The sequence below is a fragment of the Rhinoderma darwinii genome, chromosome 12 (assembly GCF_050947455.1).
Source record: "Rhinoderma darwinii isolate aRhiDar2 chromosome 12, aRhiDar2.hap1, whole genome shotgun sequence".
Taxonomy (NCBI): domain Eukaryota; kingdom Metazoa; phylum Chordata; class Amphibia; order Anura; family Rhinodermatidae; genus Rhinoderma; species Rhinoderma darwinii.
The window spans coordinates 10195893-10256840 of record NC_134698.1 but is presented as its reverse complement, the minus strand read 5'-3'; the positions used below and the strand labels follow the sequence as shown (position 1 = coordinate 10256840).

The 60948-nt window shown below is 43.4% G+C and overlaps 1 protein-coding gene across 1 annotated transcript; it reads left to right on the top strand.

Annotated features, from left to right (window-relative positions):
* Positions 1 to 1900: 1900 nt before the first annotated feature.
* On the top strand, positions 1901 to 37135 carry GOLPH3L (golgi phosphoprotein 3 like). Its single transcript, XM_075843357.1, has 5 exons — positions 1901 to 2054; positions 5310 to 5478; positions 25685 to 25816; positions 32872 to 32986; positions 34718 to 37135. The coding sequence occupies exons 2-5, from the start codon at positions 5311 to 5313 to the stop codon at positions 35143 to 35145; spliced, it is 843 nt and encodes a 280-aa protein (XP_075699472.1). The 5' UTR covers positions 1901 to 2054; position 5310; the 3' UTR covers positions 35146 to 37135.
* Positions 37136 to 60948: the final 23813 nt, after the last annotated feature.

Here is a 60948-nt window from a genome sequence, read left to right as displayed (position 1 = left end):
CTTCGGACAACGTAACCCACTGTATGCCCAATCCATGGCATAGATCGCAACGTCCATCGGAGGAATATGTCGGGAAGTCCTCTACCTCTGACGGACAGATCCTTAGTGATAAGCAGGGACTTCTTGTATGAGTCTGTACACCAGAGTGATGAGGAAGGTGAGGGTAAAAGTCAGGAGGGTCCGGCAGCTGCGACCCTCAACGGTTCTCTCAAGGTACTTGACCATGTATTGTTCTGTTAGGCCGGGTTCCCACATCTCATAAACAATGGTATTTAGTGCGGAAATTCTGCAGTATTTACAGTAGCAGCAAAGTGGATGAGATTTGAGCAAATCCGGCCTACTGGGATGATGTTTCATCCCATGTGACTGCTGCAGCCAATCACAGACTGCAGCGGTCAAATAGGCAGCAGCGTCATCCCAGAGGCCGGACTGAACATGACAACAGAGGGACGCGTCGCCACAACACCGGCCTGGGGTAAGTATAGACTTCGAGCTCTCGTTTCCACAGCTACGTTTTCGCCTGAGAACCTGCACCACAATTTGGCGCGTTTTTTTCGGGCGGATTTCACGGCAGGTTCTAGGTCAGATACCCTGCGTACTTTTACGTAGAGTATCCGACCTGTGGGAACCCAGTGTAAGGCCGTCCTGTTTAGATTCCCTTTCTGGTTTTGACTTGAAAAATACTGGGAAAAATCTGCATCAAATCTGCACTGTGGGAACATACCCTAAATCTGCAGGTAAAACACCTATTGTGTTGTAGAACATCCGCAGCGTATCCTGTGTGTGGGAACATAACCCTAAAACTGCGCATATGAATGGAGGAGCCACATACTGCACCACCTCTCCATGAGACAGGGACTGCTGCTCTTCACAGACCCTAAAATGCCGCAGTATTAGGCCGGGTTCCCACAGGTCGGATACACTGCGTAAAACTTCTTAGCGTATCTGTCCTAGAACCCGCTGCGAATTCCACCCGAAAAACTGCACCAAATTGTGATGCAGTTTTTCGGGCAGTATCTCTGCTGCGGAAAGTCTATACATACCCTGGGCTGTTGTCATGGCGACGGGTCTCTCTGTTGTCCGGCGCAGTCCGGTCTCCTGGGATGACGCTGCAGCCCATGTGACTGATGCTGCCTGTGATTGGCTGCAGCGGTCACACGGGATTAAACGTCATCCCAGGAGGTCGGACTGGACGGAGAACAGAAGAAATTATCGCTATGGCAACGGCCCTGTTGTAATTATTTTTGATTAATTTTCCACACAAAAAAAGGGTGTTTTTTTTTTTTCCTTATTTGTGATTTGTGCAACAAAATCGCAGCTTTTTCGCCACAAAAGTCAGAAGAGCAACAACTCTGCAGCATAAATTGACACGCTCCGGATTTTAGTTCCGCACCGCAGGTCAATCTATGATCGTTTTCGCTGCTGATTTTTTACGTAGTGCGTGGATGAGATTTGTTCAAATATCATCCACTTTGCTGCTATTGTATTCTGCTGCGTTTTTTCTGTCCGCAATTCCGGATGGAAAAAACGCAGCATTTCCGCTACGTGTAGACAAGCCCTAATGGGCATCAGCCCTCATACATACACCAGATCCATAATAATACATCGCCTATAGACCACCTTGACGTTTTTTCCCACATATTTCTATTATAAAGGCGATGTATCTATAACATCCACACACTCTATACAATATAATGTACAGAAAAAATTGACTTCCTGCCTAAGAGCAATAACAGGAGATTCCCAGTTCCCTAAACAAAGATGGCCGCCGCGAAAAGATCACATGACGGAGTTGTCTTGGCAGCCAGTCCCGCCTCCACGCTTCCTGATTGGCTAGACTAAGCTGTCACGGCATCCGTTCGCAGCAGCAGAACCTTGAACTACGTAGGGCGGGGCTATGTCTGTACGCTGAGCGGAAGCTGGATCTGATTGGTGGATTCGGCTGTCCTTTAGTGGCGACACCGAGCGACGTGAAGGTGCGCTGTCTGCCCAGAGCTGATGTGTCCCATACCAGGAAGTGAAGTTTTTAAGGAGCTCAACTGAGAGTGGAGCAGGTGAGACGCGGGGGAGATTGGGGTGTAAGATTCCTGTAACACCCGCTTGTTGTAGCATTATCTGGCGGTGTATACCTAGCGTGTGTGTATATTATGTATATAGAGATATGGGGTGACGATATATGCTCCATGTAATCCTATCACCGGCTGTGGACAGATGCAGTTATCACGATCAGACATCTGTCACGATGTTTGTTGTTATCGGAACGACAGGATAGTGTCATCACAACAAACCGCATCCTTCTAGTACGTACCGGTTCACATTATTATTTACCTTCTAATCACGTGATCCGGACTCCACCAAGAACCAGTAGTGGTCAACGATTTATCTACAGGGGCCCTCAGATGTGGCCCTAGACTTCACCTAGGGGGTTGGGTGAATTTTTAGAATAGTCGGGCTCCCATCAATCAAACCTGTATGTCCGATCCTATCAATAGGCCATGTATGTGTACGGAGTCAATATATAAAAGGCCATTTAAAGGAGACATTACGGGTATAAAGATTGTATGTAGCCTCGTGTGCGCCCCCTACTGTTGTATGCACGTACCCCGTCTTGTCTCACATATACGGCGTTGTGTGACTCCAAAACGACACTGACTAGTGACTGGAATAGCGATTAGAAATATTATCCGTACTCTTAAAGGGTTGTTCCATCGTGTCTGTCCCCCATAGGGTATCATTAGGGTATATCGACGACATAACTTTGGGTTCCCCCTCTTAGTCAGAGCAGAGACACTAAAAAGTGCAGCCCCCGATCTGCAAGGTGTGATCCACCCACACGGTCACCCCGTTATTTGTACGGGTTCCATTTAATACTACTTCAGATAGGACAATCCCTTTAAATTACTGTCTGCAATGCAGAATAATAAAGATCCGTCAGTAAGTAGAAGCCCTCGAGTCGTCGTCTTTTTCCGAGTTGTTAAAAGTTGAGACGTTTCTGAAAAAGCTGCGTGACCGCCAATATGGCTGACATAATACCTGACGACATACCTTGTGGGGTTATCAGCCGTATCTATGTAACCTGTGCATTGTATACTGGGTCAGGACATTATGGTAATTTGTTCCGTGGTGCTTATGACCAGATTTACGTAATTACTGAGGAATCTTTTTCTGACGTCGGGCGGTAACCTGTAATAACCAGGTAGATGTCACCTGCGGATCAGTCTGTTCAGCACTAGGTGCGGTTGTGGCCATTATTTCACCTTTTCACTATACGACTACGTCTCATTGACATAAGGTCGCCCGTGACTCACCGTAAAATCTCTGCGCCGTTAACGTCAATACAACCCATTGACGTGAAATAAAACAAAGGAGATTGTGCCCTGACTCTTCCTATAAGACCTCCTCCTTTTTGGGGGGTGTTTTTAGTAAAATGGTATATTAATTTTTTTGCGGTGGGTTTAAATTTTTTCTCTTTTTTGCTATTAGTGGCGGGAAATATATCAAATGGTCAAACATTGTTCTAAAATTTTCGTCTTTAATTGCCACTTTCTCAGTGGTGAGAAAAGGGGTGGGGCTTAGTCGAAGAGGGTGGAGCTTCCCTCCCCCCCCCCCCTTATGCCCAAAAACTATCGTAGATTTATAGACTAAATCTAACGCAGGCTCTTAGCTTCAGTCTGTGGGGTGTAGCATGGTTGAAGGCCCATATCGGGCCTCGTACCTTGCGACCCCTGATCTGATCCCCCAACCCTTTCCCTATTGGACACCTTTTAAAAAAAAAAACAAAAAACTAAATTTTACAAAATTCACCGATCCGCTTACTAAAAAAAGATTTAAATTTCCCCATTGGCTTCAAGCTAATGTTTGACCGCAGGGGTATTTGCCATGAAAAAACGCCTCCAAAAAGTTGTTTTTTTTCCTGCTGCCCGGTTTCTTAGGCCTTGTTCACTCGTTTTCAACAGAGCGTGTGTCCGTTTCGAGAAACCCTCAAAATGCCCAATTCTGGTTCATTTTTGCAAACAAGACTCGCCTATTGAGAAAAAAACGGACGGTACACGCATGACGTCCGTGTGCTGCCCATTTTTTACGGATCTGTTGCTGAACGTTGCAAATAAGTGAAACCTGGAAGTGTATGCAGAGGAGAAAAAGGGATGACATACGGACGTAAAAGATGGACTCACGGAACGCACAATGGGACGTTAATACGGATGAGAAACGGTGCGTTTATTGCGGACGCAAATTGAATTCGCTCGTCCAATTTCTCAGACTTCCGATCCAGCAGGGTGGACGAGATGGTCAGAGTTTTAGCTTGGAGCATCAGGCCCCTTATGTGACAAACTCTCTGGGGATGGGGTGTGACTATAACTTGTGCACTACGCAGTACCCCCATAATATTACAAATCTAAATTGAAAAACAAAAAACAATAAAAAATTAACTTTATTAAATTGAGGTTTCAAAACGTGAAATAATCTACACCTATTTGGTGCGGTTACGACCATCATAACCTGCACAATAAATGTATAACCTCAGTTAAGAAGAACGGCGTGTGCCATAAAAGGGGACAAATCGGCAAAAACTGCAGCAGAATTTTTTTATTTTTGACAAAATAAAAATGGATATAAAAAAAAAATCAGAGTCTCAAACGGTTATGTCGAAAAAATCCCAAATATGTTCTGGTCCTCGAGGCTAAAATTGACCCGGTCCCCGAGGGGTTAAAGCGAGAAGTTCTTCAAACCAATCTACGAGGTGAAGCTCTCATCCCGCCCAACTGCCAACAAGAGGACTCTCTTAGGCCGGTCCCGTTGTCTACATATAGTGCCCCCATGATTGGCATTAGGAGGGGGATTTAATGGGCCCAGATGCATTAGCTTCTACTTTTTTTTTCCTTTGGGGGGTAGAAAATCTGTATTGTAAATGTGATGAGACGCCAAACTTGGCCACGTTCCTCTCCTGGTCGTGGCATTTGCTTCATGAGGAAGTTCTGTAGGGATTAATATTTTTATGAGAACAATAGAACAGACTGCAAATCGCAACGCGTCCAACGAGAGAAGCCAATTCTTAGTATTAACGCCCGTTTCATGCTTGAAAGACGATCTGAATAGATAGCCCGGCCGTTCCGATGGCAGCCATATTGGTTTTCACTCCGCTTTTTCAGAAACTTTTTAAAAATATCTAGATCGAAGAGGATAACTCCCAACCGTTATTTGACGTTGTTGTGTAGAGTAGTCCAATCCCTCCCTGATGAGATATGGAATCTTACACAACTTCTACCTGATACAATTCTTCTTACTCTGTTCCCCCGTTTCTACGATAGGATGACCACTTTAGTTTGGCGCGGCCGACGTGGCGAAGAGGGGCAGGACAAAAGGGCTGATTCGGACGATTCCGGCAAAGAGAAGGATGAGGAAACCTCGGGGGACTGTAAGGATATGAGGCTGACGCTTATGGAGGAAGTTCTTCTTTTGGGACTGAAGGATAAAGAGGTACGGACTTGAAATTGTATCCTACTGTTTTATTATGTCGGACTATGACGTGGGGGGGGGGGTCTGGGAAGCATTTGGGGTGTCTGGCACTCAGTTATCTATTAGGGCATATGAACGTCAGGGTGGCTACGACCTCGGAGGACTTGGCGGAGCCATGTGTTACGCGTTCGTCCATCGACTTCATGCTATATCTACATAAACATGCTGGAATATCAATAACTGTTGGGGGCCTATCTGATTGGACAACCCCTTTAAAGGATGGCCATCAATGCCTGATTGGTGGTGGTCCAACCCATGGGGCCACAGTGGTCCAGGGAGATACTTCAGTTCATGACACAGCACCGCTCTCGTTCATGTGGCTGTGTCTGGTACTGCAACTCTATTCCATTCACATGAATGAGGCTGAGCTGCAGTACCAGAAACAGCCACACATACGTGGCTGGCGCTGTATCAAGTACATCCGCCCCTTTGATCTGTTCGCTGGTAGTGTATTCATGCGGTGCAGATGTGCCGTGGTTTTTGCTGCCCATCGGAGAACTGCACTGCAAAATTACATGTGTTTTTTTTACTTCGATCTGGCGCAGTTCTTCACCTAGCTTAGAGACCGCTATAAAAATGAATGCGGGTTTTGTCTTGAGGTTCTTGGCTTCACCGTGCCGCAAAAACTGCACCGTGTAAATACACCCATATAGTAGTTAAAATGGTTCCGAGCTAGTGCTTGATTTTAGACGGTTCTTTTTCACTTTTTGCAATATTTATTGCTCTAAGGCCTAGTTTACACTGAGGTTTTTTACATGGAAACAGTGTCAAAAAACTTCCGAAATCTCCCATTGATTTCAATGGGAGGCGGAGGTGGTTTATTTTTCCGGGGACAGAAAGAAACGCTCGCAGAAAAAAGCGTCATACCCTTTCTTCAGGCATTTCTGCCTCTAACCTCCCATTGACCTCAATGGGAGGCAGAGAAAGCCGTTTTCGCCGCATTTTATGCCCGCGCCGCTCAATGGCCGCAGCTGCAAAAAACGCGGCAGAGTGCAGGCAGCTCAAAATCTCCCTCAAATTCCATCAGGAAAAAAAACTCAGTGTGAACAGGGCCTAAGGCATCCAAACGAAATGAAGAAACTTTGTATATATTTTTAAAAATGTCCTGCCGTTCTGTGTAAACAGCTCCTATGCAGACCTATGTGCCTCCAACAAACCCTGTGCGTAAATAGAACCTACAGTCAGGCGTTCCTCTCTCCCATCTGCCCCCTCTGCTATTGTGTGTACGTTTAGTAAGAGGAGAGATTGGCGTAACGCATGGCTGCAGGGTCAGTCTTGTTTGGTGACACATAAGTCTGCATAGCAGCTGTATACACAAACCATAGGATATTTTTTTTTTATTCAAAACGGTTTGCAACGTTGCATCACTCTTTATATTGGATTTATTGAAGCAATAGAAATGACTGCAAAGTCTACATGACCCTTCATAGTATTCTTCCCAGTCTAACAGTACAACTGGCCTCCTTGTTCACAGCAACCAATCAGAGCTCTGCTTTCATCTCTGAAACTGCTCTGGTAAAATGAAAGCTGAGCTCTGATTGGTTGCTATGGGCAACAAGGACAGTTTTACTGTTAGGCTGTTGTGATAAATGAGGCCTGTAGTGATTTCATACAGCCGATTTTATTTGGCTTTTTTTTTATGAAGGTCTTGGACATCGCTGATACGGATAAGGACCTATTCGCGTCACGTTTTTTTTATTTAGCGCGTACGTCAGGATAGCTCACAACGTACATGCTAAATATGTCGGATGGAGACCAAAAGCGTGCCATTTTGGCTCTCGTCTGGCCGGTATACTGCAGATTACCGCATAAAAAAAAAGTATGGAATGGCGTAGTACGTTACACTATTCTATCCCGCGAAGTCCAGTAAAAAAACTAAAAACGTAGGTTTTTTTACACGGTAGCCTAAGGTTGACGGATGCCACAGTCAGTCTCCGTTTAAAATATATACCTCAATATATGGCTCATTCACACGAGCGTGTCCGATTTGCCTCCGCGAAAAACGGGGCGTTTTTCATGCATATGACTGTTTTGTGTTGCGGCAGTGAAGTTTTTCGTACGTTATCGGTCTTTCTCGTCCGTGTTTCTCTTCTACGAACACTTACTAGTTATACTTTTTTCTATTTTATTTTTTTATTTCTCTAGCAGCCGATAAGTGGACAGCACAAAGGATGTCGTCCATGTGCTGTCCGTTTTTTGTTTCACACACCCACTCATCAATGGGCGAGTCTGGTCTGCGCAAACTGACCGGAATAGTGAGTTTCCCGCCACAGACACACGCCCCGTGAAAAACCACGATGTGTGAATAGCCCCGTTGACTTGCATAGTTTATTAAAACTGACAGCACACTGACTAAAAAAAACAGGCTCGTGTGAATAAGTCCTAACGCTGAGGTTTTTTTTTCTTCGTTGCTTGAAACAGTTTGTGATGTATTTTCCATGAGTCTTTTCTTCCGTCCGTTTGACCCAGTCCGGCAGGGCGAGGTGATCTGTGACCAGCACAAACACGCGGCTCAGATCATTACGCGAACAACAAGGACTTCCAGCGAGATCTGTAGCGGCAGCTTATTCATGTTTATTACAGTCCATCGCCTCGGTATATGTGCCGCACTTATCTGACTTTCCTCTTTCTACGTTTACTTCTTTATTATCATTCTATCTTTTTCATGCACTGAACTCCTGGTGAATTTGTGCTTCCACACAATGCCCAATTAGAACCGGCTAAGCTGCAGTGCAAAGCATGGGGAGGAAGGCTGAAATGTATCATTCGTTAGATGGATTTAAAGAGAACCTGTCGCCATAACAGACCTTGTTAAATTATAGCATAAGGCCCAGTTCACACTGAGTTGTTTTTGTTTTGTTTTTTAAATGAAATGCAGAAACTGCGGTGGTTTTTGATCAAAAAGTTCGCCAAAAGAAGCGCTTCAAACGAGCGGCGTGCTTTTCTTCCTCCTATTGATTTCAATGGAAGTTCAGAGGCGGCAACCGCTCCAAGATAGGGCATGCCGCTTTATTAGCGGTGAAAATCAGCCCGTGAAGAAAAAAAAAATATTTTGCCTATTTAAATAAATGGGAGAGATTTGGGGCGTTTTTTTGAGCTGATTCCGACCAGATCCGTGCCAAAAAACTGTGTGAACTGGGTCCTAGGCTTTCGGCACTTTTTCGTTTGAAAAAAAAGAAACAAGCCATAGATGCAAAAACAGCGTCCAAAGTGAAGAAAAACGCCATAACAAAAACGTAATGTTAATCGTACGGTTCATGGTCGTGTATTGAATTACTGCAAACATAAGGCCGCAGTGGGTTCTTCATTAAAAAATGCAGCAAGTAACGGCAGGGAACCCGGCACAAAAAAGAGGGATCGTGTGACTCCACGGAATCTGGAAGTGATTTCAGCCCCTATATATTGCGCTGAAGGGGGGCTTCTTAGTGCGTGTGGCCAGCTTTTAGGCCATGTTGACTATGTTTAGTAATACCGAGTAAGGCCTCATGCACACGACCGTAGTGTTTTTCTGGTCCGCAAATTACAGGACCGTGTTCCGTGAAATGTCCTCCGCAGTTCATCCGTATGTAATCCGCAAAATGCGGATAAAAAAAAAAAAAGCCTAGGTAAAACAGGCTGACGACAGAACTCATTCCCGGTCGTCGCCTAGCAACACTTCCACAAATCCGCAAACTGCGGTTGACACACGGAGGTGTACCCGCATTTTCCACGGGCCCATTGACTTCTATGGGCATGTCCGCATCGAATTTGCGGGCCGTAATAAGACATGTCCTGAGTTTCTGCGGCACGGATTTGCGGACATGCGGGGACCCGTGAAAACACGGATAGTGTGTATGGGCCCATAGAAATGAATGGGTCCACAATTCTCCCGTGGATTTTCGGGGGAATTGCGGACGCAAAAACACGTTCGTGTGCATGGGGCCTTATACACTTTATTTTTTGTCACTGCACAATAAATCTACCTGGAAACCATTAACAAGATGCTGTTGCTGGATCTTTTATTTTGTATTTAGAGCTTTGAGTGCATAACGGTGTATTGCAAGCCGCTCCAGGTACCCTATACAAGCCATAATTGACATGAAAAACAGTCCTAATGCGTTCCGCTTACTGCCCTGCTTGTTGACTGTTTCCTGGAAGCTAAATAATTTTTCATCTGTCTGTATATGGCTTACCCTTTTCAAATTTGTTTTGTCTTGTCACCTAAAAACTGGCTCTACCATTGTTCATGGGTTGCGCCTGGCAGTGCAGCTTCTCTCCGTGGCACGGTCTTCTCTCTGCCGATGGGTGGGAGAAACCCCTTTTTAGGCCGACCACCTGCTGCGTTTTTATCTTGAAACAAGTCGGAGCTGCGATGCAGCATTTTGAGAATTCTTTGAGATCACATGTCCGCACGGCTGGGGCGTAAGGAAATGTGTAATATTTTCTCTCTCCCTTATATCCTGTTTGTAAATGTTCCAATGACCCGGCGTGTCTGGCAGACGCTCAGATTTCTCATTTAATATTTAACCAGGTGATCGCTGCTCTGCAGATCCTGGAAAGGAAATGGCGGCAAAGCAGTGAAAGTAGTAACACAAAAAGCTAGTGGCGGCCCGGACGTGTAGTAAATAGTTTCTGCAAATTAAGTTTACTCATTGTATAATATGTTCTAAGAGATTTTGTATATCAATTCTTCGAGTTTCAAGATCTCTGCTTGCTGGTAGTCAATGGGAACCTTCATTGTTTGAGCTGTCTTGTAACGAGCGGTGCGCCTGTATCAAGATCACATGACCTGGAGAGCTGGAAGTAAACCATCAGGGTATGTTCACACGCAAACTCAAAAAATACGGAGCTGCTTTCAAGGGAAAACCTCTCCTGATTTTCAGACGTTTTTTTAAGCCACTCGCGTTTTTTGTGACATGCACTTTTTCGCGGCCGTTTTGAAAAAAAATGGACCGTCAGAACAGCATCGGTTTTCCAATTGAAATCAATGGGCAGATGTTTAGAGGTTCTGCTTCCGATTTTTCGGGCGTTTACGGCCCGAAAATAAGCCGTGTGAACTGTTCCTGTTGAATGACCGCAAGCAGAGATCTTGAAAAATGTAAAGTCAATACATAAAATATATTAAAAGTTTATAACTTTATTTGCTGCAACCCCTTGTCACGATTCTGCCCCAGCCATAACGTATCATTGTAGTGACATCGCCTCTATGCCGACACTTAAAGAGGCTCTGTCACCAGATTTTGCAACCCCTATCTGCTATTGCAGCAGATCGGCGCTGCAATGTAGATTACAGTAACGTTTTTATTTTTAAAAAACGAGCATTTTTGGCCAAGTTATGACCATTTTTGTAGTTATGCAAATGAGGCTTGCAAAAGTCCAAGTGGGTGTGTTTAAAAGTAAAAGTCCAAGTGGGCGTGTATTATGTGCGTACATCGGGGCGTGTTTACTACTTTTACTAGCTGGGCGCTCTGATGAGAAGTATCATCCACTTCTCTTCACAACGCCCAGCTTCTGGCAGTGCAGACACACAGCGTGTTCTCGAGAGATCACGCTGTGACGTCACTCACAGGTCCTGCATCGTGTCAGACGAGCGAGGACACATCGGCACCAGAGGCTACAGATGATTCTGCAGCAGCATCGGCGTTAGCAGGTAAGTCGATGTAGCTACTTACCTGCAAACGCCGATGCTGCTGCAGAATCATCTGTAGCCTCTGGTGCCGACACGATGCAGGACCTGTGAGTGACGTCACAGCGTGATCTGCCAGAAGCTGGGCGTTGTGAAGAGAAGTGGATGATACTTCTCATCAGAGCGCCCAGCTAGTAAAAGTATTAAAAACGCCCCGATGTACGCACATAATACACGCCCACTTGGACTTTTGCAAGCCTCATTTGCATAACTACAAAAATGGTCATAACTTGGCCAAAAATGCTCGTTTTTTTTAAAATAAAAACGTTACTGTAATCTACATTGCAGCGCCGATCTGCTGCAATAGCAGATAGGGGTTGCAAAATCTGGTGACAGAGCCTCTTTAACCCCTTAAGGACGCAGCCTAGTTTTGGCCTTAAGGCTCAGAGCCCATTTTTCAAATCTGACATATTTCACTTTATGTGGTAATAACGTCGGAATGCTTAAACCTATCCAAGCGATTCTGAGATTGTTTTCTCGTGACACATTGGGCTTCATGTTCGTGGTAAAATTTGGTCGATATATTCAGTGTTTATTGGTGAAAAATTGCAAAATGTAGAGAAAATTTTGAAAAAATTGAATTTTTCTGAATTTAAATGCATCTGCTTGTAAAACAGACGGTTATACCACCCACAATAGTCACTAGTTCACACTTCCCATATGTCTACTTTAGATTGGCATCGTTTTTTGAACATTCTTTTATTTTTCTTGGACGTTACAAGGCTTAGAACATAAACAGCAATTTCTCATATTTTTAAGAAAATTTCAAAAGCCTTTTTTTTAAGGTACCTCTTGAGTTCTGAAGTGGCTTTGTGGGGCCTATGTATTAGAAACCCCCATAAAACACCCCATTTTAAAAACTAGACCCCTCAAAGTATTCAAAACAGCATTTAGAAAGTTTTTTAACCCTTCAGGCATTTCACAGGAATTAAAGCAAAGTGGAGGTGAAATTTGCAAATTTCATTTTTCTTGCTGAATTTCAATTTTATTCATTTTTTTTTCTGTAACAGAGAAGGTTTTACCAGAGAAACACTACTAAATATGTATTGTCCAGATTCTGCAGTTTTCAGAAATGTCCCACATGTGGCCCTACTGTGCTCGTGGACTAAAACACAAGCCCTAGAAGCAAGGAAGCACCTAGTGCATTTTGAGTCCTCTTTTTTTATTACAATATATTTTAGGCAGCATGCCAGGTTTGAAGAGGTGTTGAGGTGCCAAAACAGTAGGAATCCCCCAATAGTGACCCCATTTTGGAAACTACACCCCTCGAGGAATTCATTTATGGTTGTTGTTACCATTTTGACCGCACAGTTTTTTCACAGCACGTATTTGAATTGGGCTGTGAAATGAAAAAAATGTCATTTTTCCAATAAAATGTCATTTGTGATCAAAATTTCTTATTTTCACAGGGAACAAAATACCCCATTTGGTTGCCCAATTTGTCCTTAGTGTGGCAATACCCCATTTGTGGTGATAAACTGCCGTTTGGGCCCATGGGAGGGCTCAGAAGGAAAGGAGCGCTATATGTTTGTTGGAGTCCAGATTTTGCTGGATTGGTTTTCGGGTGCCATGTCTCATTTGCAGAGCCTCAGGGGTATCAAAGCAATGGAAACCCACCAAAAGCGACCCCATTTTGGAAACTACACCCCTCAAGGAATTCATTTATGGTTGTTGTTAGCATTTTGAGCACACAGTTTTTTCACAGCACCTATTTCAATTGGGCTGTGACATTAAAAAAATAAAAAATTACATCTTATTGGAAAAAATTTCATCAAAATTTCTTATTTTCACAGGGAACAAAATGCTCAATTTTGTTGCCCAATTTCTCCTGAGTGCAGCAATACCCCATTTGTGGCAATAAACTGCCGTTTGGGCCCATGGGAGGCCTCAGAAGGGAAGGAGCGCTGTGTGTTCTTTGGAGTACAGATTTTGCTGGTTTGGTTTTCGGGTGCCATGTCGCATTTGCAGAGCCCCAGAGGTATCAAAGCAATGGAAACCCACCAGAAGTGACCCCATTTTGGAAACTACACCCCTCAAGGAAATCATTTATGGGTAATGTGACCATTTAGACCACATAGTTTCTTCACAGAACTTATTTGAATTGGGCTGGGAATTAAAAAAAAATATATTTTTTCCAATAATATGTCATTTTAGCTCAAAAATTCTTATTTTCACAAGAAATAAAATACCCCATTTGGTTGCCCAATTTCTCCTGAGTGCGGCAATACCCCATTTGTGGTGATAAACTGCCGTTTGGGCCCATGGGAGGGCTCAGAAGGAAAGGACCACCATTTGGCCTACTGGGGATTTTCTAGTGCGAAGTCATGTACGCAGAAGCCCCTGAGGTACCAGTACAGTTGAAACCCGCAAGAAGTGACCCCGTTTTAAAAACTACACCCTTAAGGCATTCATCTAGAGGTGTAGTGAGCATTTTGACCGGAGACCTACACCCCATAAACTGTAATGTGGGTTCTCCCGGGTATGGCAATACCCTACATGTGGCTGTTATCAGCTGCCTGGGCACACAGCAGGGCCCAGAGGGGAAAGACGAGGGGGGATAAGCTGTGCGGAGTGCATCAGGGTAAGTAAAATTGGGGTAAATTATAAACCAAGGGATGTATGATAAATTTTAAAACACTCATTCATACAGAGCTCTGGTTATTCGGGACACGTGTCACATTGATATATTGTGTCATCCCTTATCGCCCTCTTATAGCAGACTTTGCACCTCTATTGACTATTTCCCTTCTTGCCAGTTTGGGGAACTTCTCCTGGAAAGTGTTGCCGCCCTGGTACGATGCGTGTGGCCCCGCTTCCAGAAGTACTGGGTGCCCCCCCTTCTTGGTCCCTAAAGATTAGGTTCTTGATGATCACCTCTTGAAATTCCAGGAAAGTTCCCGTCTGGCCTGCACATCGACGTAGCACGTACGCATTGTACAAAGCCATCTGTATGATGTGCCCGGCCAGCTTCTTATACCACACCGCATGGCGCTATAGGGCTTCAGGATTTGATCTTACAAGTCCACCCCTCCCATGTACCTATTGTAGTCCAGGATGCAGTCTGGTTTGGGGGTGGCCTTTCCTTCATATATCCTAGACCTGTAGGCATACCCTGATGCACTCTCGCAGCTTATACATCTTCACGCCATACCTTGCCCTCTTACCCGGCAGGTACTCGCGGAATTGAACCCTCCCTTTAAAATGTACCAGGGACTCATCAATAGAAATACACTTCTCGGGGGTGTATGTTTGGGAAAACCGGGCACTGGAACGGTCTAATAGGGGTCTCCGTTTATACAAACGGTCAAAACTGGGGTCATCTCGGGGTGGACACGCCTCATTATCAGTATAATGTTAGAAGCGAAGTATTGCCTCATTTTTATTTTTTTTTAGGTTTCAGTTCAGTTCTGAAGTTGCTTTGAGGGGCCCATATATTAGAAACCCCTATCAAACACCCCGTTTTAGAAATTAGACCCCTCAAAGTATTCACAACAGCATGTAGAAAGTTTATGAACCCTTTAGGTGTTTCACAGAAATTTAGAGCAAAGTAGAGGTGAAATTTACATATTTTTTTTGTCAGAAAATCCTCTTTATACCATTTTTTTTATAACACAAAAGGATTTATCAGAGAAATACAACTTAATACTTATTACCCAGATTCTGCAGTTTAGAGAAATATCCCACATGTGGCCCTAGTGCGGTAATGGACTGAAGCGCCGGCCTCCGAAGCAAAGGAGCGCCTAGTGGATTTTGAGGCCTCTTTTTTATTAGGCACCATGTCCGGATTGAAGAGGTCTTGTGGTGCCAAAACATTGGGAACCCCCCAAAAGTGACCCCAATTTGGAAACTAGACCCCTTGAGGAATCCATTGTAGTTTTCTTGGGGTGCATGTGACTTTTTGATCAGTTTTTATTCTATTTTTAGGTGGCGTGGTGACTAAAAAACAGCAATTCTACTATTGTTTTTTTATTCTTTTTTTTCTACAGCGTTCACCGTGCGCTATAAATGACATATTCACTTTATTCTGCGGGGCGATACGATTACGGCGATACCAGATGTTTATAGTTTTTTTTTATGTCTTATGGCGTTTGCACAATAAAATACGTTTTGTAAACAATCCTTCACTTTTTGTGTTACCTTATTCTAAGAGCCAGAACGTTTTTATTTTTCCATCAATAAAGCGGTGCGAGGACTTATTTTTTGCGTAACGAACTGTAGTTTCGATCAGGACCATTTTTCGGTACATGCGACTTTTTGATCTCTTTTTATTCCATTTTTTGGGAGGTGAAGTGACCAAAGAATTGTGATTGTGGTACGGTTTATTATTATTTTATTTTACGGCGTTCACCGTGCGGGATAAATAATGAAATAATTTTGTAGTTCAGGCCGTTACGGACGCGGCGATACCAATTATGTATAGTTTATTTGTTTATATATTTTTATTAATAATAAAGGACTGATAAGGGAAAAAGGGGGGATTTTTACTTTTATTACTTTTAAATCTTTTATTTTCTAATTTTTACACATCTTTTTTTAACTTTTTTTTCACTTTATTACTTTGTCCCACTAGGGGACATGAGGGCAGGAGGCCCTGATCGCTATTCTAATACACTGCACTACATGCGTAGTGCAGTGTATTAGAACTGTCAGCTACTCACTGACAGCAAGCATAGTGGGTCCTGACGTTGTCAGGACCCACTAGGCTTCCGTCTATGGCATAGCCGGACGCCATTGTTTGGTGTCCGGTTGCCATAGTCACCATCGCCGGCCGCTATCGCGTAGCAGGCCGGCGATGGCAGCTTAACCCCTAAAAAGCCGCGATCTCTATAGAACGCGGCTTTTAAGGGGTTAATCAGCGGGGACACAGCGATCAGTCCCCGCTGTAGGAGCTGTGACAGCTGCTGAACAAGACAGCAGCGTCACAGCTCCTGTATGTGTCGGGAGGACGGCCAAAACGGCCGTTACTCCCGTGACGTACTATTACGGCATGGAGCGCGAACGATACAGCTGCCATGACGTAATAGTACGTCAAGGAGCGGGAAGGGGTTAATCACATGATTGTACAGTTCCTGGCTTAGCGCATATACGACTGATTACGTTGGACATGTATGCTATCCCGTCTAAGGCCCCATGCACACGACCATATTTTTGTCCACCCGTAAATACTGGCCCGGTGTCACCCGTATTCCACCCATATTTACGGGCACGTTTTTCGCTGCAAAATTGCACTGCACTAATCGGCAGCCCCTTCTCTCTAACAGTGCAGGATAGAGAGAAGGGACAGCCCTTTCCATAATAAAAGTAAAAGAAATTCATACTTACCCGGCCGTTGTCTTGGTGACGCGTCCCTCTCTTGACATCCAGTCCGACCTCCCCGGATGACGCGGCAGTCCATGTGACTGCTGCAGCCTGTGATTGGCTGCAGCGGTCACATGGGCTGTAACGTCATCCCAGGAGGCCGGACTGGAGGAAGAAGCCGATCGTTTAACTCTTTCAGCACCCTGGACAGTGACTATTTACTGAGGTCACCTAGCAACGCTCCTGTAATTACGGGTGCACACACGTAGTCATCCGTAATTACGGGAGCCCCATAGACTTCTATGGGCTACCCGTGCCGTAATTACGGCCTGAAATAGGACATGTTCTATCTTTTTCAACGGCACGGGCACCTTCCCGTGAGCATACGGGGAGGTACCCGTGGCCAATAGAAGTCTATGGGCCCGTAATTACAGGAGCTTTTACGGTCGTGTGCATGGGGCCTTAGCTGAGCCAGCGGCAGTACACTAGACCTTCCAATGAAAATGAGATGACTTCGTTTTCCCTGCCCTAGTCTACACAGCAAAGCTGAAATGTGAGCCTCAGAGCAGCGTCAATGTTGTCCCTGAGCTGTCAGGTATTGCATTCAAGAATATGGGGTCTTATACTAGATACAGCCTATGGACGAGAAAATATAAAAAATATTACATAGTTTAATCATTTCTAAAAAAAAAAACTGCATGACCTTTTTATATAGATTGGCGTGATGTAACCAAATATGGACGATGTTACACTGGGGATTCACGTCGACCAGCTCTATATTTTAAGGTCTTTTTAATCCCTTGGTAATTTTTATATATATATAATAATTTTTTATACGGTATTGCCGTATTCAGATGGATTATTTTAATCCTCTTTTATGACATTGTCCTAATATAAATATCTCATTTTAATTTAGGGATTAGGATAAAATCTGGATTTGTTCTCATAGGTTCGGGTGACTCTGCTTCAGTCTTTGTAATGTCGTCCAACAGGCTGAGGGTGTTTATCAGTCATATAAAATGAGGCCACGTCCCGTGACTCGCGTAGGTAAGAATGTGGCAGGTAACGGCATCAATGTATACGACGGGTAATAGAAAACAAGGCAGACGAATCTATAACCAGACGGTATATCGGGCTCGGTTATCACGTCGGAGTCCTACGAGAAGAAAGGAGAAAAAATAATATATATATTTGTTTTTTATTAATGTTTTTAGTTCATCCAAACAGATTTATGCCACAAAATAGATCTCTTAAAATGGCGCAAACTACCAGTGTACGGAAATGTTTATTGTAGGCGTGAGAGCAGATTGGGGCGGAGCTAGGGTGACCGGTAATAATTTTTGTTGGTTTAATATAACCTAGTGCTGGGCGATTGTGACCTAAATCAAAATCACAATTAATGGAACATCTAGCCTCGATTTTGATGAACGATTATTTAGGCCACACCCCTTTTACATGCCACACCCCTTTTTTACATACCACGCCCCCTATTTGCATGCTACGCCATTGAATTCATAATTATCCCCTGAGCCTGTTGTATACTACTCTATATGATATACCCACCACTGTCCCCACACAGTACAATGGCACACCGTATAATGCCGCATAGCTGCCCCCACACAGCGCCGATAGTACCTAATAAAAAATAATATACATACTCGCCTAATCCCGTTCCATTGACGAGTGGAGGAGCTCCCTCTGCTCCTCCGGTGTGTGTGCGGCTCGGTGCAGACCGGCGCGATGACTTCACTGCCTCGTGTCCGGCGTTACATAGTGAATGGTAGAGCAGGGACCTTACGGCTCCCTACTCTACCTTTTGGATTCAACCATATCTCTCCTGAAGATACGAAATTAATAAAAAATCAAATGCGCAAGATGACGTCTGTTAATTGCTCTGTATTACGGTATTCATATTTTTTTTTTTTGGGGGATTAATTGCCCCGCCCTAATTGAGAGATATATATATATATATATATATCTATTTCTGTGATGTGGACGCATGATTCTGTGTCCTTGTAAAATGCGGTCCCCGGTGCGTTGGGAGTTTATTTTTTACGTGTGTTATCTCAGTATTTCTTTGTATATAGATAGTTGTGTTCTCAGGTATTACATCACTATTATCTGTGATCGGTTTACAGAGGAATGAAAGGAGGACACAGATAATGTCCTCCCAGGTCTCCACGCACTCCTTGACTTCAATGCGGGAAAACGCACGAATATAGAACATGCAGTGAGTTTCCCGCAACTGACTCTTGCGGCGTGAAAACTCACGCATGTGCAAACAGTCCCGTTGAAATCAATAGGTGCGTGTACTGAGTGAGTCCCATGCACAGAACAGGGACGGAATGAGCCCTTAGGGTGAGTTCAGACGCGGCAGAAAAATATGCGACGGATTTGCCGCAGGTTCGAGCCTTTGCATTCGGTAAAAATTTGCTACAAACCCCTAATATAATGGGCATGATAGCGATTTGTCCTCAGCCTGCGGATTCGCAACAGATCCGTCAATAAATGTAACGTAGTGTCAGTCATGGGTAGACCTTGTATGGGGGAACAGGCCAAGAGGGACCTCCTTTTTCGACAAAAATAATTACATGCCTAACCCTGGTATTTTGTGTCCTGAGGTTCTTTCAAATGTTTCCTCTGGATAAATTGGCCAGTAGTCAATCGAAGGTCTGGAAACCATCAATGGTGGTCAAGGTTGGTGGCCTGATAGGCTTATGTTGTGTAGTGTTTGGTCTGGGACACTTGTCCTCCATGGTCGTAATTTGAATGTCTGGACTATTTTGGACTAATGTTTAGGATTCTGGATGAATGGTATTCTAGACCGTTAAATTTCAGTTCTAGGCAAGACATTGGCAGAAGGGGAAGCAGTCGAACCGCGAAGAACAGAAGACTTGCTACAACATAGCGTATGGGTCTTCACCTAAACGACTTTTCGGTTACGGTTGGTCTGTGAACGGCATAATTTAAAACTACAAATCGGTGATCGATCTCTGCCTTGATCTGGGGCCCGGTCTGAAAATGTCCAATCAGTGCTGACAGTGAGACTGTTGGGGACACACCCCTTTGACAAGGGGAATGGTATCACCCAGTCGTCAATTTATTCATACATTTCTAGGAGGACTAACTGAGGAATGGCACAACCTAGAGTTCTAAGAAAAGATGTTCCAGAATTTTTATTTTGTGGATAATACAGAGGACTGAAATAGATGTCAGGAGAGGTCCCCTTTAAGCGGCATTAAATTACAGCACGGGCACACATAGCAACGACTACTAGCACTCCATTTCTGCACTTTCGGCTCTTTACGGAGCAATACAAATTTACCCACCTACGTTGAGTTTAATTAACTAGTGGCATAGCATTGTGGGTACATGTATGGCACTGCAAGGGCCGTGGTTTTTTCTTCTACACCCCCCACCTGGATGTTGCTCCAACCATGGGAATTACATGGCCACAAAATGTTTTTGAACCAATTTTATTTTAGTGTTTTATATATATATTTTTTTTTTAACATGAATTTCCCATGTATTATCTGGATAGTTTTTAACTGGTATTTTTAGTTTTTTTTTTTATTTGGATTTCATTTGACTCTTTTAGTATAATTGTGGGGTAAGGCTGGGTTCACACGAGCACATTAACGTCCGTAATTGACGGACGTATTTCGGCCGGAAGTCCCGGACTGATCACACTGCAGGGAGCCGGGCTCCTAGCATCATAGTTATGTACGACGCTAGGAGTCCCTGCCTCTCCGTGGAACTACTGTCCCGTACTGAAAACATGATTACGGGACAGGGATACTGCAGAGAGGCAGGGACTCCTAGAATCGTACATAACTATGATGCTAGGAGCCCGACTCCCTGCACGGAGTTCGGTCCGGGACTTCCGGCCGAAATACGTCCGTCCATTACGGACGTTAATGTGCTCGTGTGAACCCAGCCTAAGGGGTTATTAACTAATAAAAAGAACATAATATTGACCAAAAATGTTGTTTTTGAGAGGGGGCTGGTCAATTTTTATTGTTTGATATATTAGGATTTTTGGGGGTATTATGGTATGAACCAGTCCACTCGATCCCTCGCATTGCGTTGTAGGTGATTCACCCATTGCTGACAATATAGTGTATCATGTTTACTCTCCTCCAGCCGCACCCTCCAAGGAGGATATATCCTGTAGCCTGGTGGTGATTGTTTAAGATAAGGGCCCGGCCCACTTAACGTATTTCCATTGTAGTTGAGTGTCAGACCTGCAGTACCGGTAAGACCAGTAGATCTAGTCCTGTCAGGGCCTTACCCTTTATAATACAGGGACCCACAAAAATTAGATGATCCTACACATGTGGCCCCTTATTGAAGGGCACCAGTTCAAGTCTTTCCCGTCTGTGGAGCGTTCGAGACCATAAACTGACCGGGCGCTCCGCAGACATTTCCCGAGAAGATTCACCTTATCAAGTGCTTATGTATTCACTTTTATTAGGCTACCTTTTTGCAGATTTTCTTTTTATATGGCATTTTTGTCAAATCTAGTGTTTTTAGTACCTGTGTTTTTTCTTTAGGGGTTCGTTTTTCTTTTTTTGTTTTTCACATTGCAAATCATGTGATTCAATGATTCTTCTTTCGTAAAACCATTTTATTCTGGAAAAATGCCATAAAAAAACTAAACTGACTGAAAAAAAAAAAAAAAAAACCCGCTGTACCAACCCCGTTCTGCGATCGCCCAGAAAATGCATTGCGCTTTTTTTTCTAATGGTTTTTATTATATATATATTTTTCATTTTCCTAAAAATCAGTGGGGCTCTGGCAGTGATCATGGGGTATGCCCGGTACCCATTCCTTGTGGAGCAGTGGGCATTATACTAGTTACTACGCCATAAATGCTTTTATAAATTGATTCCAACCCCTGTGAACACTCACCTAGTGGGAGAACAGGGTCTGGTGACCCCCATTGGAGCACCCGTAGACTTCAGAGGAGTGAGGCCAGCTAAAATCTGTGGACGGGGTTCAAAAGACTCCGTTCTCCAATTGGTGAAGGTCCCAAAGGTCACCTCTGCAGCATTTATGGCTGTCGCGTCTGCTATGACTCCTGGTGACCATCTGACCAGTAGATCTCCTTGTGTTTTGGATCTTCAGGCTTCTCATTGGTGTCTTTGGTGCAGTTATTGTAGTTTTTTTTTAAAATTTATTTATTTTTTTGCTTTTTTTTTTTAAATGGTTTTGATTTTGCCGTCTGTCAGGCTACAGTAACCCTATGAACACTTTTAGCATGTTCCTCGGGACATGCGACCTAACAAACACGCTAAGCTTACATCTCAAGCTTGATGTGAACTGGGCCTTAACTGCACAGTAACGAGCCGTTCCCCTGTGTGTCCATCACACGACCAGGACAGCTCTTTAGCCACAAACTAAACAATCATGGTTTCTATAGAATGACAGCAAGCAGAGATATTGAAATCCTGTAATTGATACAAAAAGTACATTGGAAAATTGTATCCATTCTCATTATACAAAAAATTATCTTCGGCTTAAAGGGGTTTTCCAGTTTTTGCAAATCTGTTTTTAATTTACAATACAGGGATATATGTCCCTCCCTGGTGTCGTTTACTGACCGTTCAGTTAGAAACGTGCGTTTTGTTAGTTTTCCGGCATGGCTGTTCCACTGTGACGCACAGGACACCTGCTTGTACTGTACGATTGTAATAAAATTTGAGCTCAGAGTTCGCGCCGGAAGTATCGTCTACCCTGTCGGACACACCCTGGCCGGAGTACAGCTTCTCCGTCACTGTATACTGACAGCTGCAGGTGACGCTGCTTGACACAATGAGCTCAGAGCCGTTACCACCTTTCTGTGAACCCCCCCCCTCCCCTGCACGATGTGTAATCCAAGTAAAGCTACAATCGTAAGAAAAGAATGTAGAAGAACGGGGAGGAGGAAGACTTTTACATTATTCCAAGACCCTTCTTTAAACCGAAGCCAATACGGCCTGCTTCTCTGAACCCCAGCGATCAGCTGTGATCGCTAGGGTTAGCCGTGCCTGGACAGCGGCCACTGCAGGGCAAATGTAGTATTACGTGCGGACTATTCAAATGAATTGACAACTGTGTAATGCGTGGGCGAGCCAGATCTGCCCTGATGTAGCAGCTCTCCGATCTATGACGTTCCTACGCCCTAAACAGACCCTTTGAACTATAGATGCCCTCAGAATGCAAATGCTGATTTTTGGAAGTCCAAATACTCAAGTGAGTGTTAGTACCCAAATGTCCACCTTTTTGATCCATAATTCTTTGCTAATTTAGTAACGTGTTCGAAAAATTGCGCTTCAAGCCCTATAAATATATCTTAGGACTCTGGTGCATGGCCTTATTACAGCCTTGTTTTGTACTGAGCCGTAGTAGGGCTGCCATTCAGGTACATAGGGCTTCTGCTGTGCCTCCGATGTTCCATCGGACTTCTTATGTACGGACGTATTTTCCCCAGAAGTTTTGTGGGTCCAGCTGCAGGGGAAATGTAGTAGTAATGATGAATGGTCATCCATGGAATACACCGATGGCTCGATTCTGCCAGAGCCGGGGGGGGTCCCCTGCTTGTCAGCGGCTCTTTACTTTCCTTTGGGGGGTCCTAACTCTGTCTATACGGTCATTTGGAGCTTTAAAACAGAGCTGTGACGTCGGTCCAAAAATTAACGGGGTTGTCTGGAATCGCCCAAAAAAAAAAATTGACCAAGGGGGGGAAATGGCATCAAATAATAAAAGAAGCCTAACTTACCTGTTAAACACTCCCCCCCCCCCCCCCCCCCCTTCCCCACACTACTGCTCCGATGCTACCTACTGCTGCAGTCAATCATACGCCTCAGCAGTGGTATTTTTTTCCTTACGAGCCTTTCTTTTATGGGGAAATATCCCCCACATCCAACACCAACGGAGCGTGGCACACGGGGAGCCCCCCAACTGCCGTCTGCGTGAGGCATAAAGCAAAATTTCCTCCCAAAATTCTAAACCAAACCATTCCGGACCGTCACGCAGCTGAGCAAGGAGCCATATTCGGGCTTTCTGCCCCCAGAAAACATTCCGCCCATTCAACAAGTGCTCGTTTGCCCCCTTAAGGAAACTATTAAAATGGCCCTCCGATTGGTGGTCGCTTTTTTTAACCCGAACTTCCATAGGAAAGTTCATTATGGGTAATATTCACATTGCACTATCTTCTCATGATTGCCGCCTTCGCTCTAGTGGGTAGAAGGCGGCTGGATGGATGTTTGGGATGACGCAGGCCAGTTCTCGGCTTGCTGACTGACACATCCGGGACAGGTTGGAGAGATCTGGGTGGCTTAGCACATATGAATAGCTCGGGGTTTTGCAATTAACATTGTGATATTTACACAGTAAAGTGATGTCTGCGCTGAAAAATGTCCAGTTAACTCTTAATCTACCTGAGACGCAGCCGTGGAGTTTCCTGCAACTTTGTTCTAGTGGTTCCTTTTCTACTTGTTCGAGTTTTTGTTTTTTAATTCCCATCTTATGAAGTGATGGCATATGCCAAGTGAATGGGGCCAGCTGCAGTACCCTGCATGGCCGAGAGCGCAGATGTGGAAAACTTAGAAGGGGATGCATTTTTGCGGCCGCAATTTACCCACAAATCTGCGGATAAATTGCGGCCCCATTCATTTCAATGGGTCCATGTGCACGGCCCGCGGGTGACACTCCGCGGCCGTCCAACCCGAAAATCACGGCCTTGCATATGGCTACGGTCGTGTGCATGAGGCCTAATTGGGGTGGAATGTAAAAAATCTGATTTTCGTTTTTATGTGTTTCACCGTGCAGTAAAAACAACAAATTTTACTTTATTCTGCTGGTCAATACAATTTACGGCAATACCAGATTTATATAGGTATTTTTTATTTTTTTAATCTTTTACTTATTTTACAAAAAAAAAAACGTTGTTAGAAAATACTTTTTTTGGGGGTTTTTTTTTTTACCACCAAGTTGACCAAAAAACAGCTGACTTTTTATTTATTTTTTACATGCGCTTTAAATAATGGTATATTGTAATAGTTCGGTATTTTACAGATGCAGCGATACCGAATTTTTTCACTACTAAAAACTTTGTTTAACTTTGTGTTTAAAAAATCTATTCGTCCCCAGAAGGGGACTTGAACCAGCGTTCGTTGCTGGTACAATACAGCTGACACTAATGTATTGCATTATATTCTAATTTTTTTACCGACTTCTGTTAAGTCCTGCCACAAGCCGGGCTTAACAAAGACAGAGTGAAGGCAGTGCTGGGGGCCTTCATTAGGCCCCTGGGCTGCCATGACAACCATCGATCACAGTGTGGAGCTGTCGGTGGGGGGCAACCTCTATCAAACGCCTCACATGCTACGGTTGCAATTAGTGGTTAAATGGCCAGGAACAGCGCGGTCTATGTTCCTGGCCGTTAGTGGCACGTGTCGGCTGTGATACAAAGCTGACACCCGCAGGGTATGGAGCGCACTCCATACATTTACCCCTGCACCATGACGTGCACTTTCGTCAAGAAGTGAAGGGATAATGTAATTTTTTTGTCTTATACATACCCGCCTGTGTTCTCTTTTGCATTTCTGAAGGTGGGTTAAGGAGACGGCTTGTTAATGGACCGTGTCAAAAAGCTCCTTCCTGTACATTAAAAATGTGAAACTTTTTCAATATCTCGCTTCTATGCTGAGATATGATCGTTTGAAGTTGTAGGCCCAAAGCCTGAAAACCGAATCGGATGACTACATTTCCTGTGTTCATTTCTGTCAGATGTAGTGTTGTCGTGGAGACCTTGTATGTCTCCAAATCATGGATCTCCCCTCATATACACACAACTGCCGCTGTACAAGCCGGGTAGGACGGAGATATTGTATTTGGTGATTCAGCCAAGATCTCCATGACAACGCTGCATCTGACAGGAATCGGAGATGTCATCCGATTCTGTCTTCAGGCTTTGGGCCTGTGACTTTAAACCGTAATATCTCCGCATAGAAGTAAGATATTAATAAACCGTTTTCAGATTTTGCCAGTATAGACTATTGAGATTCGGGTGAGCTATTTGCTATAGAGAGTCATTTCATCAATGACCTTATGTTTTAATGATTTGCAAAGTATTCAATTCCATGACATTAAAAGGGGCTCCACGCGTTCATGCTGGTGTTACGGCAATATGACATTCTCTTTTTTTTTGTCTTGGTGCAGGGTTATACATCCTTCTGGAATGACTGCATATCCTCAGGACTACGTGGAGGTATCCTCATTGAGCTCGCCCTCAGGGGACGTGTTATTCTGGAACCGGCTACTTTACGGAAGAAGCGCCTCCTGGACAGAAGGGTAAGATCACCTACACGTGTGAACATATTTATTAACCCCTTAAGGACGCAGCCTAGTTTGGGCCTTAAGGCTCAGAGCCCATTTTTCAAATCTGACATATTTCACTTTATGTGGTAATAACGTCGGAATGCTTAAACCTATCCAAGCGATTCTGAGGCTGTTTTCTCGTGGCACATTGGGCTTCATGTTCGTGGTAAAATTTGCTCGATATATTCAGTCTTTATTTGTGAAAAATTGCAAAATTTAGAGAAAATTTACAAAAAATAGCATTTTTCAGAATTTAAATGCATCTGCTTGAAAAACAGACGGTTATACCACCCAAAAATAGTTACTAGTTCACATTTCCCATATGTCTACTTTAGATTGGCATCGTTTTTTGAACATTATTTTATTTTTCTTGGACGTTACAAGGCTTAGAACATAAACAGCAATTTCTCATATTCTTAAGAAAATTTCAAAAGCCTTTTTTTGAAGGTACCAGTTCAGTTCTGAAGTGGATTTGAGGGGCCTATGTATTAGAAACCCCCATAAAACACCACATTTTAAAAACTAGACCCCTCAAAGTATTCAAAACAGCATATAGAAAGTTTTTTAACCCTTCAGGCATTGCACAGGAATTAAAGCAAAGTGGAAATGAAATTTGCAAATTTCATTTTTTCTGCTGAATTTCAATTTTATTAAAATTTTTTCTGTAACAGAGAAGGTTTTACCAGAGAAACACTACTAAATATGTATTGTCCAGATTCTGCAGTTTTTAGAAATGTCCCACATGTGGGCCCTACTGTGCTCGTGGACTAAAACACAAGCCCTAGAAGCAAAGAAGCACCTAGTGCATTTTGAGGCCTCCTTTTTTATTAGAATATATTTTAGGCAGCATGCCAGGTTTGAAGAGGTGTTGAGGTATCAAAACAATGGAAATCCAACAGAAGTGACCCCATTTTGGAAACTACACCCCTCAAGGAATTCATTTATGGTTTTTGTTATCATTTTGACCGCACAGTTTTTTCACAGCACCTATTTGAATTGGGCTGTGAAATGAAAAAAATGATATTTTTTCCAATAAGATGTCATTTTTTTATCAAAATTTCTTATTTTCACAAGGAACAACATACCCCATTTTGTTGCCCAATTTGTCCTTAGTGCGGTAATACCCCATTTGTGGTGATAAACTGCCATTTGGGCCCATGGGAGGGCTCAGAAGGAAAGGACCACCATTTGGCCTACTGGAGCTTTTCTGGTGCTAAGTCATGTATGCAGAAGCCCCTGAGGTACCAGTAGAGTTGAAACCCCCGAGAAGTGACCCCATTTTAAAAACTACACCCCTTAAGACATTCATCTAGAGGTGTAGTGAGCATTTTGACCCCACAGGTACTGTGTAAAAGATAATGCGCAGCAGATGGTGCAGTGTGAGATTTGCAATTTTATATATATATATATGGCATGTCAGTGTCCGATATATTGTGCCCAGCATGCGCCACCGGAGATATACACCCCTTAAATTGTAATGTGGGTTCTCCTGGGTACGGCAATACCCTACATGTGGCTGTTATCAGCTGCCTGGGCACACGGCAGGGCTTAGAAGGGAAGGACCACCATTTGGCCTACTGGAGCTTTTCTGGTGCTAAGTCATGTATGCAGAAGCCCCTGAGGTACCAGTACAGTTGAAACCCCCGAGAAGTGACCCCATTTTAAAAACTACACCCCTTAAGACATTCATCTAGAGGTGTAGTGAGCATTTTGACCCCACAGGTACTGTGTAAAAGATAATGCGCAGCAGATGGTGCAGTGTGAGATTTGCAATTTTATATATATATATATATGGCATGTCAGTGTCCGATATATTGTGCCCAGCATGCGCCACCGGAGATATACACCCCTTAAATTGTAATGTGGGTTCTCCTGGGTACGGCAATACCCTACATGTGGCTGTTATCAGCTGCCTGGGCACACGGCAGGGCTCAGAAGGGAAAGATGAGGGGGGTAAGCTGTGCAGAGTGCATCAGGGTAAATTAAAAATCAAGGGATGTATGATACATTTTAAAACAATCTTTTATACAGAGCCCTGGTTTTTCGGGACACGTGTCACATTGGTATATTGTGTTCTTCCTTATCCCCCTCTTATAGCAGACTCTGCACCTCTTTTGACTCTTTCCCTTTCCACCGGTTTGGGGAACTTCTCCTGGAAAGTGTTGCCCTGGTACGATGCGTGTGGCCTCGCTTCCAGAAGTACTGGGTGCCCCCCCTTCCTGGTCCCTAAAGATTAGATCTTGAAATTCCAGGAAAGTTCCCGTCTGGCCTGCACATCGACGTAGCACGTACGCATTGTACAAAGCCATCTGTATGATGTGCCCGGCCAGCTTCTTATACCACACCGCATGGCGCTGTAGGGCTTCAGGGCTTGATCTTACAAGTCCATCCCTCCCATGTACCTATTGTAGTCCAGGATGCAGTCTGGTTTGGGGGTTGGCATTTCCTTCATATATCCTAAATCTGTAGGCATACCCTGATCCACTCTCGCACAGCTTATACATCTTCACGCCATACCTTGCCCTCTTACCCGGCAGGTACTCGCGGAATTGAACCCTCCCTTTAAAATGTACCAGGGACTCATCAATAGAAATACACTTCTCGGGGGTGTATGCTTGGGAAAACCGGGCACTGGAACGGTCTAATAGGGGTCTCCGTTTATACAAACGGTCAAAACTGGGGCCATCTCGGGGTGGGCACGGCTCATTATCAGTATAATGTAAGAAGCGAAGTATTGCCTCATTTATTTATTTTTTTAGGTTCCAGTTCAGTTCTGAAGTTGCTTTGAGGGGCCCATACATTAGAAACCCCTATCAAACACCCCATTTTAGAAACTAGACCCCTCAAAGTATTCACAACTGCATTTAGAAAGTTTATGAACTCTTTAGGTGTTTCACAAAAATTTAGAGCAAAGTAGAGGTGAAATTTACTTCTTTTTTTTTGTCAGAAAATCCTCTTTATACCATTTTTTTTATAACACAAAAGGATTTATCAGAGAAACGCAACTTAATACTTATTGCCCAGATTCTGCAGTTTAGAGAAATATCCCACATGTGGCCCTAGTGCGGTAATGGACTGAAGCACCGGCCAACGAAGCAAAGGCGCACCTAGTGGATTTTGAGGCCTCTTTTTTATTAGGCACCATGTCCGGTTTGAAGAGGTTTTGTGGTGCCAAAACATTGGAAACCCCCCAAAAGTGACCCCAATTTGGAAACTAGACCCCTTGAGGAATCCATTGTAGTTTTCTTGGGGTGCATGCGACTTTTTGATCAGTTTTTATTCTATTTTTAGGTGGCGTGGTGACTAAAAAACAGCAATTCTACTATTGTTTTTTTATTCTTTTTTTTCTACAGCGTTCACCGTGCGCTATAAATGACACATTCACTTTATTCTGCGGGGCGATACGATTACGGCGATACCAGATGTTTATAGTTTTTTTTTATGTCTTATGGCGTTTGCACAATAAAATACGTTTTGTAAACAATCATTCACTTTTTGTGTTACCTTATTCTAAGAGCCAGAACGTTTTTATTTTTCAATCAATAAAGCCGTGCGAGGACTTATTTTTTGCGTAACGAACTGTAGTTTCCATCAGTACCATTTTTCGGTACATGCGACTTTTTGATCTCTTTTTATTCCATTTTTTGGGAGGTGAAGTGACCAAAGAATTGTGATTGTGGTACGGTTTATTATTATTTTATTTTACGGCGTTCACCGTGTGGGATAAATAATGAAATAATTTTGTAGTTCAGGCCGTTACGGACGCGGCGATACCAATTATGTAAAGTTTATTTGTTTGTTTATATATTTTTATTAATAATAAATGACTGATAAGGGAAAAAGGGGGATTTTTACTTTTAATACTTTTAAAACTTTTATTTTCTTATTTTGACACAACTTTTTTTAACTTTTTTTTCACTTTATTACTTTGTCCCACTAGGGGACTTGAGGGCAGGAGGCTCTGATCGCTATTCTAATACACTGCACTGCATGCGTAGTGCAGTGTATTAGAACTGTCAGCTACTCACTGACAGCAAGCATAGTGGGTCCTGACGTTGTATGGCATAGCCGGACGCCATTGTTTGGTGTCCGGTTGCCATAGTGACCATCGCCGGCCGCTATCGTGTAGCAGGCTGGCGATGGCGGATTAACCCCTAAGAAGCCGCGATCGCTATTGAACGCGGCTTCTGAGGGGTTAATCGGCGGGGGAGCTCCGCGATCGGTCCCGGCACATTGAGCAGTGATAGTCTGCTGTCGGAAACAGCAGCTATCACAGCTCATGAACGCGCCCCGCGCGAACGGCGCCGTGTTTACTCCATGACATACTATTATGTCATGGAGCGTGAACGATGCACTTACCATGACATAATAGTATGTCCTGGAGCGTTAAGGGGTTAAAGGGCTTTCCCATCGCAGAAAGTGATGACATATCACATGGATATGAAATCTCGTTCTGTCGGGACCCCCATCGATCCTATAAAGGGGACTACAGTGCTGGTTTAGTCATCTTCAATGTTTTTCCCCTGCACGTCAGCGCCACTGGCTGTGCAGGGAAATGCAACATGACCCTATTCTCTTCAGTGGAGCGGTATTGTAGTTTTCCGCACTACAGGGAGCGCCGCTGTGCAGAGAAAAACTGTTGTAGCACTGCGGCCCCTTCAGTCTCCAGATCGGTGGAGGTCCCAGCAGTCCGACCCCCTACCAATCAGAGTGCTGGGATATGCCATCATGGCACAAAACTGTCCTATTGTGTAAAATAAAGGTATACCTTACTATTTAGTTTACCTGTTAAATTTCTTTCATTTATTTTACAATTAAAAATTATCTAAAAGAAGAGCTACAAAAATAAAACACTCATGATGAAAAAAGAACAAAAAGCAATGTGGATAACATAGCCAAAAAAAAAAATAGGAGTTTAGGTGAATGCGGCTAAACTGCAATACCAGACAGAGCCAAAGGACGAGTGGCGCCGTTTTTCGGGAGTACCTTTTTATTCTCAGAACTATGGTATGAGCCACCATGTCTCCATTATAGAAGAGGATTCCCCATTCAGGAGCCTCCTCTCTTAGCCAGAGCAGGGAGAGTTCGTTGGAGGACTGAGAACATCATGGAATGTCATGGAGAGCCCATTTATTTCCATGGAAGCTTTGTAATTCCTCACTTCCCCTGTGGGAGTGCTGCAGGCATATTGAGTTCCTCCACAGGTTACAGTAGTTTGCTCTGGGTTCCAGCAGAGCGAGAACCTGTAATCACTTTGTTTTTGGGAGGAACTTCTAGCAAAAAGGGATTGTTCAAAGTGGATAACCCTTTTTAAGTTAATGCCCCCTGTATGACCGGTGTAGGAGAATTGACTTATACGGATGATGGAGCAGATGATATCACTCGGCGTAGTGCTGAGGGTGCTGCGGAGGAAGAACCCTCAACATCCCTTATATGACTTCTACTAAGTGGTGGGAGGGTGACCCTTTAAATAAAGAAACCCAGAGATATATATATATGTATGTATTTGTCTTTAAATGATGCAGGAAGTCGTAATATTTCCTGGTACAATGAGATCTATAAAAACGGTTCGGTAAACGGCGTTATCCAGAAGGTAAATAGGGTGCGCAGTTCGTGTATATCCTTGTACGTTTTATCCTGACATCGCAATGCGGATGAGACCCTTCTTAAAGGTGTTACTAAAAGTTAGCAGTTTATAAAGAGAACTGCAAATATCAATATACAGTAAAATTCCTTTAATCCGGCGTCTGATAATCCAGAAAGTATAATAACCCGGCAATTGTTTCTAGCACAGAACCCTGAATGTAGAGATTGTGAACACTGCAGTCAGCCTTTTTCTTGCCTTATATGGCTGATAACTGGGAACAATGGGTTGTAGTAAACAAAGTGATGCCGCAGAAGGCACCTTAAAACTCACTTGTAAGGGAGAAGTCGGTAACATCTGCTTTTTGTGCTGAGTTGTCTGACTTTCTGGATTATCGGACGCCGGAATAGCTTTTTGCCGACTCGGGACAGGCATACGCGTCCTGCTGATCGCGTGGGCACAAAGCTTTCCCGTGCGATCAGGAGCTGGGTAGCAGCTGCAATACACAGCCACAGCCCCGTTCTAACAGTGGAGATCGGTCACCTCTGATTGCAACCGTTTTTAAATGAAACGGGCAAAGCAATTCACAGCATTTAAACGTTAAAAAAATGAGGGGGGGGGGGGACTCCATGTGATGCGATCGAGGCCCATACCTTTTTATATGGACAGTCCGCCCTCAGGTTCTTCAATGGACCCTGGGCTGTCTGACCAGGTTTCCTGTTCGGGCATACTTCGGTGACAGCGGGTCGACACGCGGGATCCTACTGTTAATGATCGCGTGTAAGTTATAAACCTTAGATGTGATTGATAACCTGCGGATCCTGCCTGTCCGACTTCCTTCTTCAGGCTCATCTAATCTTCAAGGGTGTGGTATAGTGACGTACGTCCTGGTATTTGCTTATGTTGTATAAAGGCCACAAACATATATAAATCTCCTGCACCGCAGCCACCTGTCCTAAGCGCCCACCTTACCCAGGCCCATCACACACAGTGACTAACTCCATGCTTTATAACCTGTGAGCGTCTAACCTAGACCTGTGATCCTCTAGCTTGTGTATAACTACAACTCCCAGTGTGTCCTGACAGCCAGCAACTATCGGAGCATGCTGGAAGTAGTTGTTTTGTAACAGTTTGGGAAACACTGACCTAGACCGTATTAAAACTCCTAATGGGATCTTGATAGCAGGACAGACCTCTTGGCATATAGATGTAATCAGTAACCACTGCAGTCCCATCCTCCAGAAGGGCCAATGGAAGATGGTCGGCCATTTATGCCCCTCCTGTCCGCAGAACCGAGAGGGTTTACACGACCTCTGATGGAGTCCTGAAAACACAGAGCTCAATTATTATTCTGTTTCAGGAGGGCATTTAATGGGTATTCTGGTGGCCATTAGTTAAGATTTACTGGGATGTCTTAATGTGAAGTGTTTGAATTGCTTCATAGGTGCTGCTAAAGTCAGAGACCCCGACTGGAGACGTTTTATTGGACGAGACCCTGAAACACATTAAGGCTACCGACCCTGCTGAAACCGTACAGAGCTGGATAGAGTTACTGACCGGTAAGATTCGGCGAGCTTCGGTTGTGTTGAGGGTACAATTAATTGGAGCCCTGCCGATTCCGAGTTTTTCTAATGATACCATATTCAAGAATCTTTATTTCCTGGTATATCCTGTTAAAGTGGTACTCTGCTTTAGACAGTGTCTACTTATTAGAACAGTCCCTTGACAAGAAGCTGATCACAACGTGTCCTCTTTCTGGGACCCTCAGCAATCAGCTGTAATCAGTGTAGAAACCTGGCAGTAAGTATTCAATTTCCCTGCAGCGCCACCACTGGAAAAATTAAGCATTGCACAGTGTCTATTCATATCAATGTGTTGACTGTGTAATGCAGGACAGGACAGGTCCTCCAGAGAGAGAGAGAGACTCTTTGTTACCACGCTTCAATCTGGCCAAGAGTTGAGAATTCTGAACAGAGGACCCTCCCTCGATTAAGACCTCATGCCCACTTCCGTTTTTTCCTTCAGGGTGCTAGACGTTTTTTCGACGGCTAGCACCCTGACCCATTCAATTCAATGGGGCCATGCACACTTCAGTTTTTTTGACGGTCCCATTGTTCCTTTCCGACAAAAGTAGAGCATGTCCTACTTTGGTCCGAGATTCCGTGACCTATACAACCAAAGGGTCCGTCAAAAAAAAACAAAAAACCTGAAGGCATCTGTGTGACGGAGCCGTTGCCTAGCAACGGCCGGGCGGGCAGATGTACACGTAGAGACAGATATTGCACTGCACTAATCGGCAGCCCCTTCTCTCTATCCAGCACTGATAGAGAGAAGAGGCTGCTGATCAGTGCTGGAACACAGTGATAGAAAGAAAAATAAATTCATACGTACCCCGGCCGTTGCCTTGGTGACATGTCCTCTTTTGACATCCTACCTCCCTGGATGACGCGGCAGTCCATGTGACCGCTTCAGCCTGTGATTGGCTGCAGCGGTCATCTGGTCTGAAACGTCATCTCAGGAGGCCGGACTGGAGGAAGAAGCGGGCAAGCAGGGAGTTCTGGGTAAGTAGTAACTTTTTTTTTTTTTTTTTTAAATGAAAAATTTATTTATATTGTGAGCGCCGCACATGGTATTCACTGTCCAGCGGTAGTCACTGTCCAGGGTGCTGAAAGGGGCTGCACTGATCGGCAGTAACTCTTTCAGCACCCTGGACAGTGAATACCATGTGCAGCGCTCACAATATCGTGTACATAGTGTGAATGGGAACAGTTTCCTCACGGAATTGTACACGGGAAGCACACTGATCCAATCACGGACACACGGATCTGTGAAAAGTGGCCATAAAAACGGTGATGGAAGTGTGCATGAGGTGTGGCTGAATTTCCGAGTAGTGTTTATGAAAATGGGTTTTCTAAACTGGACAAACCCTCTAAGAAGTTCTAGAGTTTGGGGTTTCTGCATTTAAGTTCCTCCCTCCTCTAGAATGAGAATTTAGGAGAGCAAGGAGATTAGACCTAAGCAGAATAAAGGGGGTCGACTCATGCCATCCCTTTTAAAAACCGAATCTGCCTCGACGATCAACGTTCACCGCCGGTCCAGCTTCAGGAGCTGCCGTTGTGAAAACTCCAACTGCAAACTCCTGTTTCACACTGTTTTTGGCTTTTTGTCAGGTTTAAATAAAAAATTATAAAAACAAAAAAACCTAACCGAAAATAAAAACCTATTTTTGAAGCTTGTGTAAAAGTAAGTTTGAACCTTCTCCCGTAACATCTGACACTTGATTTTACCAGGTGAAACATGGAACCCCTTCAAGCTTCAGTATCAACTAAGGAACGTTCGAGAACGCATTGCCAAAAGCTTGGTGGAAAAGGGAATCTTGACTACAGAAAAACAAAACTTCCTGCTCTTCGACATGACGACCCACCCTGTAACCAACACCACAGAGAAGCAACGACTGGTGAAGAAGCTGCAAGAATCCGTTCTGGAAAAGTGGGTGAACGACCCACATCGCATGGACAGACGGACACTGGCCCTGCTGGTACTGGCCCACTCCTCTGATGTCCTAGAGAACGCCTTCTCCACGCTGCCCGATGAGAAATACGACATGGCCATGAACAGATCCAAGGACCTCCTAGATTTGGATCCCGACATAGAAGCCACCAAACCCAACTGCGCCGAAATGATCTGGGCTGTGTTGTCGGCTTTCAACAAATCTTAAGATTCGTGGGGTGGGAATAAAAACAAGATGAAAATTTTCTCCCGTTCTCCAGGACGATAAGTTGGGCAGGAGGGATACAGAGGTCGAAAACTTTGCTTGAACGTTGACTCTGAACCTCCAGCCCCTGACTTCGATACCCTTCCATCTGCTACCCACATCTCAAAAATACTTGGTGTGTCCGTAGTACATACAAGCAGTAGACTCTACAGCTCCTGTAATAACAATACAACTTTTTGGGGGTTTTTGGGCTTACAATCGGTAGATAAACGGTAACTCTAAAACCGAAACCCCTTAAATCTGGAATTTTCAATGATCCAAGTACCCGTCATGCCATAGTACGTGATATTGTACATTGGTACAACTGGTACAAATATGCACCTCCTTCCCGGTTTCTAGATTATTAGGCTTTGGAGCTCTGTACGCTTGGCCAGTCTAGTCACTAGTCGGTGACCGATGTTTGTAGTTGATGTCTCACACTCACTCACGTTTTCTATGATGAACACACAAAAATAATCCGTAGACTTTTTGAAGGATATGTATGAGTTGCACAGATGGGGCCCATGATACATATATTTTTTTAACTTTTTTGCTTTTAGTCTGAGAAGCCACCTCTATACCCTGATCTCATCAATGATTTACAATGTAGCTTTAATAGAGAGGGGGGAAAAAAAATAAACGTTCTCCTTTGGAACCATACATTGGGACCTTCGTGAAAGCTTGGTTTAGTTTTCCAGCTTATGTCGGATGGGCTATTTTTGTATCCGGGACCCTTGATCTACTGGTTGGGTTGATTACCCATCATCTGGTCATGGGGAGGGCATAGAAAAATTGAGTTTGTCAAAAGTAGACCTATTTGGTTTCTTTCGTTTGTTACGTGTTTTTGAACCTGCGCCACCATTGTGGGTCTTCTAACGTGGGCTTAGGACGGATCTCTTTCTAGTTTACTCGATGAGCTCCATAGTAACCAGTCACCAATGGAGTTACAACTAGGGACCATCCCCAATGGTTAGTAGTCCTATGGACATATGGAACCATGACCCAATGTGCTACTGGCACTCAACTTTTTGGGTTACGTTCTATTGAAGGTTCTTATTGCCGGCCACTACAAACATCAGACTGGCTTCTGAATTCATGTGGCTGGCAAGTAAAGCCTATCCCTGAGACTAGTTTCTAAGGCCAACGAGCACTTGAAGATGCCGTGTTGGGCAGCTCTCCTGATGCTTCCATTGGCATGGTAGCGGAATGAGGGCAGAACTGGGTTATATCGGCGTTAACCTCCTAAAACAAATAGTGCAATTCCTCATCCTCTTACGGAACATCAGAATTTGAGTTTGTCCAACTTTTTGGGATATCTCTGAATTTTTCCAATTGATAAACCCTTCTCCGCTGCATCGGTGCATACATATTTCCTACCGTATTGACCATCTGCCCCTACAAGGCCCCATAGAAATCTTTGCCGATTTGTATGGAAAGCATCACAGAGGCGACATGAGATGGTGTGACGGTATCAGACCTGTTGCATTGTTTATTACTGAGGCCTCCACTCGTAAAACGGGGGTTCACTTTTTTTTTTTCTTTTTGAAAGAAAAGTTGAAGATTTCTTTCACGTAGCCTTGTTTTCAAACTATTATATCATGAAGTATATTTTCTTTATCTATTATATTCTTTTAATTAGATTTTTTTTTTTTTTTTTTATATTGCTGTATGATCGAATACCTTGAAATAATTTTTTTCGGGAAATCTTCATTGCAGTGAAACAAGAAATCAATGCACAATGGTTATTTATGGAGTGAGTTATGTGGGCCGCATGGATTATGCCTTGTATTCCAGGGCCTCGAAATAGATGCGCAACGCAGAAGTGGCGCGGATGAGTATGGTCTGGACTGTAGATGATGGAATAAAAGGTTGTGTATACAGGACCAAAGTGATGATGTATTTGTTGCGTCTATGAATTACATATCTCTCAAATAAAACTGTATAATATTTTAAAGTCTGAGTTCCTGTTCCGAGTTATTTGATCGTCCTCTTATGGTGTTTTTGGGCTACTTTCCCACCCCCATGCATGGGACTATTTTTATATTTTCCCCTGAAACAACGCCACTTGTCCGTGGGCTGCGTCTGGTATTGCAGCTCAGTCACACTGAAGTGATTATCAAAGACACATCCCATAGACCAGAGTGGCGCTGTTTGTGGGAGGGCACTACTTTATTTTTTCTTATGCAACCCCTCTAACCTATCGCCGTTTACTACACATTGGCACTCATCCATAAAATGTGCAAGTTTTATGTATGATAGAAATGTATGTGGACGAGCGATCGGCCCAACGAGCGCGATCGGCCCAACGAGCGCGATCGGCCCAACGAGCGCGATCGGCCCAACGAGCGCGATCGGAGTAACGAGCGATCGTCCCAATGCTAGCGAGCGATCGTCCCAACGGGAGCGATCGTCCCAACGGGCGATCGTCCCAACGGGAGCGATCGGAGTAACGAGCGATCGTCCCAACGGGAGCGATCGGAGTAACGAGCGATCGTCCCAACGGGAGCGATCGGAGTAACGAGCGATCGTCCCAATGCTAGCTCCTTGTGACAGGAGCAAACGAGCGCCGATCAACGAGCTGCCTAGTTGATCGGCGGTTGTTTACATGGCCCAGTACTGGCCGTGTAAGAGGACCCTAATGTGCAACAGAACTTTTTATGACCAGTTTAGTTCATAAACAAAAACACCGAAAAAGGCCATACTTACAAATGGACACAGCCAGGTCAGAAACGCAAATGAAAGGGTGAGCAGGTGCTTTAAATAATAGCCACTCCCACTGGTCTTGAGGGGAGTGGTGTGTGTGTGGTGCATGGGATGTGTAGTAAGAAATAATAAATGGTGTGTGTGCAAGTGTAATACTATAAGTGAAATATAGGGGGCAGTAATAAATGAAGTGCCTCAATGGAAATAAATGGATAATGGGGTGCAAGTGAGTGAAACATGGAGGGATAGTGTGTACGTCATGAGGCACAACGTGTATAGCCAGGTAGAAGCCTATTTGTGACGCCTTGATAATTCATAGAGCGGGCTACCCTGCTTGCTATGCCAAACAACAACACACCATGCTCTCCCAGCATCAAAGACCCGGCTGTGTCCAAGAGAAGCGAATATACATAATAATGAATAATACCTGGGGTATTGGTAATCATTTTGGCCAAAAGGACGCAAGCTCGCAATCCACGACAAGGATCCCCAGACTTGCGAGTCCCTAACTCCTAAACTGGAACAGAACGTTCCTGATGCACAAACAGAACCGATAAAAACAAGGGGACATATACAAAAACACAGAAAAAGGCCATACTTACTTAAGTATGGCCTTTTTCGGTGTTTTTGTATATGTCCCCTTGTTTTTATCGGTTCTGTTAGTTCATAAACAGTAGCCACATGTATCCAAATGGTGGTCACCCAGACAGGAAAGCTAGTAGTTGCCAGATGTATACTGAAATACCATACTGAACACACTATGGGGAGGCCTCAAGAAGAGAATTAGGAATGGCTTCTTCAAAGGTACATTCTATCAATTAAATATATACGAATTCTCTGCAGTGGCATAAGGCTGGGTTCACACCAGCGTTCGGCTTCCCGTTCTCCGTTTGCCAGCGATCGACAGAACCCATTGACTTTGATGGTTGTCATCGAGGTGGTTTTATACCGGAAACCATCACGCAACATGCTGCGCATTTTTTCCGGTATTCTCAGATGGATCTGTGACGAAAGGCCCCTAACAGGGCCTCCAACGCCGATGTGAATGAGGACTTGTATTTCTAGACTGAGCCTCTGAGTAAAAAAACAATTAAATATTACATAGGAAGAAAAAAAAAATACATAATCATTAGAACATGGAAAATAAACCCTCTGCTATACGACTGAGCAGTACTTGGACAAATAGTGGCAAACAATGTCCAGTTGGTGCCATATATAATGACTACAGTTTGTATGGCATCATATAGTTATCTAGTGTTTAGAAATGTATGACAAATGGTGGCCATATACATAGTGCCATACTTTGCCCAATAAGTGCCATAAATGGCCCAATGCAGTGCAATTTACTGCCCTACAGCTCCGTCAACTTACTTAGAGAACTTTTCACCAGCCCATACAGGTGCAGCATGTAATGGGCAGGGCTGTACAAACCCTGGGGCATTTTACACTTTTCCCTATCTTCCTCTGTCATTTAGATAGCAGTGCCGTTATATTTGGCGCCTGATCTTTAAATAACCACCTGAACTGTCAATGGGGTGTGTAATTAGCAAGGGGGCGTGTATCATGGCTGTGACACTGTCCAATCTGCTATGGACAGTGTCACAGCAAGAGCTGGAGAGCGTGCATGTGCGCGCGCGCAGCTTGGAGCTGTGCGAGCATGCGCGCGCAGGTTCTCCCTATACCTTTCGGCTGAACAAGACTGATTTCTCGCGAGAGATCACACAGTCTTGTCCTTGTCTGCCGAGTGCTGACAAATAAGTGAGCGCGCACGCATAGCTCCGCCGTCGAAGATATTCCCGCCGCCATGCAACAAAATAATTAACTTTTTCTTCTCTTCAGTTCCGTGGTGGCGGCAGAGCTGCGCGCGTGTCCACGCTCTTGCTGTCCGTAGCTGAATGGACAGCGACGTTACACGCCCCCCTGCTTATTACACGCCCCATTGACAGTTCAGGGGGTTAATTAAATATCGGGCACCAAATATAACGGTGCTGATATCTAAATAACAGAGGGAGATAGGAAAAAAGTGTAATGTGCCCGAGGGTTTGTACCGCCTTGCCCACTACATCCTGCACATGTATAGGCTGGTGAAAGGTTCTCTAACTTTGCTAGTCCGGCTCACTAACCTACGGTCGAATACGGTTCTGGCCTCTGATCTGCAGAATGAAGAAGGGCGGCATGATGACCTGGGCCATGTACCGGTAACCACATGGGCCCAAAAAGGCTGTTGACCTGCAAGGGGAATGGCCGGGCAAGGATCCTAAGGCATTACTACACCCGCTAATCAGTGTTTAAAAAGAAAGTTCACTCCATGTACAAAAGCGCCCCATGCGTGTCATCTAATGGGTGCAGGTATCTTTAAGTTTAGGATTAATAAAGCCCTATGACATTTTGAAAATGCATCTTGTTTCATGTTCTACTTTAGAAGCCGTGATCGTATCATTGGGTATAAATGTGCGCTGGCAATTATCCACATGATCTGCCGAATTCCAAGAGGCTTAAGCTTGAATTGTGTATAATTCAATCAATACGGAGCATGACTTATCATTCCAAGCACCCGAAAAGTGGATTCAGCCCCAAACATTTCCATTGACTGCTCGGCAGGAGACCGGCATTACTGAGCAACAGGCAAAAATTTGTCAAGAACCTTAGAAATATGACAAGCACGTGGGCAAGTGTGCAAGCGGATCAAAGAAAATGTTGGCACAGATACGACCTAGAAGTTATAATTTGACAGTAGAGAATTCCTCCATACTAAAGTGTGTATAGTCAAGGGGTTTTCTAGGGTTAGAAAGAAAGGTTTGCTTCCTCCCAAAAAACAGCGCCACTCATGCCCATGGGCTGTGTCTGGTATTGCAGTTCTTTTCAATCAGAGTGAATAGAGCTGAACTGCAATACACAACACAGCCCATGGAGAAGAGAGGTGCTGTTTCTGAAAAAAAATTGACACTTATACAGGTTGGAAATGACCACCATAAACCCTAGTGGTCACCTTTACTCTGGAGGCAGGGTGCAATGGGGTCCTTAAGACTCTTAACTTCAAGTGCATATTAATATTTGAACACCAGTTTATATATAATCTACATAATAAGTTGAGTCACTTTGTAAATACATTGCATTACTTATCTTGTATTGATCCTGAGTTACAGCCTGTATTATACTCCAGAGCTGTATTCATAATTCTGCAGGTTGTTATTGAAACCGTCAACAAGCATATCGTCATGTGGTAGATATGGAAAATGTAACTTTTTCAGATTACTGTACAGTGTCTGGTGTAAAGTCTACACTTCCCTGGATTATAGGGAGCGTATGTGCCCCGGACCTTCCCAACCTAGAGAGCCTCTATCACCAACTTCCCTGCCCAGGCTTGTTAAAATCACACCGATTCTCTGGCTGGTACAAGGGAGTTTCTTGCTCAACCGTTCACCCACTACTTTTAGCTTATAGTCAATCAGGTGTTCTCTTTCCACAAATGCCAGAACTACGCGATGACGTCATACACGTGGAAAAATTTGGCCGCAGGTTTTTGCCGTAAATGCAACGCGAAACTGATGCAAAATCCACGGCAGGTGGATGGATACGGGTTCTAGGGGTGGTCTGTGTACCCCAACCAAATCTTTTTCCCACCAACTTTAATCCAGCCCCACAAATTACCAAAGCAATCACTTGTCTGTGAAATCTGCAGAATTATGAATGCAGCTCTGAAGGACAATACAAGCTGTAACTCCGTATCAGTAATGTATTTAGAAAGTGACTCAACTTCATACGTGGATTATATCTGTATATAAACTGTAATATGGTGTTCTAGAGTGAGCATACCCTTTTGGCTAGCAGATTCTAGATATTGACCGCTTCGGCCATAGAAATGAATGACTAGTTTAGACTTCACCCCTGTTGCTGAGACCTGCCGGAGCGTTCGCTTCCCTTGTAGCACATCACAGGTTAGCGGGCCGTATAATACCCAATAGCAGCGGTAAATTATTACAGTAAATAAAACGTGAACTTTGATTAAGGAGCACATTTAAAAATCAATGCAAACTTTAGCAAAAATCCTTTTAGCCTCGGCTGATATACACTTCATATATAATTCCTCAACTTCTTCCAAGACATTTCCCAAATCACCTCCTAAATTCTTCAGACACGGCCTGCTATGTCCTGACACCCCACTCAGAAATCACCGGGGGGCGGGGATCTCCAATTCTATATTCAGCTTTTATTATTTTTTAGAATAGTTTGATAAATAATTGTTCTAGAAGGGCATTGAGCCCCCGGCCCCTTATATTGTATTATATATTTGATGTTTTCTTGCTTTTTGCCTGTTATAGAATGGACTATGGATGCCCAAATTTTTAGGTAATTACCCAACAGAAATATGTCTAATTATTGTGAAAAATCTCAAGAGCTTTGGATACTATAGATTTGAATGGAAATGGTCATTACGAGCAGGGTCGGATCATAAGGAGGGCAAAAAGGGAAGTTGCCAGGCACTACGAAGTAGAAGAAATCTTAGGCCGGGTTCACACGAGCATTTTCGGTCCGTAAAATACGGACTGTATGTCGGCCGCATTTCCCGGACCGAACACACTTCAGGGAGCCGGGCTCCTAGCACCATAGTTATGTATGATGATGCTGGGTGTCCCTGCCTCCCCGCGGGACTACTGTCTCGTACTGTAATCATGTTTTCAGTACGGGACAGTTGTCCCGCAGCGAGGCAGGGACTCCTAGCGTCATAGATAACTATGATGCTGCCCGGCTCCCTGAAGTGTGTTCGGTCCGGGAAATGCGGAAATGTATTTTATGGACCCAACATGCTGGTGTGAACCCGGCCTTATAGTCAAGTGTTTTTTTTCCCTCTAAGCCACGCCCCTTTGGAAGGCCACACCTCTTACAGGCCACACCCCTTTACAAGGCATGCTATCCTGTATTTTAAAGGCTGACATACCGTTCAACATTATAAATATGTCCTGTATCTCCTTATTTATAAGAATTGGTGCAGATAAAACATTAGGCAGATGTCTATAGCAACCAATCAGATCACAATGGTGCTTTTGCAGGGCTGTGATAGGTGAAATTTGATTGTTGCTATGGGCAACTGCTGCACTTTTTCAACTACAGGCACCAGGCCCGTTAAATAAAGACAGAAGACAAGATATTCCCTAAGTACAGACCCTGATCCAGACTATCCCCTTGTATAGACCCCAGACTTTTAACCCCTATACAGAAACCAGACCAAACTACTATCCCATATCCAGATTCCAGACCTGACTATCCGCTATACAGTCCCCAGACCTGACTATCCGCTACCCAGACCAGACTATCCGCTACACAGACCCCAGACCAGACTATCCGCTACACAGACCCCAGACCAGACTATCCGCTACACAGACCCCAGACCTGACTATCCGCTACACAGACCCCAGACCTGACTATCCGCTACACAGACCCCAGACCAGACTATCCGCTACACAGACCCCAGACCAGACTATCCGCTACACAGACCCCAGACCAGACTATCCGCTACACAGATTCCAGACCAGACTATCCGCTATACAGATTCCAGACCAGACTATCCGCTATACAGACCCCAGACCAGATTATCCGCTATACAGACCCCAGACCAGACTATCCGCTATACAGACCCCAGACCAGACTATCCGCTACACAGACCCCAGACCAGACTATCCGCTACACAGACCCCAGACCAGACTATCCGCTACACAGATTCCAGACCAGACTATCCGCTATACAGATTCCAGACCAGACTATCCGCTATACAGACCCCAGACCAGATTATCCGCTATACAGACCCCAGACCAGACTATCCGCTATACAGACCCCAGACCAGACTATCCGCTATACAGACCCCAGACCAGACTATCCGCTATACAGACCCCAGACCAGACTATCCGCTACACAGACCCCAGACCAGACTATCCGCTATACAGACCCCAGACCAGACTATCCGCTACACAGACCCCAGACCAGACTATTATCCGCTTACAGACACCAGACTGGACTACTATCCCCTATACAGACCCGGACTAGACTATTATCCGCTTACAGACCCCGGACTAGACCACTATTTCCTATACAAATCCCAGACAAGACTATTCCTTATACAGACCCCAGACCAGACTATCTGCTCATACAGACCCCAAACGTGACTACAACCCCTATATAGACCCCAGATTAGGCTACTATTTCATATACAAACCCCAGACCAGACTGCTATGCCCAATAAAGACCAAGGACCAAAATACTATTCCCTATACAGACCCCAGACCGGACTACTATCCGCTTATACAAACCCCAGACTAGATTACTATCCCCTATACACGCCCCACTTCAGACCACTATCCCCTTATACAGACCCCAGATTAGACTACTGTCCCCTAAACAGACCCAAGATCAGACTACTATCTTCTATACAGACCCCCAGTCCAGACTATTGCCTTAGACAGATCCCCGACCAGACTATCCCCTATACAGACCCCAGAGCAGACGTACAGATACTCTCCTCTCCCCATTCCTGCACTCCTGGGCGCTGCTGCAGATGACATCCAGTGTAGGAACGGGGAGAGGCACCCGGAGATTTGCCTTTTCTTCTGGGGCATCACCCCTTTTTCCGGGAAGTCTTCCAGACGTTTCGGAAGAGTTGGCAAGCACAAATTATGAACACATTATATGGCACTGCTACTACTTGTTTGGACCCGGGGCGTCCACCAACCTTGATCCAGGCCTGAAGCAGAGGCCCCCTATTCAGATGAGATTTTAAAGGGGTCTTCCAACTTATGTCATAGGGACAAGTTGGTGTGGTAAACCGAGACCCCAATACCTGGGTGTAAAATTGACATTTACTAGATCCCATGTCCCAGGCATCTCCCACCAGTCATTGGAGACTTTAGTGATTACTGAAACCCCTTTATTCTCAGCTCCAGCTCATGGATCCCACAAAATAAGGTAGAATCAGGGTGTGTATTCTTTTGCAACTAAGTTTATCTCTTGCAATTCACTACAGTTCCCATATTCTATATACCGGATACAGAGGAAGATAGGGAATTGCAATTTATGCAATGCGGCCCAGAAGGGATAGAATAAGGAATACAATTTGTTTATGCATGCCCCATCCAAATTCTACCCTTGTGCGTTGATTGAGGGGCAGGAGCATGTAAGAGAAGGGAGCTGCATGGGAAAGTATTTGCAAAGACTGCTATAGATCCGCCACTAGGGGGAGAGTGGGCAATCTGCATTATTGTTTATAGTGGGCAATCTGCTGACACGTGTCTATGGGTAGCACTCTGGTGGCACGTTTTATGGGCTCACTCTGATGATGCTAGTAATGGAAACTCTCTGACTGTCCATATGGGACAAGACCTGTACAAAAAACAAAAAAACTCTATAATCTCACGTCTCCTTGAAAATCAGGTTTTAAAAATTAGACAAATATGGGAAAAATCAAGCGTTTTGTATAGAGAAATGTCATACCCTAATTATACCACAAGATGGCAGCAGAGCCCTCTTTTAATGTATTTGCTTCTATACTTCTATCTATAAGAGGCTCAGGGATATTCTAGTTATTGGGAAAAAGTTGCAAATTGTGACATTGTTGGAAGTTTTGCGAAAGTCACATGGACGCTGGCAATTTTTTTCCCCATTGGGATAAATGAACGACAGATTGCGACTGATTTTCATGCAATTTGAGTGCAACTTTTAGCTGCCGTGTTGACGGAGTTTAATAAAGAATAAAATAGGCCGAGGCTACTGGCTTACTGCTATTCAATAGGTTTACTCCACCGAGGAAGCTTTCTTCTGTGCCGGAGTATCGCGTCATTGGAATCAGTGAAATAAAGCGCATGGACGTCAGCATACATAGGAATTCATTCTTATTGTGCCAGAAACCTTTACACCCCATGACGTTTCGCCTTCATCGGGTGTCTTTTTTAAGCAGTGAATAAGTGCACCTCGTCAATCTTATATACCTCAAGGCAATCGACAATGAATTAGAATAAACATTACTGACATTATATAAATACGTAGAAACAATACAATAAATAGATGATGAACAAATCAGGTAAATTAGAGACATGTGTATCGTAGAGACTGCGACTATGGGGAGAGGACGTCTACAGAAGGTTCGCACAGCGTCCAGCAATCACCACTGCTGGTGCCGCTATATTGATGACGTTTTTTTTCCATTGGACAGGGAACTATCAACAGCTGGAACATTTTCATAGCACGTTGAATGGACAAATGCAAGAGATCCCACTTACAATTCCTTGGCACAGGTCTACGTAGAATCTGGTTAGCTGAAAAAGTTTATTCAATAAATAAAAATCATTTGCGAAGATATGACAGGAATCATCCCAGAAACACGGTTTATTCACTACCCTGGAGACAAATGTTTATATAACCTAACAGGGCAAATGGTTCAAGATTTATTTACATAAGACTGGAGCATCCCTTTAAGCACTTCGGGACTCATTGATCCCATTCTTCGAGTTTGTGTGCCCCCCCCCCCCCCCCGGTTCTAGGCTGAGCTGTTGTTTCTCCACTTTACAGTAACATCACAAATGGGTGACCCGAGCAGTTCTAAGGCTATGTTCACACGCAGAGTCAAAAATTGCTGAAAATTACGGAGCTGTACTCTGAGAAAGCAGACTGATTTTCAGCCATTTTTGAAGCTGAAAATGTTTTTTGGAGGTGTTTTTTCTAGACATTTGAGTTGTTTTTCCATTGACACAATGAAAAACAACGGCGGTGTAAGAAAACGCCCCATCTGATCGAAACGCTGTTTTCCCATTGAATTCAATGGGCAGATGTGTATAGGCATTTAACTACCATTTTTTTCACGCGTATTTCGGGTCGTTTATGTCCCCAGAAATACACCTGAAAACCCAGCGTGTGAACATACCCTAAGGCTATGTTCACACGCTAAAGTAAAAATGGCTGTAAAATACGGAGCTGTTTTCAAGGGAGAACAGACTGATTTTCAGCAGTTTTTAAAGCATCAAACGGTTATTGGAGTCGTTTTTGGAGCTGTTTTTCCATTAACACAATGAAAAACGGCTCAAGAAGTGACATGCTCCTTTTTACGGGGCATTTTTACGCGCCATTTTTAAAACAGCGGTGTAAAAAAAAAGCCCCCGTCTAAACGAAACGCCGTTTTTCCCATTGAATTCAATGGGCAGATGTTTGTAGGCATTTATCTAGCGTTTTTTCACGCGTATTTCGGGGAGTTTACACAGCTGAAAACACAGGGCAGAACCGATTTATTCGAAAAGGGGCAGGTTGAGAATTATCTGGGACCCCTTAACTCCGCTGTACGCTTTAGTTTAACAATATTTAGAGGGTGCTCTGACACCCCCCCCCCCATAGGTATAGGCTGCAGTTTCTGGGTGGAGGGCTGGGGGCCCTCGGGCAGTACCCATTTAGTCATTCAGTCTTCTCTTGGGTGACATCCCATGTCACGGAGCTCTACATTGTGACCTACTGGTAATGTTTGTCTATGTCATACACCTGTCAGCAGTAAGTGGTACTGAGACGAATTAGAAGGGGGGGTCACATACTTTTGTTCATGTGCAGACATCATATAAGGAATTGTTCTGGTGACACACTGTCTCCATTTTGGCAGCGAGCAGAGAAAAACAATTTGCCGCCACTTTAAAAGACACGTACTTATCGTCTATAATGCAGATGTGTTTGCTAGCAGGGGAATTACCTGCATGAATACTTACAAATTGAAATGAATTAGCGATGCGGTTTTATCTTAAAGAGCCGTAGCCTCGCTGAACTAATTCATCTTTGTGAAGTCTAAACCACTTATTAATATCTAATACTGTCAGCTTCAGCCTCGCGCCGCAGAGCCCCCTGTACACAGCTCCCGCTTCCCTTCTGCTGAAATTCAATATGGCCGACCCATCACTCAAAATATCAATACGACTGGAGATTAACCCCTTTGTCACAGGCCGCTAAGATAACGGGCCTCGTGTTGAAATAGAGCATAAAACATTTCCCCTAAGACTGAAAAACACTCCGTCCTCTTCAGTATTCTTCAGGGAAAGCTTTGTGACAACAAATATGGCTACCAGAGGCTTGAAATTCTTACCCCTTAATGAAAAATATGTAACGGGCACCCCCGATTATCACACGTCATTTCTCGTGTGTACATTTTGGACCCAGATGTGACTATGTGACTGCCACCTCTTCAGCCCTATAGTTATGCCCCTGATGAGTACCAATAGAGCAAATTGGGTTGTCACGCAGCTTTTCCAGACTCCTAAAATGCCAGTCTATCTAGTTAAGCGGTACTACATGAAATTACCTAATATATATATATAGAGAAAGAGAGAGAGAGAGACCACGACTCCGTCAGAAGTAGAGCGCTCAGTCGCTAGTGGTATTGGTTCATACTCGATAGTATAATATTAATGAAAAAGCAGCAAGTGTTAGCCCGTTCTCCCATCAGAAAACTAGCGAGACGATAGGAGAAACAAAACAATAAAGCAATGAGCAAAGACAAACTTTATTCATCCAAATTTTAGGCATTATACGGTGTGTGGTGATCATGTACTACTGTCAATGCAAACAAAACATACATCAGTGATAGACCAATGATACAGCTCCCATACATAAGTGATAGAGCAATGATACAGCTCCCATACATCAGTGGTAGAGCAATAATACAGCAGCCATACATCAGTGATAGACCATTGATACAGCTCCCATACATCAGTGATGGAGCAATGGTACAGCACCCATACATTAGTAATAGAGCAATGATACAGCACCCATACATCAGTGATAGAGCAATGATACAGCACCCATACATTAGTAATAGAGCAATGATACAGCACCCATACATTAGTAATAGAGCAATGATACAGCACCCATACATTAGTAATAGAGCAATGATACAGCACCCATACATCAGTGATAGAGCAATAATACAGCACCCATACATTAGTAATAGAGCAATGATACAGCACCCATATGTCAGTGATAGAGCAATGATACAGCACCCATACATTAGTAATAGAGCAATGATACAGCACCCATACATCAGTGATAGAGCAATGATACAGCACCCATACATCAGTGATAGAGCAATGATACAGCTCCTGAACATCAGTAATAGAACAATAATACAGCTCCCATACATCAGTGATAGAGCAATGATACAGCACCCATACATCAGTGATAGAGCAATAATACAGCACCCATACATCAGTGATAGAGCAATGATACAGGACCCATACATCAGTGATAGAGCAATGATACAGCACCCATACATCAGTAAAAGAGCAATGACAGAGCACCCATACAACATCAGTGATAGAGCAATAATAAAGCACCCATACATCAGTGATAGAGCAATGATGCAGCTCCCATACATCAGTGATAGAGCTATATTACAGCTCCTATACAGTGATAGAGCAATGATACACCACCCATACATCAGTGATAGAGCAATGATACAGCACCCATACATCAGTGATAGAGCAATAATACAGCACCCATACATCAGTGGTAGAGCAATGATACAGCACCCATACATCAGTGATAGAGCAATGATACAACACCCATACATCAGTGATACAGCAATGATACAGCACCCATACATCAGTGATACAGCAATGATACAGCACCCATACAACAGTAATAGAGCAATGATACAGCTCCTATACAGTGATAGAGCAATAATACAGCACCCATACATCAGTGGTAGAGCAATGATACAGCACCCATACATCAGTGATAGAGCAATGATACAGCACCCATACATTAGTAATAGAGCAATGATACAGCACCCATACGTCAGTGATAGAGCAATGATACAGCACCCATACATCAGTGATAGAGCAATGATACAGCACCCATACATTAGTAATAGAGCAATGATGCAGCTCCCATACATCAGTGGTAGAGCAATAATACAGCACCGATACATTAGTAATAGAGCAATGATACAGCTCCCATACATCAGTGATAGAGCAATGATACAGCTCCTGAACATCAGTAATAGAGCAATAATAGAGCACCCATACATTAGTGATAGAGCAATGATACAGCACCCATACATCAGTAAAAGAGCAATGATACAGCACCCATACATCAGTGATAGAGCAGTGATACAGCACCCATACATCAGTGATAGAGCAATAATACAGCACCCATACATCAGTGATAGAGCAATGATACAGCACCCATACATCAGTGATAGAGCAATGATACAGCACCCATACATCAGTAATAGAGCAATAATACAGCACCCATACATCAGTGATACAGCAATGATACAGCACCCATACAACAGTAATAGAGCAATGATACAGCTCCTATACAGTGATAGAGCAATAATACAGCACCCATACATCAGTGGTAGAGCAATGATACAGCTTCCATACATCAGTGATGGAGCAATGATACAGCACCCATACATCAGTGATAGAACAATGATACAGCTCCCATACATCAGTGATAGAGCAATGATACAGCACCCATACATCAGTAATAGAGCAATAATAGAGCACCCATACATTAGTGATAGAGCAATGATACAGCACCCATACATCAGTAAAAGAGCAATGATACAGCACCCATACATCAGTGATAGAGCAATGATACAGCACCCATACATCAGTGATAGAGCAATAATACAGCACCCATACATCAGTGATAGAGCAATGATACAGCACCCATACATCAGTGATAGAGCAATGATACAGCACCCATACATCAGTAATAGAGCAATAATACAGCACCCATACATCAGTGATACAGCAATGATACAGCACCCATACAACAGTAATAGAGCAATGATACAGCTCCTATACAGTGATAGAGCAATAATACAGCACCCATACATCAGTGGTAGAGCAATGATACAGCTTCCATACATCAGTGATGGAGCAATAATACAGCACCCATACATCAGTGATAGAGCAATGATACAGCACCCATACATTAGTGATAGAGCAATGATACAGCACCCATACATCAGTGATAGATCAATATTAATGCTCCTATACAATGATAGAGCAATGATACGGCACCAATACATCAGTGATAGAACAATGATACAGCACCCATTCATCAGTGATTGAGCAAGAACAGAGCTCCCATTCATCAGTGATAGAGCAATGATACGGCTCCCATACATCAGTGATAGAGCAATGATACAGCTCCCATACATCAGTGATAGAGCAATGATACAGATCCTATACATCAGTGATAGAGCAATGCTACAGCACCTATACATCAGTTATAGAGCAATGCTACAGCACCCATACATCAGTGATAGAGCAATGATACTGCACCCATACGTCAGTGATAGAGCAATGATAAAACACCCATATAACAGTGATAGAGCAATGATACAGCTCCCATACATCAGTGATAGAGCAATGATACAGCACCCATACATCAGTGACAGAGCAGTGATACTGCACCCATACATCAGTGATAGAGCAATGATAAAACACCCATATAACAGTGATAGAGCAATGATACAGCTCCTATACATCAGTGATAGAGCAATAATACAGCACCCATACATCAGTGAGAGAGCAATGATACAGCACCCATATATCAGTGATAGAGCAATGATATAGCTCCTATACATCAGTGATAGACCAATGATGCAGCTCCCATACATCAGTGATAGAACAATGATACAGCACCCATACATCAGTGGTAGAGGAATGATACAGCACCGATACATCAGTGGTAGAGCAATGATACATCACCCATACATCAGTGATAGAGCAATGATACAGCACCCATACATCAGTGATAGAATAATGATACAGCACCCATACATCAGTAATAGAGCAATAATACAGCACCCATACATCAGTGATAGAGCAATACAGCACCCATACATCAGTAATAGAGCAATGATACAGCACCCATATGTCATTGATAGAGCAATAATACAGCACCCATACATTAGTGATAGAGCAATGATACAGCACCCATACATCAGTGATAGAGCAATGATACAGCTCCCATACATCAGTGATAGAGCAATGATACAGCACCCATACATTAGTAATAGAGCAATGATACAGCACCCATACATTAGTAATAGAGCAATGATACAGCACCCATACATCAGTGATAGAGCAATGATACAGCACCCATACATTAGTAATAGAGCAATGATACAGCACCCATACATTAGTAATAGAGCAATGATACAGCACCCATACATTAGTAATAGAGCAATGATACAGCACCCATACATCAGTGATAGAGCAATAATACAGCACCCATACATTAGTAATAGAGCAATGATACAGCACCCATATGTCAGTGATAGAGCAATGATACAGCACCCATACATTAGTAATAGAGCAATGATACAGCACCCATACATCAGTGATAGAGCAATGATACAGCTCCTGAACATCAGTAATAGAACAATAATACAGCACCCATACATCAGTAAAAGAGCAATGACAGAGCACCCATACATCAGTGATAGAGCAATGATGCAGCTCCCATACATCAGTGATAGAGCAAAGATACAGCTCCCGTACATCAGTGTTAGAGCAAAGATACAGCTCCCGTACATCAGTGATAGAGCAATGATACAGCACCCATATATCAGTGATAGAGCAATGATACAGCTCCTGAACATCAGTAATAGAGCAATAATAGAGCACCCATACATTAGTGATAGAATAATGATACAGCACCTATACATCAGTAATACAGCAATAATATAGCACCCATACATCAGTAAAAGAGCAATGATACAGCACCCATACATCAGTAAAAGAGCAATGACAGAGCACCCAAACAACATCAGTGATAGAGCAATAATAAAGCACCCATACATCAGTGATAGAGCAATGATGCAGCTCCCATACATCAGTGATAGAGCTATATTACAGCTCCTATACAGTGATAGAGCAATGATACAGCTCCCAACCATCCGTGATAGAGCAATGATACAGCACCCATACATCAGTGATAGAGCAATAATACAGCACCCATACATCAGTGATAGAGCAATGATACAGGACCCATACATCAGTGATAGAGCAATGATACAGCACCCATACATCAGTAAAAGAGCAATGACAGAGCACCCATACAACATCAGTGATAGAGCAATAATAAAGCACCCATACATCAGTGATAGAGCAATGATGCAGCTCCCATACATCAGTGATAGAGCTATATTACAGCTCCTATACAGTGATAGAGCAATGATACACCACCCATACATCAGTGGTAGAGCAATGATACACCACCCATACATCAGTAAAAGAGCAATGATACAGCACCCATACATCAGTGATAGAGCAATAATACAGCACCCATACATCAGTGGTAGAGCAATGATACAGCACCCATACATCAGTGATAGAGCAATGATACAACACCCATACATCAGTGATACAGCAATGATACAGCACCCATACATCAGTGATACAGCAATGATACAGCACCCATACAACAGTAATAGAGCAATGATACAGCTCCTATACAGTGATAGAGCAATAATACAGCACCCATACATCAGTGGTAGAGCAATGATACAGCACCCATACATCAGTGATAGAGCAATGATACAGCACCCATACATTAGTAATAGAGCAATGATGCAGCTCCCATACATCAGTGGTAGAGCAATAATACAGCACCGATACATTAGTAATAGAGCAATGATACAGCTCCCATACATCAGTGATAGAGCAATGATACAGCTCCTGAACATCAGTAATAGAGCAATAATAGAGCACCCATACATTAGTGATAGAGCAATGATACAGCACCCATACATCAGTAAAAGAGCAATGATACAGCACCCATACATCAGTGATAGAGCAGTGATACAGCACCCATACATCAGTGATAGAGCAATAATACAGCACCCATACATCAGTGATAGAGCAATGATACAGCACCCATACATCAGTGATAGAGCAATGATACAGCACCCATACATCAGTAATAGAGCAATAATACAGCACCCATACATCAGTGATACAGCAATGATACAGCACCCATACAACAGTAATAGAGCAATGATACAGCTCCTATACAGTGATAGAGCAATAATACAGCACCCATACATCAGTGGTAGAGCAATGATACAGCTTCCATACATCAGTGATGGAGCAATGATACAGCACCCATACATCAGTGATAGAACAATGATACAGCTCCCATACATCAGTGATAGAGCAATGATACAGCACCCATACATCAGTAATAGAGCAATAATAGAGCACCCATACATTAGTGATAGAGCAATGATACAGCACCCATACATCAGTAAAAGAGCAATGATACAGCACCCATACATCAGTGATAGAGCAATGATACAGCACCCATACATCAGTGATAGAGCAATAATACAGCACCCATACATCAGTGATAGAGCAATGATACAGCACCCATACATCAGTGATAGAGCAATGATACAGCACCCATACATCAGTAATAGAGCAATAATACAGCACCCATACATCAGTGATACAGCAATGATACAGCACCCATACAACAGTAATAGAGCAATGATACAGCTCCTATACAGTGATAGAGCAATAATACAGCACCCATACATCAGTGGTAGAGCAATGATACAGCTTCCATACATCAGTGATGGAGCAATAATACAGCACCCATACATCAGTGATAGAGCAATGATACAGCACCCATACATTAGTGATAGAGCAATGATACAGCACCCATACATCAGTGATAGATCAATATTAATGCTCCTATACAATGATAGAGCAATGATACGGCACCAATACATCAGTGATAGAACAATGATACAGCACCCATTCATCAGTGATTGAGCAAGAACAGAGCTCCCATTCATCAGTGATAGAGCAATGATACGGCTCCCATACATCAGTGATAGAGCAATGATACAGCTCCCATACATCAGTGATAGAGCAATGATACAGATCCTATACATCAGTGATAGAGCAATGCTACAGCACCTATACATCAGTTATAGAGCAATGCTACAGCACCCATACATCAGTGATAGAGCAATGATACTGCACCCATACGTCAGTGATAGAGCAATGATAAAACACCCATATAACAGTGATAGAGCAATGATACAGCTCCCATACATCAGTGATAGAGCAATGATACAGCACCCATACATCAGTGACAGAGCAGTGATACTGCACCCATACATCAGTGATAGAGCAATGATAAAACACCCATATAACAGTGATAGAGCAATGATACAGCTCCTATACATCAGTGATAGAGCAATAATACAGCACCCATACATCAGTGAGAGAGCAATGATACAGCACCCATATATCAGTGATAGAGCAATGATATAGCTCCTATACATCAGTGATAGACCAATGATGCAGCTCCCATACATCAGTGATAGAACAATGATACAGCACCCATACATCAGTGGTAGAGGAATGATACAGCACCGATACATCAGTGGTAGAGCAATGATACATCACCCATACATCAGTGATAGAGCAATGATACAGCACCCATACATCAGTGATAGAATAATGATACAGCACCCATACATCAGTAATAGAGCAATAATACAGCACCCATACATCAGTGATAGAGCAATACAGCACCCATACATCAGTAATAGAGCAATGATACAGCACCCATATGTCATTGATAGAGCAATAATACAGCACCCATACATCAGTGATAGAGCAATGATACAGCTCCCATACATCAGTGATAGAGCAATGATACAGCACCCATACATCAGTAATAGAACAATAATACAGCACCCATACATCAGTAAAAGAGCAATGACACAGCACCCATACAACATCAGTGATAGAGCAATAATAAAGCACCCATACATCAGTGATAGAGCAATGATGCAGCTCCCATACATCAGTGATAGAGCAATGATACAGCACCCATACATCAGTGGTAGAGCAATGATACAGCACCCATACATCAGTGATAGAGCAATGATACAGCACCCATATATCAGTGATAGAGCAATGATACAGCTCCTGAACATCAGTAATAGAGCAATAATACAGCACCCATACATTAGTGATAGAGCAGTTATACAGCACCCATACATCAGTGACAGAGCAATGATACAGCACCCATACATCAGTGATACAGCAATGATACAGCTCCCATACAACAGTGATAGAGCAATGATACAGCACCCATACATCAGTGGTAGAGCAATGATACAGCTCCCATACATCAGTGATAGAGCAATGATACAACAACCATACATCAGTGATAGAGCAATGATACAGCAACCATACATCAGTGATAGAGCAATGATACAGCACCCATACATCAATGATAGAGCAATGATACAGCTCCCGTACATCAGTGATAGAGCAATGATACAGCACCCATACATCAGTGATAGAGCAATGATACAGCACCCATACATCAGTGATAGAGCAATAATACAGCACCCATACATCAGTGATAGAGCAGTGATACTGCACCCATACATCAGTGATAGAGCAATGATACAGCACTCATACATCAGTGATAGAGCAATGATACAGCTCCTATACATCAGTGATAGAGCAATGATACAGCTCCTATACATCAGTGATAGAGCAATAATAAAGCACCCATACATCAGTGATAGAGCAATGATGCAGCTCCCATACATCAGTGATAAAGCTATATTACAGCTCCTATACAGTGATAGAGCAATGATACAGCACCCATACATCAGTGGTACAGCAATGATACAGCTCCCATACATCAGTGTTAGAGCAAAGATACAGCACAAATACATCAGTGATAGAGCAATGATAAAGCACCCATACATCGGTAATAGAGCAATAATACAGCACCCATACATCAGTAATAGAGCAATACAGCACCCATACATCAGTGATAGAGCAATGATACAGCACCCATACATCAGTGATAGAGCAATAATACAGCACCCATACATCAGTGATAGAGCAATGATACAGCACCCATATATCATTTATAGAGCAATGATACAGCTCCTGAACATCAGTAATAGAGCAATAATGGAGCACCCATACATCAGTGATAGAGCAATGATACAGCACCCATACATCAGTGATAGAGCAATGATACAGCACACATACATCAGTAATAGAGCAATGATACAGCACCCATACGTCATTGATAGAGCTATACTACAGCTCCTATACAGTGATAGAGCAATAATACATCACCCATACATCAGTGATAGAGCAATAATACAGCACCCATACATTAATAGAGCAATGATATAGCTCCCATACATCAGTGATAGCGCAATGATACAGCACCCATACATCAGTAATAGAACAATAATACAGCACCCATACATCAGTAAAAGAGCAATGACACAGCACCCATACAACATTAGTGATAGAGCAATAATAAAGCACCCATACATCAGTGATAGAGCTATATTACAGCTCCTATACAGTGATAGAGCAATGATACAGCACCCATACATCAGTGGTAGAGCAATGCTACAGCTCCCATACATCAGTGTTAGAGCAAAGATACAGCACCCATACATAAGTGATAGAGCAATGATACAGCACCCATACATCAGTGGTAGAGCAATGCTACAGCTCCCATACATCAGTGATAGAGCAATGCTACAGCACCCATACATCAGTGATAGAGCTATATTACAGCTCCTATACAGTGATAGAGCAATGATACACCACCCATACATCAGTGATAGAGCAATGCTACAGCACCCATACATCAGTGATAGAGCAATGCTACAGCTCCCAAACATCAGTGGTAGAGCAATGCTACAGCTCCCATACATCAGTGGTAGAGCAATGATACAGCACCCATATATTAGTGATAGAGCAATGATACAGCTCCCATACATCAGTGATAGAGCAATGATAAAGCACCCATACATCGGTAATAGAGCAATAATACAGCACCCATACATCAGTAATAGAGCAATGATACAGCACCCGTACATCAGTGGTAGAGCAATGATACAGCACCCATATATCAGTGATAGAGCAATGATACAGCTCCCATACATCAGTGATAGAGCAATGATAAAGCACCCATACATCGGTAAAAGAGCAATAATACAGCACCCATACATCAGTGATAGAGCAGTGATACAGCACCCGTACATCAGTGGTAGAGCAATGATACAGCACCCATACATCAGTGATAGAGCAATAATACAGCACCCATACGTCAGTGATAGAGCAATGATACAGCACCCATACATCAATTATAGAGCAATGATACAGCACCCATATATCATTTATAGAGCAATGATACAGCTCCTGAACATCAGTAATAGAGCAATAATGGAGCACCCATACATTAGTGATAGAACAATGATACAGCACCCATACATCAGTGATAGAGCAATGCTACAGCTCCCATACATCAGTGATAGAGCAAAGATACAGCACCCATACAGTGATAGAGCAATGATACAGCTCCCATACATTAGTAATAGAGCAATAATACAGCACCCATACGTCAGTGATAGAGCAATGATACAGCACCCATACATTAGTAATAGAGCAATAATACAGCACCCATACGTCAGTGATAGAGCAATGATACAGCACCCATACATCAGTGATAGAGCAATGATACAGCTCCCATACATCAGTGATAGAGCAATGATACAGCACCAATACATCAGTAAAAGAGCAATGACACAGCACCCATACAACATCAGTGATAGAGCAATAATAAAGCACCCATACATCAGTGATAGAGCAATGATACAGCTCCCATACATCAGTGTTAGAGCAATGATACAGCAATGATACAGCACCCATACATCAGTAATAGAGCAATGATACAGCTCCCATACATCAGTGATAGAGCAACGATACAGCTCCTGAACATCAGTGATAGAGCAATAATACAGCTCCCATACATCAGTGACGGAGCAATAATACAGCTCCCATTCTTCAGTGATGGAGCAATAATACAGCTCCCATTCATCAGTGATAGAGGAATGATACAGCACCGATACATCAGTGGTAGAGCAATGATACAGCACCCATACATCAGTGATACAGCAATGATACAGCACCCGTACATCAGTGATAGAGCAATGATACAGCACCCATACATCAGTAATAGAGCAATGATACAGCACCCATACGTCATTGATAGAGCTATACTACAGCTCCTATACAGTGATAGAGCAATAATACATCACCCATACATCAGTGATAGAGCAATAATACAGCACCCATACATCAGTAAAAGAGCAATGACACAGCACCCATACAACATCAGTGATAGAGCAATAATAAAAGCACCCATACATCAGTGATAGAGCTATATTACAGGTCCTATACAGTAATAGAGCAATGATACAGCACCCATACATCAGTGATAGAGCAATGATAAAGCACCCATACATAAGTGATAGAGCAATGATACACCTCCTATGCAGTGATAGAGCAATGATACAGCTCCCATACATCAGTGTTAGAGCAATGATACAGCACCCATACATCAGTGATAGAGCAATGATATAGCTCCTATACATCAGTGATAGAGCAATGATACAGCACCCATATATCAGTGATAGAGCAATACAGCACACGTACATCAGTAATAGAGCAATGATACAGCACCCATACGTCATTGATAGAGCAATAATACAGCACCCATACATTAGTAATAGAGCAATAATACAGCACCCATACGTCAGTGATTGAGCAATGATACAGCACCCATACATAAGTGATAGAGCAATGATACAGCACCCATACATCAGTGGTAGAGCAATGATACAGCACCCATACATCAGTGATAGAGCAATGATACAGCTCCCATACATCAGTGATAGAGCAATGATAAAGCACCCATACATCAGTAAAAGAGCAATGACACAGCACCCATACAACATCAGTGATAGAGCAATAATAAAGCACCCATACATCAGTGATAGAGCAATGATGCAGCTCCCATACATCAGTGATAGAGCAATGATACAGCACCCATACATCAGTGATAGAGCAATGATACAGCAACCATACATCAGTGATAGAGCAATGATACAGCACCCATACATCAGTAATAGAGCAATGATACAGCACCCATACATCAGTGATAGAGCAATGATAAAGCACCCATACATAAGTGATAGAGCAATGATACACCTCCTATGCAGTGATAGAGCAATGATACAGCTCCCATACATCAGTGATAGAGCAATGATATAGCTCCTATACATCAGTGATAGAGCAATGATACAGCACCCATATATCAGTGATAGAGCAATACAGCACACGTACATCAGTAATAGAGCAATGATACAGCACCCATACGTCATTGATAGAGCAATAATACAGCACCCATACATTAGTAATAGAGCAATAATACAGCACCCATACGTCAGTGATTGAGCAATGATACAGCACCCATACATCAGTGATAGAGCAATGATACAGCACCCATACATCAGTGGTAGAGCAATGATACAGCACCCATACATCAGTGATAGAGCAATGATACAGCTCCCATACATCAGTGATAGAGCAATGATAAAGCACCCATACATCAGTAATAGAGCAATAATACAGCACCCATACATCAGTAAAAGAGCAATGACACAGCACCCATACAACATCAGTGATAGAGCAATAATAAAGCACCCATACATCAGTGATGGAGCAATGATACGGCACCCATATATCAGTGATAGAGCAATGATACAGCTCCTGAACATCAGTAATAGAGCAATAATACAGCACCCATACATCAGAGATAGAGCAGTTATACAGCACCCATACATCAGTGATAGAGCAATGATAAAGCACCCATACATAAGTGATAGAGCAATGATACAGCACCCATACATCAGTGGTAGAGCAATGATACATCTCCCATACATCAGTGTTAGAGCAATGATACAGCACCCATACATCAGTGAGAGAGCAATGACACAGCTCCCATACATCAGTGATAGAGCAATGATAAAGCACCCATACATAAGTGATAGAGCAATGATACACCTCCTATGCAGTGATAGAGCAATGATACAGCACCCATACATCAGTGATAGAGCAATGATACAGCGCCTATACATCAGTGATAGAGCAATGAAACAGCTCCCATACATCAGTG

Excerpts from the sequence above, each read along its gene's own strand:
- GOLPH3L (XM_075843357.1), top strand. The coding sequence starts at position 5,311 with ATGACCACTTTAGTTTGGCGCGGCCGACGTGGCGAAGAGGGGCAGGAC. Across the intron at positions 25,817-32,871 it reads AGCGCCTCCTGGACAGAAGG|GTGCTGCTAAAGTCAGAGAC; the intron begins GTAAGATCACCT and ends ATTGCTTCATAG. Across the intron at positions 32,987-34,717 it reads CTGGATAGAGTTACTGACCG|GTGAAACATGGAACCCCTTC; the intron begins GTAAGATTCGGC and ends TGATTTTACCAG.